We start from the raw sequence: 72,089 nt of genomic DNA, 5'->3' as shown, positions 1-72,089 counted from the left end.
CCTAAACTTTACAGCTAAAGTCTAATCAACCTAACCTTACCTAAAGTAACGTTAACTTAAGTTAGTTAACGTTAGCCTAAAAGTTGAGATGCTAACTGACTTTTCCCGAAGACGCACTATACCATTTCTATAAAGTAAATATTCAACGGAAGCGTGTCATTTACATGAAAGAATGTGTCAGAAACATTTGTATGTACTATTTGTGTAATTTTGGTGACTAAACTTACCTGAAATTAGCGAAGACAACAGTGAGAGACGGAGCTGCTGCTTGTCGTCACTTGAGCTTCTCGTCAGTTGAGCTTCCCGCCCGTTTCTATAGCAACTCCAGTTCAAATCTGGTTCAAATGCAACTCGAGTGCGCGCGTCAATTAAAAGACGTAGAAGTCTCGCGTCATTTACATAAAAGAAGAATTGATGGAGGGAATTATTTGATTATCAGATAAAATATCCTGAAATGTGAGGTTAACATTTAAGTGTATAGGCTAGTGGCCATCACCAAACTGTAAACGGAATGAGTATATGAAGCATGAGTGTAAAACAATGTACAATTTATATAATAGGTTATAATAGGCTATAATATAATGTAATATATAATAGCCTATTATATTACATAGCTTTATAAATGGTAAACGTGGTGTTGAAATAAAATTGCAAAAACATTTATTGAAAACTAAACATGATATAAGGCATGAATATATTTTGTGAAATACCGGTATACACAATATGTAGGCTACACATTTACAGATGTAACATGAGGAACAATTTAAAAGATTTATGTTCAATGTATTTTGAAATAATATATTTTCAAAATGTATTTCAATATATTTAACAGTGCTTCACATATGTGAATAGCATATCTATCTATACATCTATAAATTATGGGAAGGTCTGTCTGTCTGTCTGTCTGTTAACAACATTTTCAAACTTGACAGGTTTTTTGCTACGGGCACAAGTAAGTGCAGTGTAAAGTTTGACATAGTTTGGATTAGAAATGTAAAAGATATTGTTAAATATATGGGTAAAAGAAGGTAATTGTTTAAAAATAAACATTCTGGCATAAACACTCTGTCAGCTACACTGTTTACTTCTGAATATTGTTTTTTATTCACAGCTTTTCTCAGAGTTCACTGTGTAGCCTGCCTGAATCGTGTAGTTAAATTTTCCTTGGTGCTTTCTTCCATGCATAAATAAAAATGTCACTGAACCTTTGCTGTGTAATTGTAACAATGAGCACTCAAACACACCTAAACAACAATTATTAAAAACACACACAAAAACTGATTTTGCACGGGCACTTTGCCATCATTTGTAGTAGCTATTCACACACTGTTTGCTCAAGCGTAGCGTTTTCTCTGAGTTCACTGTGTAGCCTGCTCCCTGAATCATCACGCTTACTCATTAGTGGATGTTCTGAATCTGTAAGTCAGCTATGCTGTTTACTTATGAATATTATATTTCATTCTGGTGTGCTTAACGTTATCACTACTGTGTAATAGTAGCTTATGCTATTCACCAACTAAACATATCCTATTCAATGCGTTCACAATTCTCTTTCACGGGCATCATTTGTAGTAGCCTTTTCACAAACTGTTTTTACTCAAGCGTAGCGCACAGAGTTCACTGTGTAGTCTGCTCCCTGCATCGTGTAGTTCAATTTTCCACATGTTTTATGTCATTATTTCAGGATCAGTATTTGCTTTCTACCATACACAAATAAAAATGTCACTGAACTTTTGCTGTGTAATTGTAACAAGGAGCACTCAAACACACCAAAACAACAATTACTAAAAACACTAAAAAAAAACTGATTTTGCACAGGCATTTTGCACTAGTTAATATTAATTTATTAATAGGCTATATAGTGCTGGTTTATTGGGGTGATGTTATAAACTACTGTGATGTTTAAAATGATTATATGGATATAGTCATTATACAAATCTAGTGATTGTAAACTAATGTTAAGAAGCGCACATTTGTTAACGAGTGTACTTAACATTGAGAATGTTCAGCAAACAACATGTTCCCAGAACGTTTTATGATAGCCTAAATATAACATTCAGAAAATCAACGTTATGAGAACTTTCATCCATCACAACATAACGTCATAAAGACGTTCCAAGAACCTTGTTCTAAGAACATTTTCTATCAACGTTATGAGAACGTTCATCCATCACAACATAACGTCATAAAGACGTTCCAAGAACCTTGTTCTAAGAACGTTTTCTATCAACGTTATGACAACGTTCATCCATCACAACATAACGTCATAAAGACGTTCCAAGAACCTTGTTCTAAGAACGTTTTCTATCAACTTTATGAGAACGTTCATCAATCACAACATAACATCATAAAGACGTTCCAAGAACCTTGTTCTAAGAACATTTTCTATCAACGTTATGAGAACTTTCATTAATCACAACATAATGTCATAAAGACGTTCCAAGAACCTTGTTCTAAGAACGTTTTCTATCAACGTTATGAGAACTTTCATCAATCACAAATAATATCATAAAGACGTTCCAAGAACCTTGTTCTAAGAACGTTTTCTATCAACGTTATGAGAACTTTCATCAATCACAAATAATATCATAAAGACGTTCCAAGAACCTTGTTCTAAGAACGTTTTCTATCAATGTTATGAGAACGTTCATCCATCACAACATAACATCATAAAGACGTTCCAAGAATGTTTTCAATCAACGTTATGAGAACTTTCATCAATCACAAATAACGTCATAAAGACGTTCCAAGAACCTTGTTCTAAGAACGTTTTCTATCAACGTTATGAGAACTTTCATCAATCACAAATAATATCATAAAGACGTTCCAAGAACCTTGTTCTAAGAACGTTTTCTATCAATGTTATGAGAACGTTCATCCATCACAACATAACGTCATAAAGACGTTCCAAGAACCTTGTTCTAAGAATGTTTTCTATCAACGTTATGAGAACTTTCATCAATCACAAATAACGTCATAAAGACGTTCCAAGAACATTGTTCTAAGAACGTTTTCTATCAACGTTATGAGAACGTTCATCAATCACAAATAATATCATAAAGACGTTCCAAGAACCTTGTTCTAAGAACGTTTTCTATCAATGTTATGAGAACGTTCATCCATCACAACATAACGTCATAAAGACGTTCCAAGAACCTTGTTCTAAGAACGTTTTCTATCAACGTTATGAGAACTTTCATCAATCACAAATAACGTCATAAAGACGTTCCAAGAACCTTGTTCTAAGAATGTTTTCTATCAACGTTATGAGAACTTTCATCAATCACAAATAACGTCATAAAGACGTTCCAAGAACATTGTTCTAAGAACGTTTTCTATCAACGTTATGAGAACGTTCATCCATCACAACATAACATCATAAAGACGTTCCAAGAACCTTGTTCTAAGAACATTTTCTATCAACGTTATGAGAACTTTCATTAATCACAACATAATGTCATAAAGACGTTCCAAGAACCTTGTTCTAAGAACGTTTTCTATCAACGTTATGAGAACTTTCATCAATCACAAATAATATCATAAAGACGTTCCAAGAACCTTGTTCTAAGAACGTTTTCTATCAACGTTATGAGAACTTTCATCAATCACAAATAATATCATAAAGACGTTCCAAGAACCTTGTTCTAAGAACGTTTTCTATCAATGTTATGAGAACGTTCATCCATCACAACATAACGTCATAAAGACGTTCCAAGAACCTTGTTCTAAGAATGTTTTCTATCAACGTTATGAGAACTTTCATCAATCACAAATAACGTCATAAAGACGTTCCAAGAACATTGTTCTAAGAACGTTTTCTATCAACGTTATGAGAACGTTCATCAATCACAAATAATATCATAAAGACGTTCCAAGAACCTTGTTCTAAGAACGTTTTCTATCAATGTTATGAGAACGTTCATCCATCACAACATAACGTCATAAAGACGTTCCAAGAACCTTGTTCTAAGAACGTTTTCTATCAACGTTATGAGAACTTTCATCAATCACAAATAACGTCATAAAGACGTTCCAAGAACCTTGTTCTAAGAATGTTTTCTATCAACGTTATGAGAACTTTCATCAATCACAAATAACGTCATAAAGTCGTTCCAAGAACATTGTTCTAAGAACGTTTTCTATCAACGTTATGAGAACGTTCATCAATCACAAATAACGTCATAAAGACGTTCCAAGAACCTTGTTCTAAGAACGTTTTCTATCAACGTTATGAGAACTTTCATCCATCACAACATAACGTCATAAAGACATTCCAAGAACCTTGTTCTAAGAACATTTTCTATCAACGTTATGAGAACGTTCATCCATCACAACATAACGTCATAAAGACGTTCCAAGAACCTTGTTCTAAGAACATTTTCTATCAACGTTATGAGAACGTTCATCCATCACAACATAACGTCATAAAGACGTTCCAAGAACCTTGTTCTAAGAACGTTTTCTATCAACGTTATGAGAACTTTCATCCAGCACAAATAACGTCATAAAGACGTTCCAAGAACCTTGTTCTAAGAACGTTTTCTATCAAATTTATGAGAACGTTCATCAATCACAACATAACATCATAAAGACGTTCCAAGAACCTTGTTCTAAGAACGTTTTCTATCAACGTTATGAGAACTTTCATCAATCACAAATAATATCATAAAGACGTTCCAAGAACCTTGTTCTAAGAACGTTTTCTATCAATGTTATGAGAACGTTCATCCATCACAACATAACATCATAAAGACGTTCCAAGAACCTTGTTCTAAGAACGTTTTCTATCAACGTTATGAGAACCTTCATCCATCACAACGTAACGTCATAAATACGTTCCAAGAAACTTGTTCTAAGAACGTTTTCAATCAACGTTATGAGAACTTTCATCAATCACAAATAACGTCATAAAGACGTTCCAAGAACCTTGTTCTAAGAACGTTTTCTATCAACGTTATGAGAACTTTCATCAATCACAAATAATATCATAAAGACGTTCCAAGAACCTTGTTCTAAGAACGTTTTCTATCAATGTTATGAGAACGTTCATCCATCACAACATAACGTCATAAAGACGTTCCAAGAACCTTGTTCTAAGAACGTTTTCTATCAACGTTATGAGAACTTTCATCAATCACAAATAACGTCATAAAGACGTTCCAAGAACCTTGTTCTAAGAACGTTTTCTATCAACGTTATGAGAACGTTCATCCATCACAACATAACATCATAAAGACATTTTAAGAACCTTGTTCTAAGAATATTTTCTATCAACGTTATGAGAACATTCATCAATCACAACATAACATCATAAAGACGTTCCAAGAACCTTGTTCTAAGAACGTTTTCTATCAGTGTTATGAGAACGTTCATCCATCACAACATAACATCATAAAGACGTTCCAAGAACCTTGTTCTAAGAACATTTTTTATTAACGTTATGAGAACGTTCATCCATCACAACATAACGTCATAAAGACGTTCCAAGAACCTTGTTCTAAGAACGTTTTCTATCAACGTTATGAGAACTTTCATCAATCACAAATAACATCATAAAGACGTTCCAAGAACCTTGTTCCAAGAACGTTTTCTATCAACGTTATGATAACGTTCATCAATCACAACATAACATAATAAAAACGTTCCAAGAACCTTGTTCCAAGAACGTTTTCTATCAACGTTATGAGAACTTTCATCAATCACAAATATTGTCATAAAGACTTTCCAAGAACCTTGTTCTAACAACGTTTTCTATCAACGTTATGAGAACGTTCATCAATCACAAATAACATCATAAAGACGTTCCAAGAACCTTGTTCTAAGAACGTTTTCTATCAACGTTATGAGAATGTTCATCAATCACAAATAACGTCATAAAGACGTTCCAAGAACCTTGTTCTAAGAACGTTTTCTATCAACGTTATGAGAACGTTCATCAATCACAAATAACGTCATGAAGACGTTCCAAGAACCTTGTTCTAAGAACGTTTTCCATCAACGTTATGAGAACCGTTCATCAATCACAAATAACGTCAAAAAAACGTTCCAAGAACCTTGGTCTAAGAACGTTTTCTATCAACATTATGAGAACCGTTCATCAATCACAAATAACGTCAAAAAAACGTTCCAAGAACCTTGGTCTAAGAACGTTTTCTATCAACGTTATGAGAACGTTCATCCATCACAACATAACGTCATAAAGACGTTCCAAGAACCTTGTTCTAAGAACGTTTTATATCAACGTTATGAGAACGTTCATCAATCACAAATAACGTCATAAAGACGTTCCAAGAACCTTGTTCTAAGAACGTTTTCTATCAACGTTATGAGAATGTTCATCAATCACAAATAACGTCATAAAGACGTTCCAAGAACCTTGTTCTAAGAACGTTTTCTATCAACGTTATGAGAACGTTCATCAATCAAAAATAACGTCATAAAGACGTTCCAAGAACCTTGTTCTAAGAACGTTTTTTTCTCAACGTTACAAGAACGTTAATAACGTTGTATGAACGTTCCGAAAACATTATTTTAATCACGTTTTGTACTAACATTTACACAACTTTTAAAGAACGTTAGTGAAAGTTCTGGGAACGTTCCCTGTTAGCTGGGTACCCCCACCACAACTGAGGCTGATAGAATGGTTACATCCTGATGTTAGAGGCATATGTTGAGCACTATAGATCCAATCTAATGGGGGGAAGCATCACACCAAGCTGGAGCAAGCAAGGACACATGGCAACAAGCGTGTTGCTGTATCCAATTTATCAATTGTATGGGATCTATTGGGGGAAGCTTACACCCCTAGCGGCAGCAAAATCTAATACAAGCATGTCGTATAATCGCGGAAATATTGCTAAAACTAGTGTAGTTTGCCAGAGGGAGCATACACCCCAAGCAATAGCTCCGACTAGCAGCAACAAACTAATACAACAAGCATGTTGTATAAATCACAGAACTATTGCTAAACTAGTGTAGTTTGGCAGGGGAAGCCTACACCCAACAGCAATAGCTCCGACTAGCGGCAAGAAAATTGATACAACTAGCATAATACTAGGACTAGTATTAAAACTAGTGTAATCCGGTCAGAGAAGCATACACCCTGTAGCTCTGAGTCAGATGAAATGCGCAGCTAAGCTATGAATACAGTGTGCTTCCTCATTAATGAACATGATTACTGCTCCCGTCCTATGGATTCCTTCGGCTGTGGAGGTGAAGATGACGACTCCCATGATTCCACACTCCCTTCACAGGACCATCAAGCTACAATGTTGTTAGTGTTGAATACCAGACCTCTGTGGTGAATGTACTGTGTATTAAGTAGTGCTGGGCGGTATGACCAAAAATCCACATCACAGTATTTTTCTAAATTACACCGGTTTCACGGTTTAAGACGTTTTTTTCCTCCAAGCATGACTGGGTGTAAGAGCCGCTTTAGGAGCGGCAGAAATAGCGGTTTCCCCGGTAACGGCTGTACACAACGCAGCAACGCTCATAAACGCTGCTTTATCAGGAAAGATAAAGAAAGATTCAATCGTAATAACAAAGAAGCTTTTCTAAAGACCGTCAGTTCACTTCACATACATTCATATAAAAACACCTGCGCCGCCTTTTGATTTTGAAACGTGCAGTGCTCATGTTTATTCAACGATGTCAATGCCAGCCACAAACAGATTTTCCAAAAGGCTGTGTTGATATTGTGAACCAATGTATGGGAAACACTGTAATATAATTTGACAGCTATCAATTATAGTTTAACCTAGCCCTCTTCAAAGTCACGCTTAGGGGCTGTTTACACCTGGCCACTTCATGAGTTTTCTGTGACCGGATAGCTATCCGATCGTGAAAAGACTGTGTAAATGCCCTCCGAAACGCATTCGAGACGGATTTGAATCCGATCGCTCAAACCACTCTAGGAGGAGGTCTGGGCCGCATTCCAGACGAAACAAGTGTAAATGCATCTGGTTGTTGAAACCACATATGTAAATTGTACTCCTCCCAAAAATGCTAAAAAATAAACGTGTGAGAGCGTGTTATAAGCTATATGTAATGTTATAGCCAGTTATGACGACGGTACTGGAACACGCATCACCGCAGATGAGCAGCCAAAGCCAAAGTGCAAACTAAAATCAAAAGTGAAAGTGAGACGCTTAACACACAATCATCATCATTAAAAGTAGAGAAACGAAATGATCTTACCAGGGCTGTTACTGCTCTCTCTTATTGCGGTCTTTGATTTTGAAATTTTAGCTGATGATCAATAAAATGCAGCTCATATCTGTTGCTTTCGGTGACGTGCACTCCGTTAAATCTGCATATAGCGTGGGAATTGAAGATCGGATTTAAATCCCTTTCGCAAAAACACATTTATGTTACCAGGTGTAAATAGAATTGTTTTGATAAATCAGATAGCTATCCGATCTGAGAAAACGCATGAAGTGGCCAGGTGTAAACAGCCCCTTAGTAACACGTGCATCACCACAGTGCAACAGTGAAAGGACCCTCTCAAACAGTGTCGCGCCGCGTTCCGATCGTTATTAAAGCGACATACACCGGTATTGCGGTATTTTAAAACTTCATATCATAACAAAAATAAACACCGGTATTCGGTATGAACCGGTACACCGCCCAGCACTAGTATTAAGCACAAGTATGTTACTGATATCTAGATAGCTTTAGCCACAAGCATGTGGTAACTTTAACACAGCATGTTGCGATAATCAATCAGATAGAATAAAGAACAGGCTTTTTTTTTTTTTTTTTTTTAATGCAACCAGATAGTATAAACACTTGATTACTACAGCATGTTGCTGAGGACAGCATGCGCAAAATACTAGAAGCCGAAGTAACAAGCATATATATTCGATAACATTGCACTAGCAACCACCATATAGTACTGATAGCAATATTGCTGAAATGACAGCATATTACTGATGCCTGATAGCTTAGCACAGCATATGACACTGACACCAGGTATAAGCCTAAAACAAAGCCAAGTTCCAAATAACGACTGGGCTAAATAACCTTGAAAGTAAAACAACCATGTTACCAATAGCAACTAACAGCTTAAAGCAAGCAGTTTTTATTTTATTTTTATAAATAGCCACTAGATAGCCTTAGAACAAGCAGTGTTTAAATTATTATTATTTTTTTTAAATATACACAGCTTAAAATATACCACCATGTTGAATTTCAGCCTATAATGATGCAAGCCCTTAAAAAAAAAAAAAAGCATTAAAATGAAAGCACGGTATACAATACACTGTATCTTTAAGAACGCTGTGTTTCCAAGAACTAACGTTAGATAGACCAAGCGTGTCCGATAAAGCTGAAGTGACTCAACTGAATTGTGACTGTTTACCTTTTTAAAAAAAAAAAAAAAAAAAAAGCTGTGCCACAGCAGAATTATTCCGTTTGCAACATGAATTTTTATTGGAAGATGAAGATGGCGCCACTGTGTTTGGCTGGCCGTCTTCCTTTGCTCTGTGTGTTATTGTGTTTGGTAATTTTGTCACATTTTGCACAGAATGTGTCACCACTGTTAGTATATGATCGCCAGACTCTTCTGAATATAAGGAATTATGTGGTTAAACCTACAACTCGTGGCTCTAGTGGACAATCTAAGATGCCGCCACCATTACTGTCATCCGTACCTTCGCACCTGTGGCATGTGCCCTGCTTGTTACCTGTCATCAAGCGTTACAGAAAGCGCAGCAGACGGCGTGGGCGGAGAGGCGGTAGACTTGCCAGATTAAGAAGAGCCTACCTGACTCTGACTTCGGCATCTGATCCTCGCAGTCTCACGGAGCTCTGAGAGTCGGAGAGAGTACGACAGTTACGCTGTGAAGTGTTCCTCAGAATACTGCTACCGGTGGCTTCAACCCATTGTTCCTGATGCCGAGTATACACATGCTTGCCGACGGCCCGTAAGGATCTGCAAACGGCATTCCGTAAAGGAGAATCTTCGCCCGCTTGCACGTAACGTTATCTCCCAACAGTCTGGCCTCAACACATTACGTGTTGCTTTGATCAACACTAGATCGATAACTAACAAAACTTTCATTTTGAAAGATTTTTTTATTTCTCACTCTTTGGATTTTCTTTTGTTGACGGAAACCTGGGTTAAAACAGGTGACAACAGTGCCTTTACAGAGCTCCTCCCACCTCGGTGCTGTTTTTTCAGCTCCCCGCGAGTGTCGGGGCGCGGAGGAAGCGTGGCTACTGTTTTTAAAGACAATTTTAAATGTCGACTTTTATCTATAAATGATTATTCTTGTTTTGAGCTACAGCTATTTTTAATTGAGTTTTCACGCCCTGTGTTGTGTGCTGTTGTTTATCGTCCACCTAAATACAATAAGAATTTTATTCAAGAGCTTTCGGAATTTTTAGCTGATGTTATCCCAAAGTATGACCAACTTTTTATTTGTGGTGATTTTAACATCCATGTTTGTTGTCCGTCTGATCAGTTGGCCAATGATTTTAAACAACTTTTGTCATCTTTCCATTTACATCAATTGGTGGATCGACCCACACATCTTATTGGACACACTTTGGACCTTATTATTTCTCATGGGCTCTCTATCTCCCTTACTGAAATATCTGAGACTGCTATCTCAGATCATTTCCCCATTATTGTTGAATTTCCAGTCCCGTCTTCAGTAGCCAGCAGGTCTATTGCTTCGCCATGTTATCGTCGTATTCTCACTTCCTCAACAGCTGAAGAATTTTCTGCTGATTTTATGGACTCTGAACTTTATGCCCTTAGTGAATCTGTCTCTTCTATATGCCCTGATGGCCTGCTTTCATCTTTTAATTCCACCTGTTCTGAAATTTTAGACGTTATTGCTCCTTACAAACACAGATCTCCTAAGTTAAGAGCAGATCCCTGGATAAATGATGCCACCCGCACCCTTCGGCAGCGCTGTAGACAGGCAGAGCAGAGATGGAAGAAGGACAAATTACATGTGTCTTTGGAAATATTAAGGGGCTGTCTTTTTGATTATCAAAGGGCTGTAAAGGAGGCAAAATCTAAATATTTGTCAAATATCATCACTAATAGTAGGAATTGTCCAAGGGTGATGTTTAATACAATTAATTCTGTCATAAACCCACATACTTGTTCTCTGACAGATGCCTCAGTCTCCACTTGTGAGAATTTTCTTCACTTTTTTATTAATAAAGTGGAGTCTGTCAGACAACTCACCATGAAACACATGACTCTGCCTTAGCCAATCATAATCGCTTAACTCGTTATTAACCCACCTCCTCACTAGCTGTGCGAGCCAGGGGTGCGTTCGGATTACACAGTTTATTCAATCAATGCATAGTAACGCAACGACTTTAAAGTCCAGTAATGTTAACGGCGTTGTAATGACGGGAAAAATAATTAGTTAGATTACCCCGTTACTGAAAAAATAACGACGTTACCTAACGCCGTTCTTTTAAACGGCGTTATTCCAAACACTGGTCCAGGGTGCATTTTACTGCTTTATTGCAGAGTGCGTTTTGTTTTAACAGGAAAATCAGTTCTTACATCACATTTAGCCGACCTGACATGTCAACGTCCTGGGCAACTTTCCTCCACGCAGCAGCCTGTCTCTAACCCCCTCAACAGAGAGATCATACAGAATTGTACATTCTGATACTGACAAAATCAACCGTTAATCTCTCCGCCATTTTTGTTCTACTCGCTTCCGGAGCTTTTCAACGGTGTAGTACGACGTCCGCTGGGGGCGTATTGCGTATTACGGAGCTGATTTCAACTGCCAGTGTGAAGGCGGCGTAATGCAGCGATGCGAGCAGCAATGCAGACTGAGGTAACTTATGATCAATGCGGCAAATCTCGTTTTCAAGTCTAAGATGAATCAGAGGTGAAATCCTTATGGGGAACGAATTCCTCTTGCTAAATTCCCGATTGCACGATTCCTTGTGAGATGATGTTGTGTGCCTGCCGAATTCCGCCATTTAATTAGCTCCTGGGAAACGCGATAGTCAGAAGCACATGCAAAGAGCTAGCATCAGCAGTTAGGAGCAAACTGAATCTGTTTAAAGAGGGCGCCCTGTTTATATCGTAGCCATTAGCAGGGGAGTTGAACAGCTGATGCAAAACAGCTGATGCATCTCAGCTGAGGCAGAACAGCTGATGAGACTGTGTTGTAGGCTTATGTAAGTTTTCTTTTCTTTTCATATATCACTATATTATTTACGTAAGTTAACAGCCAATACTTGAACAGTTTAAAGTGTAATTCGCCAGGACGCAGCAAACCAGCTTAATTTAGCTGGCCATGGTCTTGGCTAAGCCGAAAATACATGATCCGGGAGCGCCAGTGCTGAAACATCCACACCATGTCGTCCAGTAAAATATTAAACTGAAAAATGACAATTGCCAATTCTGGCTCCATAGGTGTTTACTCAATTATATCAAACAAATTATCAGGATGGCAGCTGTCCTCTCGCACCGTTGCTTGGTGCCAGGAGCGGTAATCGGGAACACCGGCTTTCGTTATTCATTTTTTTAACACTATTTAAAAATAGATGATGGCTACATGATGCGTCCTTCGAAAGACGCATAGGCTGCGGCCTTTGAAGGATGCAGCCTTCACATTGGGACACAGCTAAAGAGACTCCTGTTTTGAAGTGGGGATCTCTGGTGCCAGCATGTCTGCTGTTCACTACACCAATATTCCTGCTGCCGTCTGTTTCAATAATATTAAATCAAACAAAAAAAGACAAAGAGAAAATCACTCATTGCTCTTTAGTAGATTTGAGGGTTTTTTTTTCACACTTAAAATACATTGTTGTTAAGAATAGTATTATTTCGGTATCATTGATCGTAATGGCCAAAACTGCTTCCAGTGATCGGTAATTGGTTATTGGCCTCAAAAATCCTGATCAGAGCACCCTTAAATTAGAAAAGATTAGCCAGCAGCCTGACTGCTCAAATAGGAAAACATCAATTCTTCCTAGATACAGAGATGTCACTGTGTAGGTCAAACTCTGAGTGGATGATGCAAAAGCCATGAGAGGGCGTAATTCTTGCTTTGTTCACCTCAGGTAACATTTCTCTGATGTTTGTTTGACTCTCATATATCAAGATGGAGCTGTATATAATCACTCTCACCCTTACCATTGTTCTCTCAACTGATCCTGAAAGTAAGTAAAGTTTTTAATTGCTTAGATACTGTTTTCGTAAATAGTAAAATGGCAAACCTCGTAACTGATCACCACCATTAGTCATTTGTTTAAAAACTAGTGTACTTTCATTGGGGTTTTAAATGTTTACTTTACACAACCATTGTTTAAAAACATATGATTTCTGTGTAATATAATCAAAAGATTTGTTTTATATTTGTATTTGTTATTTTATTTATATTTTTAATCATTTTGGTATTATCCACAAACAAGTGGTAATTTTAAAGCAAGTGGTAACTTAGTAAAAACTTCAAAACAATTTTAAAGCAAGTTGAAAGGGAAGTTTAAAGCAAGTTCAACCGGACTTCCGGTTGAAAGGGAACGCTGGCGCGTGTGGCTGCCGCTCCTTTCTCCCGTCAAACTTTTGGTTTTAATGTTTTACATACCACTCATGTTTTCCATCGTGATGTGGAATCGTGTAGCAGTCATTGGATTACTGCTGCTATTTTTGGATGTTTGCAACAGCGGTGTGACCCAGGACTTTCACAAAATTGTGATGCTGTTATTCGCGTGGACTCCTCTACAATGGCCATAAGGTACACTTTTCGTCAGTTGCTGAACCTTAATGGGAAACACGCTTTGGGGGCTGAACCTCGCGCACTTTGCAATACCTATGGAATTTCTCGCCCAAAACGTTACCTACATCGATCATCACGTTGTGGGTACCTGGGTTCATCTCAAGCAAATGTATTTTATCCGATAGCCTTACGTATATCACTGAAGTTGTCATGGAGACCAACGAGGGCTGATTTAAATAATTTGACAGTTCTACGTGAGGAGGCTACACCTGGCTCGGCCGTTCCGGTGCGATTGCTGAAATGTGCACTGATAAATGTGACGATCAATAACAAAGCCCTGACTGTATGTGACCTAATTATAGATCAAAACTGGGATCTCATTTGCCTAACAGAAACCTGGCATAAAGTGTCTGATGGAATACTTTTTAATGAACTGACTCCTGAGGGATATGGATTATGTGATCTCCCACGTTCAACGGGTAGAGGAGGTGGTATCATTGTGCTGTACAAACAGCCACTTGGACTATCTTCTGTGAATATTCCTTCCTTTACCTCATTTGAATGCCTTGCCTTGAGTGTCTCTGCTTCATCATCTACAGTCATTGTGGCTGTGTATAGACCTCCCAAGTGTAACAAAGAATTTACATCTGACTTTGCTGAATTAATATCTGTGTTGGTTTTAAAATATCAGAAAATTCTAATTTTTGGTGATTTTAATATTCACATGGACAAAAAAGACATTTCATCAACAAAAGACATTACATCTTTATTAGAGTGCTTTGAGCTATATCAAGTTGTGGATTTTCCTACGCACAACAAAGGCCATATGTTAGATCTTGTGATTCAAAATGATACACTTGTGTCTAGGTTGTCTGTATCTGACTTTGGGCTATCTGATCACTTAGCTATACTATTCAATTTAGAGCTACCTGTTATACTTGCTGCCACTTCCCGTATTATTCATTACCGTAAGTGGAGATCTATCATGCCCACTGACTTCTCTGACTTTATTGACTCTGCTACTAGCTGTATCTTACTATCTGATGCATTGGAAGACAAAGTAAATATGCTGCAGACAATTCTTTCATCCGGCCTGGACACTTTTGCTCCGCTGAAGTCACGTGCTGTATCTTTTAAACGATCTGCTCTGTGGTATAATGACGATCTGCGCGCAATGAAAACTCAATGTCGCAAAATGGAGCGCAGATGGCGCTCTACTGGTTTAACTGTGTATCATCAGGCTTGGAAAGAAAGCTTGGGTGAATATAGGACTGAAATGGTATCAATAAGGTCTGCTCACTTTTGTCAGATTATTGCAAGTAATCAAGATAACCCTAAAAGGTTGTTTAATTCAATCAACAATCTTTTAAACAGAAATAATAATTCCAATGTCTCTTCTTCTGTTCAATTGTGCAACAAGTTTCTTGTGTTTTTTCGTAATAAGATCGAGGGAATAAGAGATCAGATTACTACTACAAAAACAACTGTTACCCCAAAATTAAATAGCATAGAATTTTCTGGTGTTTATCTCTCAGAATTCCTGCTGTTAGATTCTCAATCCTTGTGTAATGTGGTTTTAAAGATGAAAGCTACCACCTCACATGTTGACCCCATTCCAGAGAGGTTGTTTCAGTCATGTTTTTCCTCGTTGTGCCTGCCCCTTCTGAGTATTATAAATGACTCTCTGTCTTCTGGTGTTGTGCCATCTGCACTTAAAATTGCCGCTGTAACCCCGGTTCCAAAAACAAATAGCTGTGATTTTGAGAATCTAGGAAATTTTCGTCCCATCTCTAATCTCCCTTTTATTGCTAAAATCTTAGAACGTATTGTTGCAACACAATTGCTATCTCATCTATCTGTTAATGAACTCTTTGAGCCTCTTCAATCTGGCTTCCGTAAAATGCATAGCACTGAGACAGCATTAGTTAAAGTCACGAATGATTTACTGATGGCTTCTGATTCTGGATGTTTATCAATACTGATCCTGCTTGATCTCAGCTCCGCTTTCGACACTATTGATCACTGTATTTTACTTTCCCGCCTGGAGTCTGTCTTTGGTGTATCTGACTCTGCTCTGAGATGGTTTAAGTCTTATCTCTCAGATCGCAAACAATTTGTTGTGCTGGGTGGCTGTAGATCGGAGGTTGGTATGGTAAAATATGGTGTACCTCAGGGTTCAATTTTAGGTCCTTTACTTTTTAGTTTATATATTTTTCCACTTGGCCAACTTTTGAGGTCTCTTGATCTCGATTTTCATTTATATGCTGATGACACCCAGATATACATTCACTCAAAGCCTGATGTAAATGTGGCTGTTACTCACCTTTCTAACTGTATTGCAGAAATCAAAAATTGGATGTCTGTTAATTATTTATGTCTAAATAGCGATAAAACTGAAGTGATGCTTATTGGTTCGTCTTACCAGTTACGTAGTGTGAAATCTGTAGCTATAAATGTGGACGGCTCTGATATACAGTTCCAATCTAAATAAAAAACTTGGGAGCAATTTTTGATTCTAATTTAACATTTGACCTGCATGTACGTAATACTGTTAAAGTTTCATTTTTTCATCTTAGAAATATATCCAAATTACGGTCAATGTTGCCTTTTTCTGTGGCAGAAAAATTAATTAATACTCAGATTTTTTCTAGAATTGACTATTGTAATGCCTTGTTGGCGGGAGCATCGAAATCTGTTCTGCACAGACTTCAGTGGGTACAAAATTCTGCTGCACGTATTCTGACCAGGACCAGACAAAGAGATCACATAAAACCTGTTTTAGAGACATTGCACTGGCTGCCTGTTAAATTTCGTGTTGATTTTAAAATTCTTATGTTGACTTACAAGGCGTTAAATGGACTTGCTCCGCAATATCTTTCTGATCTATTAGTACCCTACATTCCGACACGTAATCTCCGCTCAGCTGATGCCGGTCTCTTAGTTATTCCGGTAACGCGCCTAAAAACAATGGGCGATAGGGCATTTTCTTCGGTTGCCCCAAAGGTATGGAATTCACTGCCCTCACAAATTAGAAGTGCTCCATCTTTGAAATTGTTTAAGTCATCCCTTAAAACTTATTATTTTAAAGAAGCTTTTGGGTGAAACGTGATTGCTGTGGTTCTCCATGTGAAATATTTTATGGTTTTGTTATGTTTTGTTTATTGATTTTAAATTGTTTTTTAGGTTTATATTATTGTTTGTATGCATGCTCTGTAATAGGCCTAGTTTGTATTTCATGCTTATTTTATCTATTTTAATATTTACTATGTAAAGCGCTCTGAGAATTGACTTTTAAAAGCGCTATACAAAATAAAGTTATTATTATTAATTTGTGCGTCGTCAGTAGATCACGCGCAGAACTTTCCACTCCCATCGCTGCTGTTTTGGAATTGCGCTCTGACGCTAATTTGCCCTTTTTAGTAAATCTGCCCTGTATTGTCCAATTTACTAAATCATAAGAAGCAGAGTGGGAAATGAAGGCACAGACAAGAGGGATGCAGTGCTTAACAATTACCCCGGAGGGCCTTTTATTTAAACAATACTCAGATGTGATGTGTTTAGCTGTGTGTTTTCCTCTTCTGTGCTTCGTTAACTGAAATAAAAATAACGACGTATTACAAAAAACGACAACTAACTAAAACTGTAATGTGCGTTTGGCAAAACTAACTAAAATAAAATAATATTATAGAGTAAATGCTCTTAATTTTCTTATTTGTTAATGTCTAAAGCAATTGAGCATAGAGCAAATAACGTTATATCTTTCAGAGTTGACATTTCCGACCATAAACATACAGTTTCCGACTGGCAGTGTTTCCCACACATAGACTAATTCGTGGCGGTGCGCCACAGAATCATCACCGGCCGCCACATATTGCGTTTCGTTATTCATTTTTTTAACGCTATTTAAAACACGCAGCGTATTCATTCAGCTGCATTTCCTTTCCCTGCTCTCCCTCCTTCTCTCCGTCACTCACGTGTCTCTCACACACACACACCCCTCCCCTCCGTGCACACCACGTCTCCATGAAAACGAGTGTTCACTGAAAGCAAGTTTGTGAAAGGTTGGTATCTCATGAACACCTTTACACAATCACACATTAAAAAGTGGTATAAAAAATATTTTAAATTCTGAATACAATTTTGTATTCAGACTCCCGCATATCAGCCAGGTTGAGCCATAGGTGCCTTCATCTGACCCAGGGAGCGTGCGATCACCTTCGTCGCCTGTAGAGAGAGGGCGGTGGCGGTGGCGGTGGCTTCCATGAGCCCTGGATCATCCCTACCCTCGTGCATGTCTCTGACGGGGGGTGTGGTCCGAGGAAGAATCGTTGGGACTTTATTCCACACCGTGACCCTCAGATCACCCTTGCCACCAGCCAAAGTATCCCCTCTCATGGAGAGAACAGATCGGGGTGTGGCAGAGGGGACTCTATTTCTAAGGAGGTCATTGAGTCTCAATCGCAACATTGCGATGGTCATGTTCCCGCAATGAGAACATGATTCATCCACGAACGCTGCCTTAGCGTGATTAATGCCCAAACACACCAGGCAGCAATCATGCCCATCAGAAGGCAAAACCTGTCTACCGCACCCAGAAATACACGGGTGAGACGTGTATCTTTAAAAAGACGTGACACGTGCAGCTCTTTTAGGAGAGGAGAGAAAAAGCTTGACAGTGTGTTGAAGCGCCCAGGGAGAAACACACACACTGTTGGCAGATCACTGCACAGACCAGCAGCAGGTAATGTGATCTCGCTGGAACACGCTGTAACACCAACAGCACTGAAGAGTTGCTCATCTCGTTGCAGAGGAGTGAAGAAAACTCTTGGCTCCGATGCAAAAACATGATATGAGACTGCCGCGCTGCTCCTTTTATATCCTGCAATGATAAAAACAATCCAAAAATCAAATAGTTTAATTTGTCATAAACAAAAGACTCCCAGATCCTTTAGGGATAAACTACACTGTAAAATGAAGCTTCAGACCCTCACAGAGACGGGAGTTACAGACCAGATGAGCCTCTGTGCACAATGTCACAGCATATGTAAAGTTAGTCTGCTTTCCAAAGCTTTCCAACTTCCAGAGTTTTATTCTTACTAAATTCATTTAAAAGCATAATCTTTAAAGTTTAAATTAGATCTTTTAAAATTAAAATGTTGTTTAAATAAAATCTTTAATGGCCTACTAAGATGGATGTACAATATGTGACCCCGGACCACAAAACCAGTCATAAGTCGCACGGGTATATTTGTGGCAATAGCCAACAAAACATTGTATGGGTCAAAATGAGCGATTTTTCTTTTATGCCAAAAATCATTTGGATATTAAGTAAAGATCATGATCCATGAAGATATTTTGTAAATTTCCTACCTTAGATATATCAAAAAATATATTTTAGTGAGTGGATGCAGCAAAATCGGCAACAGAAATTGACAACTTTAACCCTCTGAGGTCGGCAAACGCGCAGGCGCGTTTTGATGGATTTTCTCCACATTGTAGCACTATAAACTTAAATTTCTTCGTCATTTATGGTCATACAGAAAAAAGAAATATAAAAAAAGAATCTGTGATATTTCTACTTTTGTATGTGTCCACTTACAATCAAATCAAAACATTGTGCTTTTGTAAAATAAAGAAAATAAACAGGGTGTGCGTTCTGCCTCTCCGTCGCGGTGAACTTTTTTTTCTTGAGCACGTCTATAAACTGAAACAAAACTCAGCGAATACTTGTCACACATTTATGAGCCATATACCTTTATAAACATTTAAGTGTGTACTTTTAAATGATCGGATTCAAAACGAAAACAAATATTCTCTGTTTAAGTAATTTGTATAAAACCAACAAGATGTCCAGCTTCTCAAACGCTTGCTCATTACAGTTAATTTGGCCACGCCCACTCGCGCAAAAGAGATTCACATGCTAATCTCCACATGGAACGCGAACTCGCTCATTACCTCAACAACAAAACACCAAAACACTTCACTTCACTTTTCGTCGAGTTTGAAAGATGCGCCTGAGCTTACATTGGATTTACGTCAGAAGAAGAAGAACGCGATTTGAAGACAAGAAAGATGTAAGGTAAGAAATTCTTACATATTAGTTTGCTATTGTTGCATAAATTTCACATTGCAGTTGAACTGTTGCTAGATATATGGTGAATACTATAATATTTAGACCCGTGTTTACTGTTACTGTGTTTGTGGATATCTGCTCAAACGTAGATATGTATATGGTAACCATAATATTTAATATTTGAGCGCGATCGCTTTTGAATGTATCATATTTTGGATCGCGATCGCGTTTGAATGTATCATATTTTGCAGTGCGATCGCGTTTGAATGTATCATATTTTGCAGTGCGATCGCGTTTGAATGTATCATATTTTGGATCGCGATCGCATTTGAAAAGCAAAACGCACCAAACGGCTTCATGTTTTTACTATTATCTCATTTCATATCATCATAACGAATGGAAACATTTGAAGTAACATGATAATCAATATATTTTTCTCTAGCTTAGTTGTTACTGAAATCTTTTGGAAGATTTATAGGCTGCTATAGGTTATTGTTATTATTATTTTATCCAGCACTGCGCATAGCTTATGCCTACAAGGCACAACAAACCTGGTGTTCATTATATTATATATTGTTGGAAACATTTGTGTGTGTGTGTGTGTGTGTGTGTGTGTGTATTCTGTGAATTTTAAAAAGCAATTTTAACCAGAAAAATCTAATATTTATTTCCAAAATCATGCAGGCCTTTCTCTTGATATCAGTATGTTCACTTTTTTTTTCAGGGCCCAGATGCCACTGAGGACTTCAACATTCACATGAGTCTCAGTACGTGAACATGGTAAAGTGAAAATCAAACTCCTTGGAAATGAAAGGTATGTACAATGTTTTTAGGAATGGCACAAATGTCTCTGTCTTTGGATCATTGTTTTCAATAAGTGCTTTTTTGGCATTTGTTGTGTGTATCTTTGGACTATGTTGTGTTGTAAATAAATCCAAACAATTTAAGCCATTTTAGCCATTCTTTTTTAAATCTCCTCATTTACAGTATTGTGCAAGGTTGCTCAGAATGACAGGGCCTGATAGCTCCTAATAGGGCCGTTAGGGGAGGGTCTTTGTCTTTCTCAGGTGTGAAAAGCTTACATATTAATGACCTCCGCATAGAGCTTTCTCACACAAAACCCGTCGTAAAAATTTTAAATCAATATATTGTCTTATATGAATGAGCAGTCAGGGTGATTTTCACATAGTTTTAGAGCAAATATTCTAGGCTACGTCATACAATTTTCAAAAGTCTTGTGAAGAAATAATCAGTATGGGTTTAATGGCCTTATTTCAGTGAGAATTTTTTTGTATTTTCACAAACCACGCATAAATGTCATTATCTCAAAACTACAAACTTTTACATACATGCTGATATATTATTGTAGCAGAGTTTGTGCTGAATACAGTGTAATTAGACTTTAGCCATGAAAATGTCACAAGTAACAGAAATAACCAGAAATGTCAGAGCATGTCAGAACACCTCCAGGGCCCAGAAAACAGCTCAGACCTCAGAGGGTTAAAGTCGATTTTCTCAATATTTAGATTTTTTTGCACCCTCAGATTCCAGGGTAACACTTTATAATAACTTTCAGTTGTAAGTCATTAATAAGTGTTTAGTTAATGATGAACTAATCATTTACAAAACATTCATAAATGATTAGTAAGTGATATACTACCATTTTATGTATGTTTTGTAAATTTCGTTACAAGTCATTTACAAGTGATTAGTAAATGATTAACTAATCATTTATGAAACATGACTATGCATTCATAAATGATTAATAAGTGATATGTTAATTATTTTATGTATGTTTTGTAGATTCAGTTATAAGTCATTTACAATTGATTAGTTAATGATTAACTAATCATTTACAAAACATGAATATGTGTTTCATAAATGTTTAATAAATGATGTTACATTTTTTTGTATGTTTTGCTCACATCAGGTGCACAGTGGTTAAAGACTCCATGTGTTTCAGAGAAGCTGTCTATACCCTCACCAGTCAGCACTTACACTGCAGTACACACTACAGTGTTCAACACCTGTTATAGATGTGTAAACGCATGAATAAATCATTTACAACACTTTCTGCATCCCCTAATCTAAAGTGCAAACTATTCATCACTTGTAAATGTCTTACACGTCATTCGTAGATTACTACTTCAAGAATCAAAAAGGCATAAGATCAACGAATGTTATCTACGAATGTATATGTAACACATTTACAAGTGATGAATAGTTTACACTTTAGATTAGGGGATGCAGAAAGTGTTGTAAATGATTTATAACACTTTCTGCATCCCCTAATCTAAAGTGTAAACTATTCATCACTTGTAAATGTGTGAGACTTACCTGTTATAAATTATCTATTCAAGGCATTTACAACACTTTCAGCACACTCTAAATGCTATATACATACAAAAAAAATAACATTATTTATGAAACGCATATTCATGTTTTGTAAATGATTAGTTAATCATTTACTAATCAATTGTAAATTACTTATAACTGAATCTACAAAACATACATACAATCATTAACATATCACTTATTAATCATTTATGAACGCATAGTCATGTTTTGTAAATAATTAGTTAATCATTTACTAATCACTTGTAAATGACTTGTAACAGAATTTACAAAACATACATAAAATAATAGTATATAACTTGCTAATCATTTATGAATGTTATGTAAATGATTAACTCATCATTAACTAACCACTTATAGATGACTTACAACTGAACGTTATTATAAAGTGTTATCGATTCCAGATTTTCAAATAGTTGTATCTTGGCCAAATATTGTCCTGTCCTAACAAACCATACTTTGATGGAAAGCTTATTTATTCAGCTTTCAGATGATGAATAAATCTCAATCAACTTAAAAATTGACCCATAAGACTGGTTTTGTGGTTCAGGGTCACATATACTCCATCATTTATGGTCATATGAAAAAAGAATCTGTGAGATGTCTTACAAAACATTGTGCTTTTGTAAAATAAAGAAAATAAACAGGGTGTTGCTTTCTGCCTCTCTGCCTTGAGTGTGGACGGTGTTTGACCAGCCGAGAAGCGATCCTGGAGGAACCCCAGAACTGAAGCCACCGGGCAGTTAACTGGGTCCACCTCACGCTCTCTACACTAAATAGTGTAAACATTTCATTTTAGGCAGTACAATTTCCTTTTGGAGGGAGCTCTAGAGCTGAGTATGGTCTCGACTACTCCTGCTGACAGGCCGTCCTGTAAGTCCCCAAGCTCTGGATGTGGGCAAACGACATCTTGATGCCGAACTGCCAGCTCTTGAGACTGGGCCATAATAAGCCAGTTGTCCATATAGTTTAGCACCCTGATACCCTGGAGCCTCATTGGCAATAGAGCTGCATCCATGCATTTGGTAAATGTGTGAGGGGAGAGAGCTAGGCCAAACGAAAAACCCAATATTGGAACGCTTCGCCCCCAAAAGCAAACCTCAGGAACCTCCTGTGAGACGGAAGGATGGATATGTGGAATTATGATCTTCAGATCTATCTTGCCAAACCAATCCTCAGATCTGATCTGACTCACAATGGTGTGGAATAGTGAGCATCTTGAACCTGAACCTAAAATTCCCATCCTTCTTGGGAACTATGAAGTAGCGGCTGAAAACCCAGACTCCCTGTCTGGTGGAGGAACACGTTCTATTTACTTCTTGTTCCAATACCCGACCCTGCAATGGGTCGACAGTCTGTTAACCTTCTGTATCACAGGACCCAAGGAGAAATATTCTGTAGATTTTTCCATGCCTAGAAATATTCTACTACAGGGACCAGCCTCTTGGGGCTGATTTCAGGTACGTTCGAGATTTGGGTTAGGCTGACCCCCTGAAGCGGCTTTCCAGCAGGGTTTGGCTGAAAACGATTCTCAGTGTGCGGATGCGAGCGCTGCCTGGCTGCAAGCCTGTGGCAGGATACAGACATCGATTTCCTAAGGGCTCCCCAAAGTGGGGGCTCTTTCGGTTTTGTTCTCGACACCCTGAAGCAGAGGACCAGCAGGGAATAATTGAAAACGATTTCCGATGTGCGAACACTGCCTGGCCGCAAGCCTTTGGGGCAGACACTTCAGCGTGCGTCCACTGGAAACTGATGTGTCCTGAAGTGCACTTTACGGCGGGATACAAACATTGATTTCCTGAGGGCTCCATGGAGGAGTGAAAACTTAAGAGGTCTGCGCATAGCGACAGGACCTTACCTGAAGCATTCTTCGAGAAAATTACAGTCCTCAGATCTGTTTTCTCTTCGGAAAGCGTTAGGCAAGAGTGTTGCTTCGACCCCCAGGCTTTTTCAGGGGGGGGGCTCGAGGGACAACCACTCATTCGCTGCTGCTGAAACTAGGAGCTCGGTTCATAATGTGCACAGGCAGCCCCCTCGAGAACTGCCCATGCATGCTCTGCTCCCATCTTAATCAGGGGCCGTATTCACAAAGCATTTTATCTTACCACTAGGAGTACTCCTAAATCGCACTAAAATATTTTAGCTAGGAGTTTTCTCTTAAAAGTTATTCACAACGCCTTTCAGACATACTCTTAGTAAAGAAAAATGACAACTCCTAAACTAAGAGTGAGTCTTCGTTGCTATGGATGACGTCATTACTCATGGACGAGCTTGACTGGAGTGTCCACCTTGATTGGCTGATGATTGTAACGCGGGAATGATTCCAAACACCTCCCCTACGATGATGAGTGACAGGTGACAGGTCTGAGAATGCGTGCGCTACACAAGTAGTGTGAAGGACGGAAGATGATGAATAACTGAATAAATAGCCTAAATGAATAAAGAGTAAGGCAAAACAAATAGCCTAGTAGCCTAATGAAACATATGGATTGATGCAATATCTTTGCAACATTATTGAATTAATCTGTCACTATATGCCTCTGCCTACGTTTGCAAAGAGAAGAACATTTTAATTTGATTCACAATGAAACGTTACAATTAGTTTACATGCAATGAGTAGCCTAGTTTTGGTTGTTGTTGGTGGCGTTATTGCACCCCTAGTTATGCCTACAATGCAAAATTGTTCCCTCGCGATTGGAAGCACCTGTAGCCGCTGCATACGCATTTCAAAACATCGCAACGTGAAATGCCACAAAAAGCGGTTTGTGAATAGGTCTTAATTACAATTAACTACAATTATGAGTGCACAATTTACTACAAAAGTGTGTATGGTGTATAAGAAAAGAGAAGTTTAGCTATAATGGATACATAATACAGAAACCCTCTCTTCTGATCTATTGTAAAAGTTTGTAATCTTGATTGTAAATGATTTTTTCCCCACTAGCAGACGACACCATTTACATCTTGTTTCTTTGTGCAGGCCTGTAACAATAAATTGTTAAAAAGGAACACTTCAGTACACTAAACTACAGAAAAATATATGGATTATCATGTTACTTCAAATGTTTCCATTCGTTATGACGTTATGAAATGAGATTGGAGTAAAAACATGAAGCCTAATATTTGGCACGTTTTGTTCCCTTTCAAGGGAACTTCGAGCTGCATTTGAGACGCTGTGGGAACGCCTTGCGTGATTGCGTCGTGAAGCACATGTATAATCAATCCAATGGAAAGACGAGACGTCATGGGCGGGTGACGTCGACCAGGAAACTATAAAGCACCCTTAAAACCAGACCGCGTTAGCTTCTGTGCCTTCAGCAAGCGCTCTCTGTATACTATCCTTATAAATCTCAAAAATTAAGTTGATTTTATGATTATGTTTTATTGCTCTCCATCTATTTCAGCTGAACATGAGGCTTTCCAGTTTACACTATGCTCTAATACAGAAGGAGGGTTTTACGTTGGATATGATGAAGAGGAGCTGTGGCATGTCGACTTTAATCAGAAGACTGAAGTCCTGACATCACCTGATTTTATAGGACCTTTGACATTTGATGGATTTTATGAACGTGGTTTTGCACGTTTGGAAATATGCCGAAATAACTTACTCAGCTTCATACAAGTTTTCAAGAGCCCACCACCAGAAATGGGTAAGACATTAAGATTTTTTACATTTTTAAATGAACATCAATACTATGATGTGGGCAACACTTTAATGTTTTCTTTGTTAAGGGTTTCCTTAAATGTAGGGTAGGCAGTTTCTGCACTATCAATGTTATCTAGATGAACTACAAAAATAAAGCATGTTCCCTTTCGAATGGGAATTTGCACTGCATCCTCGAGGACACTATGGGGACTGCCTTCGGCATGACCGGTGTCTGAAGCACGAGTCTAAACACGACAATGAACTTGACATTGCCTGGGACAGCATATGACATCACTACAGATGCCACCACAGATATAAAAGGGTACCTGTAGAACACGTCATCCTCTTTCTTGTCTTTAGGATCCGTTTGCTTGAAGTACAAGCAGGGAGCTAAATGCAGGCATTGTGAGGATTTATCAATGAAAAACCTCCATTTGAATCGTCCCTATTTTTGATGCATTTGGGTGGAATGCATGTTACTCTTCGAAAAAGCTGGATGTGCTAGGTATGATGCATCCGCAAAACTGACTAAATGAGACAGTTAAGAAGCAGTTTCTTTCCTTTCTTTCCTGAGGGAAAATAGTTAGTGTTTGCACAAGCGCATTCGGCTCTCGAGGGAGTTGAAGTCACTCATAGTGATGCATTCGTGCTGTTCTCGTATGATTCTTTTCAGAGTTAAAGTAGAATCTGGCATTTGAACTAATGTACATGACTCTCGAAGGGGGTTAAATTGCAGTAATTTGTTCAACCTGGGCTTGACACTCTCTTGAGGGATGAGAGTTGACCTGCCCTCTGTGTTTCAGGTCCAGCGGTAGCCATTATGGTGAGGTGGGATTGAGCGTGGTTGTAGGCAGAGCATGGACGAGTCGAACAGGTTGTTTTCCTTTTTTGGCTCCTCTTATTGCCTCAAAATAATACTAGCAGTGTTGTAGTCGAGACCAGCTCACTCGAGTCTGAGTCGAGACCGAGACCAGAGAGGGTCGAGTCCGAGTCGAGACCGAGACCAAAGAGAGTTGAGTCGAGACCGAGACCAGAGAGAGTCGAGTCCGAGTCGAGTCGAGACCGAGACCAGAGAGGTTGGATAACCTAAGGTTGGGTCTAAAAACCAGACCTAAAGATATCTTCAAGAATATGTAAAATATTTTGGTGGTAACAATAAAATTGGCACCATACTCAAACAGTAAATCAAATATACCATGGAATCATGGACACTGTAATGGTAAAAAAGGCCACATAGTAGGTGGTGTAAAGGTCATTTTATTACAATTATTACTTACAATTATTACAATCAGTAAGTGCTCTTGTCCACATAACATTGTTGTATCACTCTATACAGTAAGACCACATAACATTTTCTAGTACAAATAACATTACTGTACCACTATACCTGTATGTTCAACTGTAACAAAACTTTTAGCCTTTAAGCTTATGTGCTCTTGTCCACAAAACATTGTTGTACCACTCTATACAGTAAGACCACATAACGTTTACCAGTTGAGCTAGAGGCTCCACATCACATCTGACCAGGCTCCTGCTGCATTTGCGTGGCGCGAACGTTAGTCTCAAGTCATGCGCAGTTGCGCACAAGAAAGTCAGCAATCATTGGACGTTTCAATCAAACAACAATTTAAAGAAATATTAACATACAGTAACAATCATGAAATATTTTGAATGGGACTCGAGTGGACTCGGGAATAAGTCCGAGTCCTAATATGTTCGAGTACGAGTCAATTCCGAGTCAAAATGCACACGAGTCCATGACAAGACCGAGACCATTAAAATATGGTCTCGAGACCGAGACCGAGTCCGAGTCTCGAGTACACAACACTGAATACTAGTGTTCTATATGATGGATCTAGCTCTGAGGAAGTGTAGTAGTTATTGTTATACCACTTAAGAGTTGTGGAAAGTTAAGGCCTGTTACATTGACAGATTAGATCTGGTTTGGCAGCATGAGACATATTTTATGGAAAACAATTTCTGTCTAGACACAACTGCCCTACTCCTGTGAGCCTTCTGTTTTTCCTTTGATCTCCACGCTGAGGACTGTGTGATGCAGAGCTCTGCCTGAGTCGTTAGACTTTCTGTAAGCCTCCTTGATTAGCTGTCCTGAGAGTAGGATGCAGTTAGGCCTCCTCTCACTTCAGAGAGTCATCATGCTGAGGCCTCCATCCTCAGAGGTCAGCTAAGCAGTATTCTAGGTTGCTAGGCTCTCTGTGAACCTCCTTGGCTACTGTCTTTACAGTAGTGGAATGTTGTTAGGCCTCCTCTCATTATAGAGAGTCATTCTTCTCAGGCCTCCACTCCCTAGAGCTCAGCCTGAATAGCGGTCCGAGTTATGTTTTGTGAAGCCTCATTGGTAATCTTTTATGAATGTAGGATGCCGATAGGCCTTCTCTCACTTTAGAGAGGTGCCATATTCAGGTCTACGTCCCCAGAGCTTGGCAAGCAGTAATGTTGAGTAGTTGGAATCTTTGTGAGCCTTCTTGGCCCCTGCTTTCAGGAGGAGGGATCAAAAATATACTAGTCTTCAATACAATGTAAATGCATTTGCACCGCACAGTCCAGAGCATTGTGCAGCATGCCAGACAGATTTTGAGAGTTGGCCAGCTAAATAAAACAGGTAGTGTGCCAAATAAGTAGACTAATGGGTAATGTAGGAGCAGATGTGAGGTACATTCATATTTCTGAAATAAACACCTGTAATAGCTTATTTCTATGGCATGCATAGTTAGTGAACCTATACCCACGTTTCCACCGCAGAAACATTCCCTAGGAACTAAGGGTGGTACTCAATGTGTTTCCGACTGCAGGAATCAGGGTCTAAATGAAGTTCCGGGTAAATATTTTTCAAAGTTCAGGAACTCGGGTGGGACTTGGGTGCTGAACATGCTGATTGGTTGAGTTCATGTCGTATTTTCATTGGTTGACTCCATGAAGCATTTTATTTCAACCATAATTTTTTTAAATCTGTTGTGATGCGTGCAGTAACAGTTGCTTGCTATTCGAATCAACAATGGAGTTTAAAAAATATGACAGATGGACCGACGATGAGGTTCAGGCTTTAACCCTCTGGGGTCTAAGGTGTTTTTGGGGTCCTTGAGATGTTTTGACTTGCCTTGACATTTGTGTTTTTTTCAGTTGCTTACAAACATATTAATGGCAAAGGTATAATTACACTCTATTTAGTACAAACATAGCTACCATAATATGTGAGCAACATGCATGTACATGTTTGTATTTTTGAGAGAATAATGTTTATGCATGGTTATTGAAAAAACTAAAAATGAAAGTTTCTGAAATAAGGCCACAAAATACATACTAAATATGTGTCCACAAGACTTCTGAATAATGCATTTTGTCGCCTAGAGTTTTTTCTTCAAAATTATGTGAAAATCATCCTGCCTAATAATTCACATAAAACAATACATTGATTTAAATTTTGTAAGACACTTTTTGTTTGGAAAGGCAATACACCATCATGAATATTGAGTGGTTCACACCTGAGAAGGCAACGACTCGCATAATTAGCCTTTCATTCAGGTCTGTCACATATAACCGTCTCATATTTTTTAATGCAAAACAATGTTATATAACGCAATAATGGGGATTCAGTTTGCCTAATATTTGCTCAAGAAAGAAAGATGCTCCCCGAATGACAAAGCAATATATTCCTTTTTTAAAATCTTTTTTATATCCTTATGCAAATAAAAATAATTGTCAAAAAAATAAATAAAATAAAATAAAATACAAGAAAAAGCAGCTACACAAGAAATGATCAATAGGTTGCACAATTCAATAAAGTGAAAATGTTGCTGTGTAAGCCTTGTATCAGACAAGGTATAGCTCATCAAACAATGTCCAAAGTTGAAGCAGTCCTTTAGTAGATGAATAATCCAACCATCTGCGATAAATTTACTCCAAAAGACAACAGTTCTCATGCATCAGACTCTTCCAAATCAGGAGCAGTTATAAGTAAGCCAAACTCCCAAGCTTACATTCCTCTGGACTTTAAATCCATATTTAAAGTGCATCATGGAGGGTTAAAGTCACTGATAAAGACTCCTTCTAAACTACATAAAAGATAAACTGTATCAAACTTCTTAGCAATAAACATTGGGTCTCATTCATGAAACATTCGTAAATATACGAGTAAATATGTGAGTGATTTGCGCGTAAAGAGACCTTCCCGAAAAGTCTTCTCCTGATTCACAAATACTTCGTAAACGTCAGATGTGATAGTGAAATGTGTGTGTGTTAATGAATTCCAATCAGTCGTAAATGGGACACGCGTGCACGCTTATTCTCAATTACCATAAATCCTGCCCATTAAATCCAACTGACAACTATATATGGGCATCATATTATGACACCAAACGAAGGATTTCAACATGTTTTCTCAAAAGCAAATGAAAAAGAGAAATTTCTCAGATGCAGAAATTGAAGTTTTATTATCAGAAGTTCATTCAAAACGCCACATTTTATTTTCAAGCATACATAGTGGCGTATCAGGTCCTAAAAAAAAGTAAGCTTGGCAGCATATTACAGATGCAGTTAATGGAGTTTCATCTGTTAATCGAACAGTCCCAGAAGTGAAAAGAAAATGGTTCGACATGAAAATTGACTGCAAAAAACGAATTAGTTAACTTCGAAAAAATCGTATTCAAACTGGCTCTCATAATAAAAGTAAAAAAAAAAAAACTGTATGTAATTACTATATATAATATTTTTTCAAAATGTTGTGTAAATATGTACCCGATTAAGGTGAATTAAAATGCAGCCTTATTAATGAGCAAAACGTTCGGATGTTAAACGCACTATTTACGCGTGGCTGGGAGCAGGTGTAGATTTCTTTCGTACCAACTAACATTTGGAAAATACGAACATTTTAAAGGTCCCGTATTATGCCCCTTTTCACAAGATGTAAAATAAGTCTCTGATGTCCCCAGAGTGTGTATGTGAAGTTTCAGCTCAAAATACCCAACAGATAATTTTTTACAGCATGCTCAAGAAAGAAAGATGCTCCCCGAATGACAAAGCAATATATTCCTTTTTTTAAATCTTTTTTATATCCTTATGCAAATAAAAATAATTGTCAAAAAAATTTATAAAATAAAATAAAATACAAGAAAAAGCAGCTACACAAGAAATGATCAATAGGTTGCACAATTCAATAAAGCACAGAAAAACGCGCTGTTTTAGTGTGTGCCCTTTAAATGCAAATGAGCTGCTGCTGGATGACCCAGGGGGCAGAGCTTCACGAGCTTGCGCTCAGTCTGTCAGGACAATTTCATCTCACGGAATGATGATAATATCAGAAACTCTCAGTAACGGTGTTCATTTCGAGTCGGACAATAATGCCTACAGAGTCAGAGTGCTGTATAGAGATGAAACAGGTATAGTTTAGTAGTTTAACTACGGTTATTATAATGTATTTGTCATCTGCTTGTATGTATCCATTATTTATTAATAGCCTACAAGTCTGCTGTTTCGGACCAGGTCCGAATGATGATCAAACATACTGATGAGTTTAATAAAGTTTATTGTACAAGATGAAGCGTCAGTTTTACTTCAGAAAATCACCGTAAGAGCTGAGTAAACAGTAAGTTACTTAAGTAAGTTATAAGAAGTGCGCAAGTACATAAACGAATTTCGGTAGAGTTGAGGGAGCATTCCTGTGGGCGGAGGTTAGTCAAAAAACTGTTCTACTGACGTCATTAAAGAAGGAAGTAGAGGGATGTAGTCCAAACTGGTTGTTCGATGTAGGCGACTTCTGTTAAATAAAATATATTGCTTGGCATTGAACTTTGAGCTTTATAATTTTACAGATATTATTTATGCTCTAACAGCAACATTACACACTAACTAAAGTTTGAAACATGGGATCACGAAGAACGGGACCTTTAATGAATACGAAAATTTACGCCAGAACCACTTTACACACGATTTACACAAAAATTTGTTCTGCTCGTGATTCATGAATGAGACCCAATAACAATATCATCATCATCAAGGCATACTTTTTAAATAACTGGAAAGAAAACAAATCCTTACTTTAAGTTGAGCTTGAAATGTAACATTTCCCAACCAGGACATAACACAAATGCAGTTAAGCCATGCTTTCTACTGCTGCTTTACTACTCTCTTCCTCTACAAACCCCTAAAAGTTCACACAATAGGCTTGTGAGTTGGAACATCAAGGGTTTGGGAAGCCCCATTAAAAGATCTTAGGTATTTACTCACTTGAAAAGGCTTAATGCAGACATAGTGTTTCTACAAGAAACTCACATGCGCATCACAGACCAGGTCAGGCTAAAATGCCCGTGGGTCTCTGAGGTATTTCACTCCAACTTTAACTCTAAAGCCAGAGGAGTTGCTATTTTAATTGGTAAATCAGTTCAATTTTCTACTTCTAAATTGTGGCAGATATTTAATAATTTCAGGCACGTTGTCGCACGTTCCTGTATTACTAGTCAATATCTATGGCCCAAATTTTGATGACCCAGATTTTATGAATAAAGTATTTGAACGACTCTCTTCTCTGCATGATAACCTCCTTATCTTTGGAGGGGAAATGAACTGCGTTATTGATCCTAAGTTAGACCGTTCCTCTCCTAAAAGCTTGACCCCATCATTAATGTCCAGGACACTCTCTGACTTCATGGCTAAAAATGGTTGCATTGATCCCTGGAGATTCCACAACCCTACCATCAAGGAGTATTCTTTTTTTTTTCACATATGCATAAATCCTTCTCTCGGATTGATTGTTTTTTCATTGATGCTAAACTCATCTCCAAGGTGTCAACGATTAAATATCATCCTATAGTTATCTCTGACCACGCCCCACTCTCTTTGGATATTCAGCTCTCCCCGCAATCCCGATACTCCTCACCATGGAGGTTAAACACTCTGCTCTTATCAGATGATAAATTTAACTCTTTTATTGTATCTTCAATTGATGATTTTATCATGATCAATCAAAAAGAGGCTGATCCTATTTCTTGCTCACTGCTATGGGAATCACTCAAAGCATACTTGCGGGGTCAAATAATTGATCTGCCGCTAACAGATGATGAAATCATCACTGCTATAAACAACATGCAAAATTCTAAAGCTCCTGGCCCTGATGGATTCCCAGTGGAATTTTTTAAAGGATTTCAATCTAAATTGGCCCCGATATTGCTTTCTGTATATAAGGAGTCTCTGCAGGTTGGCTCTCTCCCCCTTACTTTAACAGCAGACTTATGGAGGCTTGTCTTAAAGAAAGACAAGGATCCCGATCTCTGCGGTTCTTACAGACCCCTATCTTTACTAAATGTGGATGCTAAAATACTTGCTAAGGCTCTGGCCAGCCGCTTGGAAGGTTTTCTTCTGGCCATGATTTCAGAAGAGCAAACTGGCTTTATAAAGGGCCGTCAGTTATTTTACAACATCCGCACCCTTTTAAATATAATATACTCGAAAAATTCCACTATAACCCCTGAAGTGGTCATCTCAGTTGACGCTGAAAAGGCATTCGACAGGGTCGAATGGAACTTCCTGCTTGCCGTACTAAATAAATTTGGGTTGGGTGATATATTCATTTCATGGATACGCCTTCTCTATACATCCCCACAAGAAGCTAGTATCTCCACCAATGGCGTTCAATCTGCTTACTTTCCTCTATCTCGAGGCACCCGACAAGGTTGTCCTTTATCTCCTTTACTCTTTGTGCTGGCCATAGAGCCTTTGTCTATCCATCTGAGATCCTCCTCCATTTTTTCTGGTATATCACGTTTTGGAATGGAATTTAAACTTTCTCTTTACGTGGACGACTTGTTGTTATATGTCTCCGACCCTGGCCGCTCTATACCAGTAATTTTGTCCTTTATTCAGAAATTTGGCTCATTTTCAGGTTACAAAGTTAATATCTCTAAAAGCGAATACTATCCTGTCAGTCTGACATCCCCTTCAAATTGAGCCCCTTAGGTTTTAAGTATTTAGGAGTTAATGTAACCAGAAAGCTAACCTCCCTTTTTTCTGCCAATTTCTCCCCTTTCATTTCTAAAATTAAGTCTGACCTTCAAAGATGGAGGAGCTTGCCATTATCGCTTATAGGTAGGATCAACACAGTTAAAATGAACATTTTACCCAGGTTCTTGTTTCTCTTCCAATGTCTCCCTCTATTCCTATCTAAGCACTTTTTTTAAAACTATTGATAAGGATATATCTAGCTTTTTATGGTGTGGAAAGGCATCCAGAATTAGTAAATCAATTCTTCAGAGATGTAAACTTAATGCTAAACTTAATGACTCTCTCTCTCAAATATCCAATTATACTACTGGGCAACACATATTCATAAAATCTCATTTTGGTCCAAATCTACGCATCCCCCATGGTGCAAGTTAGAGATACATTCATGCGGCTCATCCTCTCTGCCAGCTTTGCTCACCTCCTCTATACCTACTAACTTCTCTGGCTTTACAGATAACCCACTGGTAATTTCCACTCTAAAAATCTGGTACCAACTTAGAAGGTATCTTAAATGTACTTCTCCATCTATTTCAGCTCCTTTACTAAAAGAACATTTGTTTCAACCTGCACTATCTGATCCCACGTTTTCTATATGGTATGACAAAGGCCTGAAAACTTTTAAAGATTTCTATAGAGACGGTGCTTTCTGTAGCTTTGCAGATTTGTCTAGTGAATTTCAACTCCCGCCATCTCACCTCTTCCGCTATTTCCAAATCAGACACTGCGCCAAATCCTTGTTCCCAGCCTTTCCCTCATTTCCCCCACTCCAATTGTGGGAAGAATTTCTCTCTCCGGTCCCCCCTCAGAAGTCTTTCATTTCAGAAATCTATAACAAACTTCTGAATCATGATACCTCATCCATCACTAAAGTTAAGGCTGCCTGGGAGGGAGAACGTCTCGGTTACGTATGTAACCCTCGTTCCCTGAGTAGGGAACGGAGACGTTACGTCGGATGACGACGAATGGGGTTTCGCTTAGAAAGCCTGTCATCTTCGAGTATATAAAACGAGCCAATGGCAATGAAATGCCATGGGTCTGCGGAATTTGCATAGCGTAAGTCCGCCCCACCCTGGGGGTATATAAGGAAGTACGCTGGCAACATGCAGATATGTCTTCGCTGAGGAGCCGAGACTGAACTCAGGCGTTCCAGCGTTCAAGCGGAAGTGGCAGGGAGACGTAACGTCTCCGTTCCCTACTCAGGGAACGAGGGTTACATACGTAACCGAGACGTTCCCTTTCGTTGTCAAGTCAAGTCAAGTCAAGTATATTTGTACAGCGCTTTTCACAATACAGATTGTATCAAAGCAGCTTCACAGTATTAATTAAAATAATACAACAAGGTTTGTTTCTAGTGGAATTTATTGATTGATAAAATAAAATTAAATATCCCCAAAATATCCCCAACTGAGCAAGCCAAAGGCAACAGTGGCAAGGAACTGAAAAACTCCATCAAGTGACCTAATGGTGTCCTAAAACTCCATCAGGTGACCTAATGAAAAAAAAAAAAAGAGAAAAAAAAAGAGGAGAGAACCCAGGCTCAGTCGGGGGCCAGTTCTCCTCTGGCATTTATGAACTAGAGGCCGGATTGTAGTTTGAACTTTAAGATTAAAAATATTATATGAATGCCTGGCCGAAAAGATGCGTCTTTAATCTAACTGGGAGAGCGAGTCTGAGCAACGGACAGTATCAGGAAGGCTATTCCAGAGTTTTGGAGCTAAATGTAAAAATGCTCTCCCTCCTTTGGTTGATCTGGATATCCTAGGTATGACCAAAAGCCTCAAATTTATTGATCTTAAAGAGCGCGATGGATTATAGGGTGATAGAAGATCCGTTAAATAGACTGGAGCTAAGCCGTTTAGGGCTTTATAAGTCAGTAGCAATACCTTGTAAATAATACGGAACTTTATAGGTAACCAATGCAGTGATGATAAAATCGGTGTTATATGATCATATTTTCTTGATCTAGTAAGAACTCTAGCGGCTGCATTTTGGACTAACTGTAGTTTGTTTATTGAGGACGCAGGACAACCAGCTAATAAAGCATTACAGTAATCTAGTCTCGAGGTCATGAATGCATGAACTAGCTTTTCTGCATCAGAAACTGATAGCATGTTACGTAACTTAGCAATGTTTCTAAGGTCGAAAAAGGCTGTTTTTGTAACATATGAAATATGATTTTCAAAAGACAGGTTACAATCGAGTATAACACCCAGGTCTTTTACTGTAGAGGATAAAGTAACAGGACATCCTACGATGTTAAAGTTGTATTGTAAGAGGTTCTGTGGGCGTTTTTTTGAACCGATAAGTATTACCTCTGTCTTGTCTGGATTTAATGAAAGAAAATTACGCGTCATCCAATCTTTTATATCTTTAACACATTCTGTCAATTTGGATAATTTAGCGTTTTCATCCGGCCGTGATGAAATATAGATTTGAGTGTCATCAGCATAACAATGGAAACTAATTCCATGTTTCCTTATAATATTTCCAAGTGGCATCATATATATTGAGAATAATAGAGGGCCCAACACAGATCCCTGCGGCACTCCATAGTTTACTGGAGTTATGATCGATTTTTCTCCATTCAAATAGACAAAATGGTTGTTCCGAGTTACGTCGGATGACGACGAATGGGTTTCCCAGTGTAATCACGCCACCTCTCAACTGTCTTCCAGTGCCCTGCGTAAGTCTGAGCTCCCTGTCGTGAGACTGGCACGGACGAAGGACTCACTGGAGTGTCCAGCCGCAGGTGGAATATTTCAACCCCAGGGGTGGCAAGGTGGCTTGCCAAGGGAAAGACACATGCTCAGAGAGGCTTACAGTGGAAATACACATGTGGGGGTCGCCCAGAGGGGGAACCATGCACATGGAGGCACCTAGCCAAGCGCGAAAGCTGCCAGCGGCATAACTCTGGCATTGACGTCGTCAGTGCTGGAGGAGACTCAGGGCTTATTAGGCTCACCTGAGGAGAATATCGCACGTATCCCGTCCGTGGAGAGGAATGGCGAGCAAGCGAAGACACCTGAGCAGAATCTAGTACCGGCTAGTTCAAGTGAGTACATGAGAAGAAACTGGCTCTACTCGGAGATTGTAGAATCTCGCGAATGTGTTAGGTGTCGCCCAGCCTGCAGCTCTGCAGATGTCTGTTAGCGAGGCGCCATGCGCTAGAACCCAAGAGGATGCCACACTCCGAGTGGAGTGGGCCGTCACACCAAGGGGGCATGGCTGACCCTGCTGCTGGTAAGCCAAAGCAATGGCGTCCACTATCCAGTGGGACAACCTTTGCTTGGAGAGAGCCTTTCCCTTCAGCTTCCCACCATGACAGACAAAGAGCTGGTCTAAGGTCCTGAAACACTGCGTTCTGTCTACGTAAGCACGGAGGGCGCGTACTAGACAGAGCAGTGGCAAGGCTGGGTCTGCCTCCTCCAAAGGCAGCGCTTGCAGGTTCACCGCCTGGTCCCAGGCCGGGGTCTCAGGATCACGTGAGAGTTAGCCGGCCCGAATTCCAGGCACGCTTCATCAACCGAGAATGCCTGCAGGTCCCCTACCCTCTTGATGGAGGCCAATGCAACCAGGAGCGCTGTCTTCATTGACAGGAACTTAAGCTCCACTGATTGCAGAGGCTCAGGTCCTTCAGGTCGATCACTGCCTTCGGTACAATGAAGTAGGGGCTGTAGAAGCCGGACTTCATTTCGGCTGGAGGGACAATCTCGATCGCACCCTTCGCCAGTAGGGTGGCGACCTCCACTCTCATGACAGGGGCATTGCCACTGACCATAGTGAAGTGGACTCCCCTGAAGCGGGGAGGAGACCGCGCAAACTGAATCACGTAGCCGAGCCTGATGGTTCTCGCGACCCAATGGGACAGTCTGGGAAAGCTCCAAAAGCTGTACCAGCGGGGTCAAGCGAACCAGACGTACACTGATGGAGCAGTGAAGCGGAATAACCGGCCCGGACGTGGGTGGCATAGCGGCCCGGTGTGGGGGCACGGTCATTAGCCGCACTCTGCCAGAGGAGGCCAGGGGAGGACCAGCGTCCCACGGGGGCGTGCTCTGGCAGGGGTCTGGCGACAGAGGGGGACGAGAGTGGTGAGGCTCGTGAGCGGTGTGCACTGTCATCCACAACCTCTTGGGGCTCGGAGGAAGGGGCATCAGTTCTTGAAACAAGAGATTCTCCCCCAGCCCTCCACCGGGGGACGGAGTGGCCCTGCTACCAACTCCTGAGAAGAACTGAGCCCTAACTCAGCTAAGGGGCGGAAACGGGCAGTGCCGCCCTCCTGCATCCCCCTCCAGCCCGGGGCCGGTGAAGGCTCGAGGGGAGGAGCCGCAGGGAGGCAGCCTCGGCGAGAAGCAGACTAAGGAGACCGCACGGACGGATGACCGTCGGCACAGAAGGCCTCAGTCCACTTCAGGGGAGGGTCGAAGACTGTTGGGCGCAGTCCTCAACCACACCGCCGAGCAAGCCACCCGTCTCGAGAGTGCTGCTTAGCCTGGCGTTTGGCTGGCTAAGGGGCGGAGACGGGTGGTGCCGCCCTCCTGCAACCCTCTCCTACTCGGGGCCAGTGGAGGCTCGAGGGGAGGGGCCGCAGGGAGGCGGCCTCAGCGGGAAGCAGACTAAGGAGACTGCACGGACGGATGACCGTCGGTGCAGAAGGCCTCGGTCTGCTTCTGGGGGGGTCAAAGACTGTAGGGTACAGTCCTCATCCACACCGCCGAGGAGCCCAGCCTGGGACATAGGGGAGCTGAGAAAATGAATTCTCAGACCCCCTCACATCAACCTGGCTGAGCCCATTCCTGGACCACAGCTGTGGACATCACCTGGCCCCGGGATCACGCAGGTACCGATGTCGCCTGTAGAGCGAGGTCAGTAGTGTGCGTGGCGGACCGACCAGCCCAGACATGGGAGGCATAGCGTCCCTGCGTGGGGGCGTGGTCGAATTTCCGCATTCTGTCAGTGTTGGCCAGGGAAGGACCAGCGTTCCACGGCAGCCTGGTCTGACAGAACTCCCGAGTCAGCACTGCCTCGAAGGCGAAGGCGACACACAGCACTGCATGCCTGTGCCACGATAGTGACAGAGAACATACAGGCCATGATCGCCACGCGATCGAGTGCAGCGAAGGCGGAGGACGCCCGCGAAAAGTCACGTGGACTCCCGCGGGCCGGAAGCGTCCCGATGCACATCCGGGAAGCCTACATCGCTCGGGGGGAGGGCGGCGCCACTCCAACCAATGCTTTCAGCTGCCCGGGAAAGCATGGCCATCAGCTCTGGATCTGACTCGACTAACGCTGACACTCCAGAGGGAGGCAACGCAGTCGAATCCTCATTTCCAGAGGAATCAAGCCCGCCTTGTGATGCTGTGAGTGACATGACACCATCTGCTGGAGTCCCGAATGAAAACACTGGGTCCCCGAGAGGAACCAGGCACACACGGAAGCCCCACGGTTTGCGATGTGGAGGGGGGCGTGGCCCGAGGAATGCTCGTCGGTATTATGCCACACTGTAACCCTCAGATCACCCTGGCCACCAGCCAAAGTATCCCCTCTCGAGGAAGAGATAGATTGGGGTGTGGCAGAGGGGACTCTCACACAGAGATCTTTGAGTCTCGATCGATAAACATTGCGATGGTCATGTTCCCGCAATGAAAACATGACTCATCCACGAGCGCTGCCGAGCGTGAATAAGCCCAACACGCGAAACAGCGCTCGTGACCGTTAGGCAGATAAATCACGCGCCCACATCCAGTAATACACGGGCGAGCCGTCTTGAAAAAGACGTGCCGCGTGCAGCTCTTTTAGAGAGAGGAAAAGCTCAGCAGAGTGCTGAAGCGCCCAGGGAGAAACACACACACTGTCGGCAGATCACTGCACAGACCAGCAGCAGGCAATGCTGATGATACAGAATGGCTTGTAGGAGTGAAGAAAACTCTTGGCTCCGAAGCGAAAACATATCTGCATGTTGCCAGCGTACTTCCTTATATACCCCCAGGGTGGGGCGGACTTACGCTATGCAAATTCCGCAGACCCATGGCATTTCATTGCCATTGGCTCGTTTTATATACTCGAAGATGACAGGCTTTCTAAGCGAAACCCCATTCATCGTCATCCGACGTAACTCGGAGTGACAACGAAAGGGAACTTGGGTTGGAGTTGCATGACACTTGGTAGGATGTTGCCCTCAACAAAATCCACTCTAGCTCAACCTGTGCCCGTCTAACTTTGATACAATTCAAAGTATTGTACAGGATCCATTTCTCCAAAGCACGCTTGTCACAAATTTTTCCCACTGTCACCGACAGCTGTGACAAATGCCATACCTCTCCCTGCAATCTAGCTCATATGTTAGTTAGTTTTTTCCTTCTGGCAGAGGTACTTTGACATTATCTCTGAAATACTTGTGACGACTGTAAATATCTCTCCCCATATTGCCATATTCGGATGCCCAGAGGATTACAATAGATTTACATCAAAACAATTAGACATCTTTGCTTTCACATTTTTACTGGCGAGACGACACCTCCTTCTCCACTGGAAATCTACAAAAGCCCCCTCCAGCGCTCAATGGCTAAGGGATGTTATGTTTTTTCTGAAATTAGAAAAGATGAAATATTCTTTGAGAGGTGATTCCAACAAGTTTTACAATAAATGGGAGCCCTTTTTAACTTTCTTTAAATCTCTTCCTTCTTTACCCCCTGATTGATGGAACAGCCATCAAATATTGTTATTTACTATTTATTGGTTTTATTTTATTTATTTTTTGCTTGTGTGAATTTGTGAATGCCTGAATGTTTTGAACTTTGTACTTCGTTTGCTTTGTGTACTCGTTTATTTACATTTTGTACGTTAAAAATAAAGCCATACTTAGCTGTTTTTTTGTTTGTTTCATTTCTACCTCTTTGTTATGTATTTTTCATTGTGCCATATTTTCCAATAAAAAATATCAAACCATAAAAAACATTTGCCAGTATCTTCGAAACTGTTAGTCCGATTGAGACGAAACCACCGTCAGACGTTTGGAAACATAGGTCGTTGGCTGAATGCTAATACCCAAATGCGAAAATATTGATAGTAAGGGGAAGTAAATTCCAATCAAAGTCAGGTGTCAGTAATTTTTACGTGTTCTTTCATATAAATGTCTATAACTCCGAAGCGAATTGAGATATTTTCACCAAAATTGACACACAGATGTATGGACTCACTCTGAGGACACATAAAAAAAATGGTGGGATTGAGCCTCTTGGTGGCGCTATAATAGAACAAAACATGAAATTCCCATTGACTTCAATACAGTACTGTGATATAAAATGCTATACTTTATGAACGCATTAATCATCAGCACCATGCCTCGAAGGTACTCAAAAAGTTTCAGGACAGCGCCACCTTGTGGTAAAGTTATAACAAAATTTCCAAAAATGCTAATAACTTTTGAATAAATCTGTCTATTGTAATGCCACTGGTCTTAATAGATTCCTTGGGTCACGCCGAGAACATAGATACCAAGGGTGCTTCTCAATTCTTATTTGTGCATCCTCGTTTCCTTTCTTCGCGTCTCAGCTCCACCCCCTGTAGGATGTGAGGGAAGGCTGCAAAGAAAGAAAATGAGGACAGAGGAATCGAAAGAAAGCTTTTTTATACACTGGAATACTCGATCACTCGAACGTCACTTCATAGCGTCATCAGCAGCGCTCAAAGGATCTGCCCTTATGTTGTTAAAGTTTGGTTATTTAAGAAATTCACAATAAATAATAATAAAGCAAGATACCCCGTTGAAATAGGTGAGCTGTGTGGTTTATATAAACTGTAAAGGTAAAGTATAAATTAAAATGATTGTGACCGATGTGAAGGGGGAGGAGAATTTATACGTGCATCACGTTTAGTCGATAAAACACTTCCGCATAGGATAGACCCGTGTATCCTCGCTCATGACTCCTCATGAAGCCTCCTCACTCCTCGATCTTTGATTTCGTGTCAATAGACGACACCGTTTTTGTATACCGCAGCAGCAGCAAAGTTGAGGCATGATGCCAAAATGACTATTCCAGCTTTATCTCTGCAATACCTTGACATATTGACACAAAACTTTGTATGTGTCATTGTCACCTTACACTGACCACATCACATCAATTTTGTAATTGCGCCACTTATTAGTCGAAAGTTATAATACATTAAATCATATTTTTACTTACTGTTTATATGATTTTTTTAGCCATTTTGCCTAAAATCCTCTTTAAATGTCTTTAATTGCTCATTGTTGCAGTTGGTCTGACACTTTCAGCCATGTTGGCATGTCTTGTCATCTTCTTCTGCTTGGTCCCGATAATTGCTGCTTGCAGTTATATTTAACTCTATATTTTAAGATCACAATTAGACTTAAAGGTGCCATAGAATGCACTGATACTGTAACGATCACCAGCTGGAGTGCCTCTGAGAGTCACCAGAGGGCACTCCACACCAGAATATTAACCATCACAAACTCAACATCCCATCATGCCACTTACCTGGGACTGATTGCACATACACCTGCAGCTCATCAGCACTCATCTCATACACCTGCAGCTCATTCACATACACCCATATAAACCTCTGTCACTCTTCAGTTCACTGTGAAGTATTGCATTGCCCGGCGTACAATTTCTGAGCGTTTTCCCTGTGTTTGCTGAACTGTTACTGACCTTGGATTGTTTATACCGACTTCTGATTCTTCTTCTGCTGCCTGTCTTGACCCGGATTGTTCATTGGACTGTGATTCCTGCCGCCTGCCTCGACCCTTGCCTGTTATCTGTTTCTGCTCTGAGATTATCTCCGTGTTCTGTCTGCCCCTGATTTACCCTGCCTGTTGATTATTCTAATAAAGCTGCAAATGGATTCTTCTGCGTCCTCCAATTCATAACAGAATACTTCGCCACTTCAGATCCAGCAGCCGAGAAAGAACCGAGACCTACCATGGACCCACTAATCAGTCTCTTCCGCCTCAGCCAAGGTAACCGATCCATAGAGGAATATGTTGACGAATTTTGTGAGCTCTGCCATGGGGTAGACTTGGACGATGCAGTCTTAAAGGATAGTTTCCGATATGGGCTTGAGGACATGTTAAATTATCTCATGCCTGACAACACCCCTCAATAGACTTTATGTCAATATATTGAATTCGCCCTGAGGATAAGCGGCTCATCCTCTTCTGTGGGCCCTGTGGATGAGGGTTCCCATGAACTTATCACACCCGTTGAACCAGAGTTCTGCTACACCTCAACTGATTCCCCAGACTCTCGTTACGTCTTAGCAGAATTCCCCGAGCCCTCTACTGCTGAGGGGGCGTTTCCAGAGACCGTGCCTGTCACGTCTGCCGATCCAGAGACGCTTCACATCACTTCTGCCGATCCAGAGACTGTTCACGTCACTTCTGCCGATCCAGAGACTGTTCACGTCACGCCAACCATCAAGCTAGTCACCGGATTGGTCTATTATCATCCAGGACTGCTATCCAGTGTGGCCGATTCCCCGGTGAGGTCAGTACGTGTTGCCATAAGGGCCATCGTGCATGAGTCTCGTCCCGCTGAGACTATCCTGCATAAATCATGTTTCGCCGAGACCTTCCTGCCTGAGTATCTTCCTGCCGAGCCTGCACTTCTCGCCAGTCCAGCCGAGACTGAGAGCGTCATGCCCGCCAAGCCTGAGACTGAGAGCGTCATACCCCCTGAGCCAGAGCCAAAGCTCTCTTCGCTGCTGGTTCCGGGCAGCTCAAAGCCCTCTTCGCCGCTGGTCCTGCCCAGTCCAAAGCCCTCTTCACAGCTGGTCCTGCCCAGCCCAAAGCTTCCGTCTCCGCTGGTCTCATCCAGCCCAAGGCCTCTTTCGCCGCTGGTTCCGTCCAGTCCAGAGCTGTCTTCGCCGCTGGTCCCATCCAGCCCAGAGCTTCTCGTCAGTCCTGTCGAGCCAGTGTCTCCAGACAAGATGGCCGCTGCCGAGCCAGTGTCTCCGGACAAGATGGCCGCCGCCGCCGCCGAACCAGTGTCTCAGGACAAGATGGTCTCCGCCGAGCCAGTGTCTTCGGATGAGATGGCCACTGCCATGTCGCCTGAGCCCTCAGCAGAGATGGCCGCCGACACACCTGAACCTGAGCCCTCAGCAGAGATGGCCGCCGACACGCCTGAACCTGAGGCCTCAGCAGAGATAGCCGCTGCCACTGTGTCTGTCCCTGTCCCTGAGCCGGTGTCTGTCCCTGTTCCTGAGCCGGTGTCTGTTCCTGTGCCATGGCCGCCTGAAGGGTCGTCTCTGCCTTGGCCGCCTGAAGGGTCGTCTCCTCCCTGGCCTCCTGAACCGTCTGCTCCACCCTGGCCTCCTGAAGGGTCGTCTCCTCCCTGGCCGCCTGAAGGGTCGTTTCCTTCCTGGTCGCCTGCACTGCCTGCTCCTCTCTGGTCGCCTGCACAGCCTGATCTGCCCTGGTCGCCTGCACAGCCTGATCTGCCCTGGTCGCCTGCTCAGCCTGATCTGCCCTGGTCGCCTGCATAGCCTGATCCGCCCTGGTCGCCTGCACAGCCGCTCCACCCTGGCCATCCGTTCTGCCGCAGTCTGCAGGTCCTTTTCTGCTCCACGGACCTGGCCCTCCATCCCGCCCCCGGATCCGCCTCCGCTCCACCTCCCTCCTGGACTGTTTTTGGAGCGTATGGAAGCCGCTCTTTGGGGGGGGGTTATGTAACGATCACCAGCTGGAGTGCCTCTGAGAGTCACCAGAGGGCACTCCAAACCAGAATATTAACCATCACAAACTCAACATCCCATCATGCCGCTTACCTGGGACTGATTGCACATACACCTGCAGCTCCTCAGCACTCATCTTATACACCTGCAGCTCATTCACATACACCCATATAAACCTCTGTCACTCTTCAGTTCACTGCGAAGTATTGCATTGCCCCGGCGTACAATTTCTGAGCGTTTTCCCTGTGTTTGCTGAACTGTTACTGACCTTGGATTGTTTATACCGACTTCTGATTCTTCTTCTGCTGCCTGTCTTGACCCGGATTGTTCATTGGACTGTGATTCCTGCCGCCTGCCTCGACCCTTGCCTGTTATCTGTTTCTGCTCTGAGATTATCTCCGTTGTTCTGTCTGCCCCTGATTTACCCTGCCTGTTGATTATTCTAATAAAGCTGCAAATGGATTCTTCTGCGTCCTCCAATTCATAACAGATACAATATTTTTTACTTGTTCTCTGATATCTACATAGAAGATACTATGGCTTAGGTAAGGGCAAAAATTCTCCAGATATGGTTTTACATGTCCATTTACAACCCTAGGATATGCCCCTAGAATGAAATGGGCTGTTATTACCTTATTTGGAAGGGTCATGAATAAAAATGTTGAGCTCTGCTCTGAATGGCTGTTTCACAGATTTGTACGCAGGAGCTGTTATGTACTCTGAAATACAAACATACTTCATTTCTCAAAAAAAAAATATATATTTGAACAAATTGACTAGATTTGTCAAATGACAATCGTTTAAACTGAAGTGGTGGAGAAGATCACGATAGCTAGAAGGAGCTCCTGAGCTATCTGTAGTTATGTAGCTCCTGAGTTATGTGTTGATGAAATATATGCTAAATGATAATACTACCCGACGAAAGGGATTGACATAGATGTATCTACAGTTGTATTTTGTAGATTTATATGACAACACAGGCCAGAAATCATATTAACCTATTAACCTACAGTGGTTGTAATGGAAATATAACATTAGTTGGAATTGCCCCCTTCTTCAGTATCAAACGCTGAGCAAAGCCTGCTAGATATTGTCCCAGGCTAGAAAAACTGTCAGTGGTTAAATGGGCAGAGCAAACTAACAACTTTGAATTAAAATGTTCTTTTGCAAACACAAGATTTACATATGAAGGAGGAAACAATGGGGTTTGAGGCTCACAGTATGTCAGTTCCATGTACAGAACTCTTATTATTCAACTACTGTATGCCAAGGTAAATAAAGTTTCCCATTCTATGACACTTTTAATGTGAAGGGCTTGTTCTCCTGGAGGGTAAATGTCCTGCAAAGTTGAGTTCCAACCCTATAAACACACCTGAATCAGCTGAGCAAGGTCTTCAGGATTACTAGAAATATCCAGACTACACTCTCCGAAAAATGTTATAAAAGCTGTCACTGGATATAAGGGTGTCCCTGTCGCCCCTGTCTCTTCACAAAAGTCGCGGAGGCGGCCATTGCTCCTATGAGAGAGCGTGGTGTTTGCATCCTCAACTATCTCGATGACTGGCTCATCCTGGCCCAGTCGATGGAGCAGTTGTGCGAACACAGGGACATGGTACTCAATCACCTCAGCCAGCTGGGACTTCGGGTCAACTGGGAAAAGAGCAAACTCACCCCCATGCAGAGGATCTCTTTTCTCGGTATGGAGCTAGACTTGGTCCACCTAACAGCACAGCAGTGTTGAACTGCTTGGATTCGTTCAAACGCAGAACAGTGGCCCCACTAGAACTTTTAGAAGGCTCCTGGGACATATGGCAGCCGCTGTGATGCTGCTCTGATTGCTTCATATGAGGCCGCTCCAGCACTGGCTTCACGACTGAGTCCTGAGATGGGGCGTGACAACGTGGCTAGTACCGGGTTTCTATTACCCTGCACTGTCGCCTAACCTTCAGCCTGTGGGTCCAGGCACGTCTTCAGAGATGCCTCTGCCACTGGCTGTACAACGGGCATGCAGCTTCAGGTCTGTGGTAGGGGCCTCAACTGCATTGGCACATCAACTGCTTAAATGCTTTTGTTCTGTTTTTTTGTTTGTTTTGTTTACACACCGTTTAATGTTTCCAACTAAAAGAGGAGATGGAGATTCCTTTTTTATGAGCCCAAATATTTGAATACAATATTTTTGACAAACGCCCATCCCTAATTTGGATGTTAAGTTTGGGCTTTCAGGGAGGAAAGAAAGTGCACCAGTGTGAAGGACAGAAATGCACTAGCCTGAGTTTCTTGATATCATTGCTGTGGGGTTAATGTCATTGCTATGTCTCCACTCTAAGCAAAGACGTTGCAAATTTATTGTCCTTTTCAAACACCTGGTAGAACTGCCAGACCGGAGAATGTAGTAATGCAATTTTAACTGAGCATAAAAAAATTGTCTCGCAAGTTTTGAGTCAAGTCAAGCCACCTTCATTTATATAGCGCTTTTAACAGTATGGATTGTTTCAAAGCAGCTTTATAGTGATAATAGGAACTTACCGTAACAGATTGTTTAGGCTTTACATCAGTTCTAGGATAAAGTTATTGTCCAGCTAAAGTTAGTTTACAGCAATACCACTTTGAGAACGCCCGATCTTGTCTGATCTCGGAAGCTAAGCAGGGTCGGGCCTGGTTAGTACTTGGATGGGAGGCCGCTAACACAACACCGTTCTAACAGGACAAAAGAGTCTCTATGTGATGGGATTTATCTGACCTCAGTTATCTGACCTCAGTGTCAGTGACAGGCCTGTCTTCAAACATGTGATAGGTCTCCTCTCTTTGTGAGTCATCCTACTGAGCCTACTAACCCTAACATCCTACTAATCCTTTGCATGAACATTTCTAAGCTTAACTGCTTTTCCACATGGTGAGAGGAAAGACAATAGAAATTTCTAGTGTGAGAATGGCAGGCCTCCTCTTCCTTAAAAGAGTCATCCTATGAGGCCTCCATGCAAACAGCCTTTGCAGGTAGAGTTAGAAAAGAGGTCTCTTCTCATATTAGGGAGCTGTTCTTAGACCCTTCACTCTTCACTGTGCATATCTGAGCTGAGCCGTTTTTCCACATTGTGAGAAAGCGGTAGAGACCACTGTGGTGTGAGTGTGGCAGGGCTCCTCTTCTAGAGTCATCCTGCTGAGGCCTCCACTTCCCATAGCCCTGTGAAGGAGCTATTTGTCTCTGGTAAAAACAAAACAAAAAAACACTGGTTTTTGGCTTCAGCTGACAAAGTATGTCGGCCTCCCTGGTACATGTGTTGACACTGGTCCCCCTGAAAGTAGCAGGCTAGGGCCCAATGGGTATGGGCCGTACTCCCTTAAAGGAACCCCCCTCTAAGTTGGGTTGTGGTGTCTAGGCCTTGAGCTGGCTTTGGGTCAAGCCCTTCATGTTAGCGTTTCAGAGCGTCCCCGAGGATGCGGGTTTCTTGACATCATCGCGTACAATAGAAGTCCCATTTCATTGGCTAGGTGCCAACCAATAAAACGGCTCTGTTGAACACCAATCCGCTCCCGCCCCCCTTTCTCTCTCGCCGCCACTGAGTTTCAAGTGCACAAGTTTTGCACCCAATATATATCACGAAAAGAGTATCAAAAGTCAAGGCACGAAATTTGAAATTGCAGTGACAGATTTGAGAAGTTGCAAGTGCCTAATTGAGGTTGTACTGCGAATGTGAATGTAAGATTAAATGCAAATATATATTACAAGTTTGTGTCTGTCATTGTATTTCTGTGAATGGCATTTTATACATATGTGACCCTGCCTGTGAAAACCCAGCTAAAGTTATTTTTTTGTGATTCAGTGTTTTCTACAAAAAATCATCCTACACAATGTAAAGAACATTCTGTGAAAATATAACCTTGATATCTTTAATATTGACTGAGTAAGGCCATGTCAAAGATTTTCATATCATATTTTTGAGTTATTTGTTAAAACTGCAACACATTTGATCCATAGTTATCCTGCATATGTGCCTTATAACATATTAAAGCTGAGATTCTCCCCTTTTTAGTGATATATGACACATCAGTGGAAAAATTCTTAAAGTTTTGTAAAACAGGTATATTTATTATGATGTGCATGTCCAAAAAGCTAAAAGCATAAACACATTGAAACGAATGGGGGTACCACAAGAGCTTGATCATAGCAACAATTACCATGTCAATTCAGTGGAATGATTTGTATAACTTTATTAGTAAAATGTAATATCAGTGAAATGTCAATAATATATCAATTAAATAACATAACATTTCTCATTCTCTGAAATTATCATTCTCTTACTGGCCCACGGTGTAACATTGAGTAAATCTGGAGTAAAAAATAAATAAATAAATAAAATTTCAAGGGATATTTTACCCAAAAACTACAATTCTGTCATCATTTACTCACCCTGATGTTGTTCCAAACCTGTATGAGTTTCTTTCTTCTGCTGAACACAAAATAAGATATTTTAAAGAATGTTTGTAACCAGACAGTTGACAGCACCCATTGACTTCCATAGGTGCCGCCAACTGTCTGGTTACCAACATTCTTTAAAATATCTTATATTTTGTTAAACAGAAGCAAGAAACTTATACAGGATTGGAATAACATGAGGGTGAGTATGAGTATGAGTAAATCATTTTTGGGTGAACTATCCCTTTAACAGGTCAGTCTCAAACTTTGTACACATTCTAAAATTGTCTAGATGCAAAATAAAATCCTGAGTGACAGCAACTCTCCCTCCTTGAAAAATAAAGAACACTTTTCCCCACTGAAATACTTGCAGTTGCAAGAGAAACTGATTTTCAGTTTCACATCTGGACTTCCAGCATTCAAAGCAAATTCTTCTTGCTGGTGTTCCCTCTTCATGTTCGCCAGACAAATAGCTTGGGGTTCAATCACCAAAACTGGCTTGTCCTCCTCATCATGTTGGTCACTGCCTGAAAAAGCAAAGATCTTTTTTTTTTTTCAATTCAAAGCAAGATACCTAAAAACATGATTGCGTAACATGCACGAATGGGAAGTGGGTTTAATTCCACATTTAAAATGGATAATGAAGCATTTTATATGAAAATATCAGAAAATAGTTTTTCAGTTTAGTCAGACTGGATCTGATTAATTGAGGGGAGGGCATATAGGAATAAGAAACAGCCTATAGGTGGTAAGCAGACTTCAATTCAGAGTGTAATGAAACAAATAAACATCATGCCATAAACGTAATTAATTTAAACTGACTCAATCCCAATCAACAAATGTAATAAACATTAAAATCCACTATTTTTGCATCACATATATGTATTAGCATTGCATTGGCTGGACACTGACAGTATACATTTACATATTTAGCATTAAAAAAATAATAACAAAAACTTAACATCAAATTCCTCATCAGTTTTGTCAAAGAATGTGTCCTGTTCATCATCACAATCATCCTCCAGAAAATAATCTGCAATAAAACCAGTTAAATCATAATTTGGGGCAATTCCACCGAGATTAATATCAAGCAAGCTGTTTAAGCAAGCAGCTATTTTCCGTTCCTGCTCATACTTCGGTGTCGCCGGCGAAGCCATGGCCATGTCAGATGTCAAAACAATGCATTAACGTTATCCATCCAGCAAATAACACGTAGCAGGCCAAAAATGTCCTTAAAATAAGTTTAATATTATTGGCAGAATACTAAGCTACAAAACAAATAAGCAGTTCTTAAAAGATTGGCTATGACAAGAAAAAATCACCACAGACATCTAAACCCGGCTTAAATCTCTCTCTTTTTTTTTTCATTGTGTTGACCTGATTACCGGCGCTCGCGGATTGATATTAAAGTCTGGTTTTACTCTTTCTAATAGAAAAGACACAGAAAAGAAGTTCCTGAACCGAATGATATACAAATCAGCAGTGTTGTTGCGCGAAATAAACCCAGAGACGACTGAAATCAATGTTTAGGAAGCCCACGTCCGGTTTTTTTTTTTTGCCCAAAAGTATAACGTAGTGTCAATAAAATCATTAATTTCAGTATTTATCATGTTATAAATGAAAATGCAAGTATTGCATCTCAAAACCATTGGTATAATCTATCATTTACAGCAATAAACACACATGGACTATTTTTGTCATTTTTATGGCTACACGACTTTGACGCTCGTTAACTCATAATTCGATTCTGCGACTTTAGCCGGGGTTTCACAGGCGGGGTCACATATGTGACTACTTGTCTGCAGCTTCAAATTCAGAAGACAGGTTTGTGACTATTGTCTGCGAGTGCAAATTTCAACATTCACCTTCAGATTTTTATTTTACAGGTTTTCACATTGAAGCTGTGAGTGTAAATGTTCATGTACAAGTACGAATATTTATTGTACAAGTTCTCAAATTCACATCTACGTGCTCTCGAGTATTGCTACACTTTTACCTTCATAGTCGCCAGCCAATACGATTGCTGTGATTATACAGTACTTCAGTCAGTCACGCTGAGGCTTTCCCCAAACATGTCTCTGGACACAGTGTCTCGTTCCCTGTTCTCAGGGAACAAGGATTAACTTGAGACGTTTTATGTTCATTATTTTGACCCATGTCATCTTTCTTATTATTAATCATTACTTAATCTCTTTATAAACCTTTGACACATGGAAAAATAATCTAAAATTTCACCACATTGTTTATTTTTAATCTGTGTGGAAACAAATGAAATGAACTACAGTCCAATAACATGTATTGTATTCAATGTCATCACGTTTAGCCTAAACTGTTTATATAGATTAAAGATCCCATTGCATGAAAACTTTTTAACCTTAATATGAGTTCCCCTAGCCTGCCTATGGTCCCCCAGTGGCTAGACGTTTTGATGGGTGTAAACCAAGCCCTGGGTATTTTTGAGAAAATGAAAGCTCAGACGGGCGAATCTAGAATCTTCTCTTCATGTCATCATAAGGTGAAAAGGTCACCTCCCCTTTCTCTGCTTTGCCCGCAAAAAGAATTTGGCCCGCCCATGAGAAAATGAGCTGCGCGAGCGCGATATTGGTTTTTCCTCGAGAGACATCATGGCTTGCACACGAGCGAAGCATGGCAGTTGCTCAGTGTTTGGATGTACAAATGAACACAAAAGTATTTTTTTTAGTTCCTTCATCCGAGCCTCTGAAGAACCAGTGGGTTATGTGAATTTTTGATGTGTAATTGTTCAAGTTCAGACAGATCATCTTTCTCTCAAAGTCGTTCAACTTAACGATCAACTTCATGTCGTTTCTCTTAGTAGGATGAAAATAATCTTACTTAAACTGTGATTAAAATATATACAGAAAGCGATCAAAGAACAATCCATTTCCAATTGCCCAAGCTGTCAATCACACAGCGCGAGTTTATCTGGACACTTGCCAAAACTCGTTATGAAATCAATGACGCTGTTTCACTGCACAACGAAGCTCTTACTGTACGTACCTCATGTTTGCATTGGTGAAATCATTAGTGAGAGTGCAGAAACTGCGTTGCAATGATAAGATCTTCATTCACACGATCAACAGGCTGTCATCTGCGCAATGCTCATCACTGCAACCTTTGTGAAGGGAATAGATCTAAATACTTAAAAACCTTTTTCGATTCGTTAATCTCGATAGCTGTAATAGTAAAAACGTATAATAGCTGTAATAGTAAAAGTATTCGAGAGAGTTCCACATGTAATGCTAGCTATTCCATATGCAAGCATGTCAGCCAATCACAGCAGTGGGCGTTTAAACTGAAGTCTCACAGCCAATCACAGCAGTGGGCGTTTACACTTAAGTCTCACACAGACACGCCCCTTCTAACAGAGCGTTCAAATCAGAGGCTAAAATCAGGCTAGGAAATATGCCTTTTATTTCTAAATTATAACAACTTTTGATCTAAAACTTACTAACATTATAAGGGCACCCCAGGAAACATTCTAAAATAATAAAATAATCCATGCAATGGCACCTTTAATGATTACTAATATATATATATATATATATATATATATTTTTAAACAGCAACTAAAGAATACATTAATAAAGATATCTGTTTCTAGATGCACCCCATACATCCATATATCCAAAGGATGATGTACAACTGGGTGTTCAGAACACCCTCATCTGTCATGTGACTGACTTCTATCCTCCATCTGTCAGCATCTCATGGACTAAGAATAATGTTAATGTGACAGAGGACACGAGTTTAAGCCAGTACCATCCAAAGACAGATGGCACCTTCAACATGTTCTCCACTTTTAAGTTTACACCTGTTGAAGGAGACATTTACAGCTGCACGGTAAACCACAGAGCCCTCCAGGGTAAACCTCAGACCAAAATATGGGGTGAGTTTGATTTTCAAATAGAATCAATCGACAAGTACAGTTTAGTACAGTTTATATATATATTGTGTGTGTGTGTGTGTGTATGCGTGTTCAGCTTTTATCATATTCATTCATTCACCTATGCATGTATTTTCCAGATGTTGAAGTTGCCCTCCCAAGTGTTGGTCCAGCCGTGTTGTGTGGAGTGGGTCTGACTCTGGGGATGCTGGGAATCGCTGCTGGAACATTCTTCTTCATTAAAGGAAACAACTTAAAAAATGCGTAATCAAAATGCTCTAGACATCATAAAACCTTCCCCCTCTCCCCTTTTTTTTCAAACTAAGTCATCGGTCCCAAACCAGTTCTCTTCAAAGACTGTTATCACCTCTGCTACCCTGAACGATCTTAGCAGAGACTGTGTCTGCAACCCTCAAAGACAGTACGAGAGTCCAGACGGCACAAGCCATTTGGTCAAAGACTATAGAGATAAACTTCCAATACACAAGGACATTGACTCCATTCTTAACCACAAACTCCCAAATGTTTATAGTATTTCTCCTGTGTTTTATGCATGTCATTCTTTAGTTATGTTAGGGTACAAATATTTACCATACCTTTGTGTAAAAACTACAAATGCACAGTGCACAAATTCTCCATGCCACCATAAACATGCAAATAGGGATAAGATGGAACAAAGACTTTCTCCCGGTCATCTTTGATTGGTCACCTCACCAAATGGGTGTGAACTGATAGGAACTTTAAGAGTGTCTGATTAGTTCAGATCTTTGCTCAATCTCTTGAGACGTCTCCTGTCTCCTTCCGGCAACTTCATCTTCAAGTTAACTTCTTTGGATTCAACATGGACTACCCCGAAGAATCCAAACAAATACTTCAGCGCACTCTTGGCAAAATCATCAAGAATCTCCAGAACATACCACATCTGGACTTGTTCAGCAACCGTTCACAGCCTTTAGATGCATTTCAAAGTTATTGTGCTCCTATTTAAGCCTGGAACACACCAAGTCAACGCCGATGAACTAGCGCTGATGAATGTTTTGTCGCCTTGCGTCGCCTGCATCGGGGGGAAAAGCTGCACTTGAACACGTGAGAGAACTCTAATTCAGTGCACGAGAATAATAGCAAAACACAGAGCAAAGAAGTCAGAACGGCACAGATAGAAGGCTGTTCTAATGTTATGTCATTTTACCTGAGTGTTCCTTGGCGAATATTTCAATATTAACATGAGCGGAGTGGAATAAAGAAAGTGTTTAGAAGGATTGATATTCAAAACGGTAAGCACGCACTGCTTTGTTTATGGTTTGTGTATCTGCAGCCTGCAGCGTCGGTTTCCCTTTTTGAATGACGAATATAGATGAAAATATCTGCAGAAATAGACAGTTGTCTCATTAACATGCAGGTGCAGAACACAGATTCTAGCTGACAGTCGACTGTAGTTCTCTCTCTCACCGACGGCCCAATGCTGATTTCAAATTGGCCAAAAAAAAAAGCAGATGAGGACCAATTTCAGCCGATGATGCAGAACACACTGAGAAAACTTAGTCGGCCGATGCTCAAAAACTGCCCGACGGCCGACCATGAGCTTGGTGTGTTCCAGGCTTTAAGGTGACCCTGATTCTTTGATGTTCCTCGTAGGTTGTGGTTGACTGATTGTAATCTTGCCATTCTCTTCTCTCTCTCTTTCTTAACTTTTCTTTACTTTCTTGATTCTGTATACAATTTTTGCTTAGTTTAGTTGTGTGTGTAGCCTACCTGTAGTTTCGTTTATTAAACCATTATATCCACGCGTTATTGTCTCTGTGTGTGGCGCTCACAAAATCAAAGTCACTTAAACATCTTGATCTAGTTATATCTATATGCTATTACCCTGTTTGTACTTTATTTAATTTAGAAATTGAGTTGGAAAAGGTTATTCTCTCTTGGCCAGGAAGAAAATTATTTAGAAAATTATGCTAAATTATGCTTTCTATTCATTGGGTAAACTGATTAATTAATTGTAGTATTATTTCTGCTACAGTCAATTCTAAAACTAATCCAAATATATATAATGAATTGTATTTTATAATTATATTTTATAAAAAAAATTTTTTATAAATTATTATTATTTTTTTAAATATATTTCCATTTTGCCATTTGCTACAAACGGCAACTGACTGTTGAGTTATGTAAACAAACTTTGAAAATATATTTTAATTGTATTTTAACTGAGTTTTGAAAACAATGCTATAGTTCACTTGTGTCATTGCTGATGCATAAATACATACATGCATAAACCTGGATAATTTTTTTGACCCATTATACTTCAAAAACATGATGAGGTGTACTTTCTTTCAGGGTGTAGTTTCTTTCTGGATTTAAATCTTTCATGCAAAATAATTAATATATACAAATTAAACGTTAATTTAATGAGGTAATACTAACACTTTATGATGTTTTATTAACAAAGTTCGGGAGGAGCACGTTCAAATAATTGATCCAATTATCACATCATTCCAACCAGCTGTCAACAATCAGTAATCAACATGTCTATCCAATCAGCATGACTAGAGACCTAAATACAGTATACTCATTTGACTCACCAATGTTCCTCGACAGTTTTTCAGCATTTGGTCCTACGAAATTGCCATAATGTCAGAGATTCAGCTCTTCCCGTCTGATGACGAGTCTCTTCTCTCCCAGGATTCTACACCTCAGTCCACCGATGTCAGGAGCACCCGCGCTCGGCCTATTCGGGCCACTTCCCGTACTCCACGACGCCGAGGCTTACCCTCGCCTCCTCCAGCAAGACACCCACCAGCATCTCAAGCGTCCTCTTATGCCTCAGCCCACCCAACGATTCCTGCAATAGAGAAATGGAGAGTAGTAAGTCTAAGACAGATGTCCATTTTTCTAGGAGATTAACAAAAGCCCAACTGTACGACTTGTATGTCTCCCTTCAACCAACATTTTCATCTCCAAAATCAACTTCTCCATCCAAGATCGCCAACAAAGCGAGCACGAGTCTCCCCACCTCGCTAGACCGAGCCTCCCTCGAGTGCCAGGCCGCCGTCGCAGGCCTTCAGCAAGCTTGAGCTGCGCCCCAGATTCTCCGGCTGCTAGGCCTCTCTCTCCTCTTCCTTCCACCCAGCTACAAACCGCAGCTTTCCCCAGCACAGCGCATCCATCGACTATTTCAGCCCCCCTCGATACAATCCTAGCATGAGGATGCCTCCACTATCGGTGCAGGCCCAGACGTCCTATTTCCACCAATTTCCCTCTTTCTCTAACTACCCTGTTCCTCCCCAGGCTCCAGGGGCCAATCCGAGCGAGAGGCCCAGGAGCATCTTTTCCCTCCGCAATTTCCATCTTTTCCAAACTTCTCCATTCCTCCTCCGGCCCCAGGGGCCGAGCCGAGCATGAGGCTGCCTCCGCTAATGGCTTCGTTGCTGGCCCAGCTTCCTCTTAACACTGCCTCTTCCTCCGCAACACCGATGCCCATCCCACCAAACACTACAGCCTTAGAACCAACCCCAATAGCCAACAACATCAGAACACAGATCCTCTCAGTTATTGATTTATCTTCCCTGCTATCTTTACTTCCTCAATCCGCTTCAGATCATCAAATAGAAGTAGGCGATTTTTCAGTTACTTTAAAAAATTCCGCCAACAATACATCCCACCTCCTTTCTTTCACTGAATTTTCAATCGCATTCAACCGTTACAGTGAAATAATTGTGGCCGTTTTTCCCCATTGGAGACGTGAGCTAAGCGATTGTCTCGTGATAATTGCTGAGCTTGCATTATCTTACGGAGGGTCTCATTCCTATATGTACCATAAACTGTTCTCAGCTAAATGCGCCGTCTGCGTTGCTCAATGGAACCAGTGTCCTTACTGGGGTGCACTGGACACAGACCTCCACAACAGAGTGTTCCTGGGCTGCCGCAACATCTCTTGTGCAGTATGCAGATCACTCGCTCACTCCACCACAAGCTGTCCTCTGGTTAACCCTTTAATTCCCCCTTGCTAAATCTACCAGTTACGTCCCACGACAGTATATTTCGACTCTTCATCCAAAGATTTTAAGTCCACCTCCAAATCTTGCGACCAAGTCTGCCATAATTTCAACCCCTGGGGATGCTCAAGACAACGTTGCCGTTTCCTGCACCTTTGCAACTACTGCGGCGGTGCTCACTCCCGCACTATATGCCCTGTGAAAAGATCACAAAATAAAGATTAAAAAAATTACCTGTTGACTCCTGTGAATATTTCTCATCTGTCTGCCAAATTGTTTAACCACCCTGATGCTAACTTTACTAATTATTTGCTGACTGGTCTCAAGCACGGTTTCAAACCCGGAGTGGAAAGCCTCCCCACTCGCCGTTCCCGCGGCGATAAATTGCGGGTGTGTATTTGCAGCCTCTTAACGCTAAGAGGCGCTACAATCACAGACTTTGCAAAGTGTCAGTTTATTCTCTCTATTGCGTAATCTGCCGCCGCGCCGCGGCTCATTGAGAGTGATTGAAAACTGGTAACAGATCAATTCAAATGAAACATTGAACGAATTCATAATCACAATACTGAAACTAGAAAAAACTAGAAAACTAGAACTAGAAAAAAAAGTTTGTTGAGACAAACTTTAAGTTGGCTTGAGAAAGCCAGACCAGAGAGTTTGAAGAAGTTTAAAGTAGTTAGAAGTTTAGTTTAAATTTTGATCGATAGATTAGTTAGAAAGAAAGAAAGAAAGAAAGAAAGATTAGTTAGAAAGAAAGATTAGTTAGAAAGAAAGAAAAATAGATTAGTTAGAAAGAAAGAAAGAAAGAAAGAAAGAGAGAAAGAAAGAAAAAGAAAGATAGGTTAGAAAGAGAGAGAGAGAGAAGAGAGAAAGAAAAAAGAGAGAAAGAAAAAAGAAAAGAGTAGTTAGAAAGAAAGAAAGAGTAGTTAGAAAGAAAAAGAGATTATTTAAAAAGATAGATGGATTAGTTAGAAAGAAAGAAAGATAGATTAGTTAGAAAGAATGATAGATAGATTAGTTAGAAAGAATGATAGATTAGTTAGAAAGAAAAAAGATTACACTGCAAAAACTGAAATCTAAGAAAAAAAAAAAACTTATTTCTGAAAATACATCTTGTTTTTTGCCATGAAAGATAAAAAGTCTTAGAAAATGCATTGCACACTAGACTTTAAATCTTAATATAATAAAATTGGTCTTCTTTGGTCTTGACAAGTACATTTTAACTAATTTTGAGGTAAATTTTACAAGAAACAAGTGGCAGTTATAAAGTGCAAGTTTTTGTGCATGTTCAATTAGATATTTGTACTAATTTTAAGAATAATACTACCCCTACAAATTCTAATTTCAAGAATCTTAATTAAGAAAGGTCAAAATTTTGTATGATTTTGTTTTGTTAGTCATCTTCTGTTCATAGGTTTGTGTCTGTTCAGGTATTTAAAAATTCAATTAAGACAAACTGCTTGTGTGAACATAAACACATGGTCAAAAAGTGGTTTGATTCTGATTTACTAAATTTCATATCAACAAATACATACAACAATTAATTTAATGTAAATTAATAAATTAATACACAAATAGTTTAATGTAGAATAATAATTTACAAACAGATTTTTGTATCCCTGTGGCTGTCAAAACAGACAGCACTTTACATGAGCATATTTACACAATCTCTTTATACAAGGAATATTCTGGGTTCAATGCAGGTTAAGATTATCGGCAGCATTTGTTGTGTAATGTTGATGAGCACAAAAATAACAGATTTAACATTTTCTTCTTAAAAAAGATTTAAACAACATTCTACTGTTGATTGAGCTTAGCTTGTATTGAACCAAGAATATTTCAAAACATCACAATGATAAATGAAAGACAAAAAAAAAGTATACAGCCAAAAGTATACAGTATGCAATTTATAGAACACACCCATAATCTCACACATTTGAGGCTTTATGTTATTCAATCACATCTCCAAGGTAATATTTCATAGGGACATATGTGACTGATCACGGAAAGTAGGGACACAAGTCGGTTCTGGGGCATTTTGAGTTAGTCACGTATTCTGAAAGTGTAGTCTCCAACAGGGCCGTGCACAGACATTTTAAGGGGCAGTGGCCTAAACCAAAAAAGGGGCACTATTTTGTTTTTTTGGGGGGGGGGGGGGGGGGGGGGGGGGTGGCACACTAGTGTGCCAAAATTTAGTTACTTTTATTAGATCTGATCAAGAGTACAATAATTTGATTAGACAAGCAGCTAATTCTAAGAACGTGGATATGTTGTACACAGGGCTGGACTGGGGCAAAAAAATAAAATAAATCGGCCCTGGCATTTTGGCCCAGACTGGCCCACTATATGATCATAAACAGCACCCATCTTTGCACGCCCTTAAATATATGCATACCAACTCCAATTCCTTAAAACCACTAATGCCATGTAATGAGTGAGTATATGAACAAGTGAGAGTTAACAGATGAAATAAGTAAAAATTTGACATTTATTAATACTAGTGATGAATCCTAAAACAAGCTATAAGCTGCACTGGCATAGCAATACCAGTGTTTCTCACAGGATTTTTGGTAAAACTGTGGTGGGACCTCTGTCCTTCTAGGGGGGGTTGGGGGCATGCCCCCCCTGTAAGAAAATTTTGTGCATTTTAATGTTAAATTCATCAATCTGGTGCACTTTGAGAGTTCAAAATTAAAAGCTCCAACCCATATTCAGTGTGCAAATTAAACAAAGAAAAATTCAAACCTATTTTAGTGGTAAAACATAATAATAGTTATAATATTAATCCAATGACAGTAATAGCCATATTTTGTAAAACAATAAAGGAAACTTTCATAATTAGTTTTGTACCAATTTCTATACTTGAAAGAGATAAGCACATGATATTTTATTTTGACGCAAACTGCTTCAAGCTTTTATTTTGGCGGAAAACATGGTTTACAAACGCCTCTCATTAGATTTCTAGTGAATTGCGGTAATCGTCAACTATGCAGATGTGCTAAATAATCTGTAACTGGGTTATGGGTTCCTACACTCATGACATAGCCAAAGTGTTTTGAAAGTAGTTCTGCTTTAATACCGCAGGCTCTACACTCTCTCGTCTCTCTCCTGATCCTCCTCACTATCATCATCTGCCACTGGAGCTGTGAAGGTCAGAAAATATACACTACCATTCAAAAGTTTGGGGTCAGTAAGATTTTTAATGTTTTTAAAAGAAGTATCTTCTGCTCACCAAGGCTGCATTTATTTGATTAAAAATGCAAACAAAAACAGTAATATTCTGAAATATTATTCCAATTTAAAACAGCTGTTTTCTATGTGAATATACAGTAATGCTGTTCTTTTGAACTTTCTATTTATCAAAGAATTTTGAAAAAAAAAATGTACACAACTGTTTTCAACATTGATAATAATAATGATTTTTTCTTGAGCATCAAATCATCATATTAGAGTGATTTCTGAAGGATCATGTGACACTGAAGACTGGAGTAATGATGCTGAACATTCAGCTTTGATCACAGGAATAAATTACAATTTAAAATATATTAAAATAGAAAACAGTCATTTTAAATTGTCATAATATTTCACAATATTACTGTTTGTTTTTTATCAAATAATGCAGCCTTGGTGAGCAGAAGATAGGCTACTTCTTTTAAAAACATTAAAAAATCTTACTGACCCCAAACTTTTGAACGGTAGTGTCTATTTTGACACATTTTACAGTGTCTGCTTCAAGGGCCTGTTTCCATTTTTTCAAGCTGTTTTTCTGCACATTCCTTCCGTTTCTTCTCCATCTCGCTGACTATTTTGACAGATACACACTGACACTGCTGCACTCTCGCTCACTCGTTTAAAGATGTGATTGGCCCAGCCCAGTGTCAATCAAGAAAATAACCAATGGGCCGCTGATCTACGTGTTTCATGGGCTGGTCTGTCAGAAAAAAAAAAAAAAAAAACCTAACGCTGACTTTTTCTGACCAATGCATTACACTGGCACAAACCCGGCACCGCCAATTAAGCAAAACAAAACAAAACAAAATGAATGGGCCGCCGATGTACAAATTTTATAGGCCGTTAAAAAGAAAAAGAAAAAATAATAAGCCTAATAATTTTTATGAGTATGAGATGTATCGGCCCATGAGTATGAGATGTGTTGGCCCAAAAAGCACGTCGGCCCACCGGGAAAGTGCGCGGTATGCCCGATGGCCAGTCCAGCCCTGGTTGATATAAATCAAAGAAAGAGCCAGAAGCCAGAAGACCAAGAGCAAAACATTACCGACATAAATACAACAAAAACAAATGACTAATTTCGCAGATTCAACCACTGTCTTGCATAGCCTACCTGTTAATGCGACAGCTTTCGTGAACTGTCGTATACTGTGAGTGATGCTGCGGAGCGAGCGGGAAAACCTGGAGCGGATTAGCGGAATCAGCGGAATGCTTTGAGCGGAGCGGTGGGGATGGGGAAGAGGGGCACCTCAGTCGATGAGGGCATAGGGGCAGTGGCTCTAGCCACCGGGCCACCCCCCTGTGCACGGCCCTGGTCTCCAAGCTTTCCAACGATCTGTAACACATGGAAATCTGATAATATTTGGAGAAGTTGTAGCAAATTTAAAGGTAGGCACTCAAAAAAGCTCAAAGGGGAGAAAACGGCCTCTAAAGATTGTGCCGTTTTCACCTCTCTCTCCTGCTGGGAGTGACAATAGGGCGCATTTACATCTCATTTAGATAAGCCATAGCCCCTGTAAAGCTGTAAAGCACGGGGGGAGCAAAAAGGTAAATGTGCCATCAAAGATTGCAAACAGGTAATATATAAATAAATGTCTCTTAGCATCTACCGATAAAACTGTATAGGCAACTCTTATGTACACTGAATAAAAAAATAAGATAAACTCTAGAGAATGTTCAAATCAAAAACAGGATGTGCTATGTGATATAGATTTTATTGCCATTGTCAATGAAAGGTTTCACAGACTAGGAATTTTCTTCGGTGTACTCGTGCAATGATGGCATTTTCTTCTGCATAGTTTTTATGAAGTCCACAACTCTGTTGATATCCTCAGGGCTGATGAACCTGGCTGGTGGACATAATGCTTGGCCATCTAAACCTCTCTCATCCAACTAAACAAGAATAATCCTCCTATTATCTTAAGTCTTGTTAGAAAACAAACAATAAAAAACTATTCTTGGAACTTTAAATGCAAATTACTTTTTAAAAAAATGATTGTATGGAATAGAAAGCTGCTGCAGCAGGTGCATTAGCACAACAGGTAGCCTCAAGCTACATGACACAATTTAATTTATTAATATTAAACTTTTATTTAAAGCTCACTTTAAAACACCATTGAGTATTTGTATCATATTCCGGTCGCGGTTCAAAATGGTTTTAAGTCATAAAAAGATTTTGAAATATGTTATATTTAGCAATTTAGATGAAGCTATGGGCTATGCTTACCTAGCATATGCATGATTCTGTAAACATTCTTTATTTATATGGAAACCCCAAATCGCACGAAATTCACACACAAAACACAAATACTTCAATCGTGCATTTATTAGCTTCTTGTTTCAGGTGAAGAGATGTCACTTTCGCTTTGTTATCACGGATGTCCAGAATGAGGAAGTGTAGACAGGACGCGTCATGCAGAAGAGGTCACGTTGAGATGATTGACAGCTGTACAGAAAAATGATCAAGCTTCGAGGTCAAATCTGACACAAATCAGGAAGAGGAGAAACACATATAGCTCCGTTCGCTGTTTGAGCTCTTCAGATCGCATAATTCAGTGGAAAATGAATAGGAATGTTATTCTGTATGACGAAATAGTTTACTAGCATGTGATAATTAATAATTATTTCTCCAAATATGCGCACCATTGGACACCATTGTATTTGACCACAAATAAACCAGAGAATACGAGAATGAATGTTGTGTGAGTGATGATTTCTATTCAAAATAACGAACGTTACAGATTAATTATTTTGCACTCCTGGCATAAATTAAGAAATGAATGTCACTGCAAACCAGTTTAATCATAAACAGTGGTCAAATATCGAAGCTGGAGTCTTAAACTTTTCTTATAATGCTGAGTTTGTCCAGATCAAGTAAGAGTGTGATGTTTTGACGAGTAATGAATTTTGAACAACAATAATCCGGGATCACCAGTGATCCCTGACGGGCAAGGGGATAAGCATATCCGATCAAGTCCAAAGTAGTCCCTTACTTTTCCTGTTAAATATGGCATGTTTTTTATTTCTGATACTGGTCCCAATACACATTCGCTGGTAAAAATAGGGTGGTTGGAGCTGTTTACATTCTGACAGCATTCAAACATTTGGTTATGCTTAATCAAGGACTTACAGACATTTTTTAAATTTACTTTTGAAACCCATTTTTTTTTTTTTTTTAAACAATGTTTGGATTCGAATCTCATGCACATGTGACGTAGCATTGGTCCCAACAGTTTAATCTGGGATGGAATATGAATCAAGTAATGTTATTTAGGTGTAATGTTGTTCTCTGAGAAAAGTTCCTTAAAATGTTTAAGATGCTGTTCAATAAGTACTTTCAACTTGTCAATAGTCTCAAGGCAAATAACAGGTGAAAACAAAATTTGAATAATCTCCCGAAGCTCAAGAATGAATGAAAAATAAGCAGTTCCTCTAATCACATCCAACAGAAATGGCAATATTTTGAGTAAAACAAGCATTTGCCCTGATGACTGTTTCAGTTTGTTTCACTTTGTATCGTGTTGGATAAAAGCGTCTACTAAATGAATACATTTTTATGTAAATGTTAATATAAATGTAGACTACAGAAAATGACAGCATCAAACGATCACACATGAACATACTCTCAAAATCAGTCAGTTCAGTGAGAGTAGCAGTAGAGTAGCCTGACATAACGCTAGCAGCCTACAGTGGTACCATGTCAGTGATGTCATCGAACACGGCTGTGATCTGATAACAACAAATGTAAATTTCAGTATTGGGTAAAACTTCATGTTTTGTTTTTAATATTATTTTTGAATTAATTTGTTTATATCTTTTAAATTCTTAAACTTGTCTTCCGGAAGTAATGGGATACTATGACCCGTTTTTGAGAAAGACTCATTCAGATTTTTAATACTGGTTGCCACATGCTCCGGCCACCTCTTATCCAGATTGATAAGAGGAAAATGCAAGACTGCGTTGGGGAATGCTTGAGCTGCTGCTTCCTGTAGTCGTTCCAAAATTTTTTTGAGCTTAAACGAGTCCCTCTGGCCCTTATCGTTTAGCCCAAACGCCAGAACCACATGCTGTGCTCCTTTGAATATTGGCGTCTTATGTTTCAGAACATGGTAAGCCTGGGCCAGATCAGCCCCGGGATAACAGTCCACCTTGACGTTACCTTTCTCTAATGGGGGCATTCTGCCAGGTTGGAGTCCCCCAGGAACAATATTGGCCTTTCTGGAACAAGAGCCCAATCCCGGTACTTGTCCCCGGAGGAACTGTGTCTAATGTGGAGACTCCAACTTTTCTCCCCGGCCCCTTTCCCTTCTCGGGGGTCCGCCTTTCCTCCTTTGCTTGTCCCTGCCTGAGGGACTTCCGGGCTCGCCTGTTAAACCCTGTCCTCTTCCAGAAGCCACCCCCCGACTCCTGCACCTCCATGGGCTCTGGAGCTTCCTGTCTTGCTTCTGGGGCCTTCCGACACCATACTGGAGTCATGGAGGGCATCAATCCCACTGCCCTGTCCTTCTTTGTGCCCAACCCCTTCTTTGGGCTTGTTTTTTTGGATACCTGCTCCTCGTTCCCCTTCTCTACATTCCCCACCTCAACCAGGGACCACTCTGGACTGTCCCCCAACTTCAAAACCTCCTGGGAGGCATGTTCCTCGGGTCCTACTTCTGGAGCCTGGGCCTGGGCGGCTAGGCTTGACTGGGTCTGCTGGCTTGCCACTTTCCGGCGCCCTTCTAGAACCGATGATGTCTCTTCCACCTTTCACACACCTGCTTGTGCGCCCTGCCCTTGGATTCGAATTTTTGAGGAAGGAGGTCCGGCACTCCCCTCCTGTAGTGCCCTGACCTCTGGCGCTTGACTCGTTCCTGCTCCCTCCACCTGCCGGGCATGTGTCATCAAGCGGGTAATAGCCTCTGTGTCCTCCCTGAGACGTCTTACATTTCGGTGGGCCCACTTTATGGCTATTTCCAGTGCCTCCCTCTAGCGTGCCTTGGAGGCATGTGCAACCGCCACTCTGGCCGTCTCTAGGGCCTGATGATAATGATCCCCTAAGATGTCAATGCCCGTATTCAACCAATTCTTGCCATTCCCAAAGATCAGCCATTCTGTGGCGACCTTTGGGAAAGTAGGCTGGATTCCCGAAGAAATATGATGGGCCATTCTCTCCAGCCTGGCCGGTGGGCTGTCCCTATCTGGAGCTGCCTGCATCTCCGTCATATGGTGATAAGCCCTAACAAACTTATACAATACCCTGAACACCTCCGAACACCTCCCTTATAGCCTGTCTGGGCTCGTATTCGCACTCCCATCCCGTACCCCCCCCCCCCCCCCCAACTCTCTGAGTCGAGGAAGGCGCCGGAGGGAGCCTCTGTGATCCCACCCCACCTGAATGCATCAACTAAATCAGAAAGTGAAAGAAAGCCCAGCAAAACCATTCCAGTCAACATGTCACATACTGACCAATCGTCCTCATAAACTCCCCTCCTATGTAAACTGAACTCTAAGGCCCAATCCCAATTCTATTTTATACCCCTTCGCCTACCCCTAACCCTTACCCCTTGCCCCTTGAAACAGAGTGGCAAGGCGTAGGGGTGAAAATATTCCCCTAAGAAATGGGACACCACTACTACACCGTTACATGTCATTATACATCGTCGCTAGCGCCTACGTCACAGGAGATGCGCCAATGTTTATCACAAACTTCCAAGATGCCGTCGTCAGCTGTAGTCTTGCGTGAGTTACAGCTATTTTTTGTATTTTTCTTCTGAAGTTTGCAGAAAAAAAACGGAGATTCAACGCCTAATGTTGCGTTCACACCGGACGCGAATAGCGCGTCAGGCGCGAGTGATTTCAATGCGTCTGGAGGTCTTGCGGCACGAATGAGGCGTTTAGTGCGGCGCGGTGGACGCGAATTCGCCTCATTCGCGCGTCCACTTCGCTTCAAACTTTTGCTTTTTACACGCGCCATATTGTTAACGAACTTTAACGATTTTTTTGCAACCGTTTCTTTGAAGAACATGACCGTAAATATGAACACAAGATTTAATGTGACAAAGAAAATGATTATTGGCAGTCATGTTGCCTCTGTAGCCGGTGTATGCAGGTACATTTCTCATACCCCTTCGTTTGAAGTGTGGTCCCGAAAAATCTTCGTTTCAAGGGCTATCTGGCCCTTCCCCTTACCCCTACCCCTCCAACCAAAAGAGAATTGAGACAGCCCTACCCCTTCACGTGCACACGCAAAACGGAGGAGTAGGGCCAAGGGGTAGGGCCAAGGGGTGAATTGGGATTGGCCCTAAGTGGACCTTTAACTCAGAATGTGAGGTTTTTGATAACCTAGTCCAGACCGGTGAACCCTCCAGCAACCCGAAAGCTGCTGTCAGATAATCCCGGCCCAGCATCGCATCCCCACACCATATTTTGTGTGGCCAGAGTGGATCTAATTTGATCAAAAGTAGTCCTTTTGCAAAAAGGTTAGCCCCAAACATCCGACTTATCCGGATTATCCCTGGTATGTCAAGTCCGATGGCTTTGGCGGGGTTAGGTTTTTGAAAAATTACAACAGCTCCCTCCCTCCTGGCACTAGTCCAGGAAAGTAGGGAGTCTGAGGAAAGCACGGGGCGACGCATGTTAGACTATACCATTGCTCCCAGCTTGGAGTCTGTTCTTATTAGAACTTTGGGGCTAAGATTTAAAGGAGACTGGGTATCTCCAAAACTAGGTGTATAACCCACAGGGCTACTGTGGTTAGATTTAGAGCAGGAGTTGGTACAGGCTTAGATCTAGATTGATAAAGCGATGCCAAATCCTATTGAGACGACTCAGTTTATAAACCACAGGGTTATAATGGGTAGGTTTAGAGCAGGAGTTTGTACAGGCTTAGATCTAGATTGATAAAGCGATGCCCAATCCAAACATTAATGCGACCAGGTCTATTATCCACAGGGTTACTACGGGTAGGTTTAGAGCAAGAATTGGTGCAGACGTAGATCTATATTGATGAAGCGATGGGTTAGGGAAATGAAATATCCAAGGTTCAAACCTGAGGTCTGAACCTGGTTGTGCACTGTCTATCGTCCAACTGGCTGCTTCGAACACAAACACAAGAATGGACCAAAATAATGTCCAGAGAGATGTATAAAAATATAAAAGAGGGCTAAATCGCCATGGGGTACGCCAATGAGGGCTTTATGCCAGAAAACGAAAGGGAAGGTTTTAGTGAAGAAGGGCATAAGGGGTCTAAGGGGTTTTGGGGGTCCTTGAGATGTTCTGACATGCCCTGACATTTGTGCTTTTTTCAGTTGCTTATAAACATATTAATGGCAAAGGTGTAATTACACTATATTTAGCACAAACAGGGCTACCATAATATGTGAGCAACGTGCATGTACATGTTTGTATTTTTGAGAGAATAATGTTTATGCATGGTTATTGAAAAAACTAAAAACTAAAGTTTCTGAAATAAGGCCACAAAACACATACTAAATATGTGTCAATAAGATTTTTGGATGTCGTTGCCTAGAGTTTTTTCTTCAAAATGATGTGAAAATCATCCTGCCTAATCATTCACATAACACAATACATTGATTTAAATCTTGTAAAACACTTTTTGTTTGGAAAGGCAATATGCACAAAGGGCGTCAACGTTTCAACACCATCATGAATATTTAGTGATTCACACCTCAGGAGACAATGGGGCCCGCATACTTAATGAGCCATTCATTCAGGTGTGTCACCTATAGCCACAAGAAAGAATGCAAGAGCATTGGTTCACAGTTGGAAGCATCTCAATTTTATTTTATTTTTCCACAAATTGTGCTTGCAAATTGTATAACATCCAAGGAAAACATGTCTAGTAATTGTGCAGTTAATTCTCATACTGTATTTTCAGTTTTGGAATATGTATCCTCTCCCCAAATTTGTCAATAATAAAACACAATAAAAATTATTTAAAGAAAAGGCTTATATTTACCTTTTAACATTTGTTTACATCTACCTTGTAAATATATTTTTATTTATTAAAAAGGTTACAATTACAACAACAATTCAAGTGTAATCTTTCTTTGTAAAAACTAAAGTATACATTTTATCATACATATTTAAAAGTTAATGATTCATTACTTTGAATATAGCCTACATTGACAAAACATACTATATTTAACATATTAGCAAAAATTGGCAAACAAAAGCTTATTTGAGGTGGCAGATATTTTACAGTAAAAATATATAATCTATCCAAAACTAGTCAATGAAATGTTGTCTTTCATATGTCTGTAACATAGGTCTTTCGTTTTTATTATAAGGAATATAAATGTTAATTTGCAGTTTAATACGTTGCTTATACAAAAACATTTTATTTCAACATATTTCAGTCGATTTTTACTCATCTCAGTATAGCAATACAGTTTGCTAAAAGCAGATCATTCATTCACACACAGAAACGCGAGTGTGTGAGCTGTGGTAAACAGCGCATCTCTGCCGTTCATTCATTCACACAGAAACGCGATTCACTTGAGAATGAAAAAAACTTACTACAGTATTCCTCAGCTCAGCTGCATCTGCTCCTCGAAATACCAGCACTTCTGAGGTACATTTTCCATTATTATTATTATTCTCACAGCGCTGCGAGACGGTGTAAACAAGTACAATGATCTGTATAAGCTTGATGTGTTTTCTCGAGCTGATATGGGGGCGTTCACAGATCGCCTCAGTCATTTGCGTTTGAATAGCGATTATAGAGTCACATTAAAAATAATTAGCTGAGATGAGAACGACTGACATCTCTCTCTTTTCATAAAGATTACATAAACAGAGAATATTTGTTTTTTATAAAAATTACTTCATTTAAAAGAAGAGAATTCAAGCTTCATGCCTGTGTGTCTGTATGTCTGTTTGACTGAGTATTCGCTGAGTTATGGTTTATTTTCGGACGCGTTTCAGAATGGACTTCACTGACAGAGAGGAGGCAGAACTCGCATCATGTTTATTTTTCTTTATTTGGCGAAAAGCACAACACTTTGTTTTTATTGTGAGTATACACAAAAATAATACACACTTAACAGGATCAATTGATGTATAACACAAGCATATAAGATAAAAATTAATATTTTTTATTTATTTATTTTTTGCACTGATAAGGAAAAAAACGAGCCTATCGCGCCGGCGCGATAGCCGACCTCAGGGGGTTAAATATTTTTCAGACTAACTCAGTGCCTGTTTGGGCGAAGAGAAAAAATTATTTGGCTCTGCTACATCACCCACACACCAAATGATGGAGGCCATTTTAGTTTTTACAGTCTGCGTCATTCAGGGACCATCTCGCGACGCGTTTCGAACTTCCCTACGGTTATCATCAGGCGAATTCGAATGACTACTGTCTCTTTTCCCTCTCAACTTTATAGCTTTCAGAGGGCGTGGCCCCTCCCACTGTCACCAAGCACCTTCAGCATAATATAATTTCTGGCTTGATGCCAGAAAACGAAAGGGTTAGGTTTTGGGGAAGTTACAACGGCACCCTTACTCAAACATTTGTTTAAGAAGGCTTGGAATAGGGAGACCGAGAAAATGCACGGGCCTACGCCTGTTTGATCTTACCTGAACCTGTGATTGACTCCTGCCTGGTAGTCCAAGAACTTATCTTAGTCTTTGGCCTTAATGTTTATATGTCTATACGGGTTTTAACCCTTTAAAACCGGATGTGTCGTCGACGACACAGCCAACCAAGCTGTATTCATGTCACTGTAACTCTTCAACCGTTTGCACTATCAAAATAATTTAAATAGTTCCTGAAAGTAGACATCATGCGCTTTTTGCCAATATATGGCTTATTACGATAATGTCATGCTTTCTGTCTGCAAATGACAGCAGCGCGGGATGGAAGGATTTTAACTGAGAGATTCGACGCGCGGCAGGTTAGAGTGTTTTGGATTGCATAAAATAATAAAAGAAATGAACAAATACATGGCGAAAGAAGTGTTAGACAGCAGAAGAGGGGATTGGGATGATTTTTAATGAAATTTGGGAGGCGGATGGCCGTTACTCTTTCACGTATGTAAGCATGTAGTGCGTGCGTGTGCATGCCTGAATGGGTGCATTTGTATGTGTGTGTGTATGAAAAAAAGTATCCTAAATGAAAACTGTGCAATTCAATGTCACAAAAAACACTTGTATATATGTATTATAGTTAATTTTTCAACTTTAAAGTGTTAGTTTCTTTCGTAAGAAAGTACATGTAAGCATGTAGTGCGTGCGTGTGCATGCCTATGAATGCGTGCATTTGTATGTGTGCGTGTATGAAAAAAAAGTGTCCTACATGAAAACTGTGCAACCCAATGTCACAAAAAAGACTTGTATATATGTATTATAGTTCATTTTTCAACTTTAAAGTGTTAGTTTCTTTCGTTCATGATTTTTTCTGCTTTTTTTCTAAATAAAAATCAGTAAATTTATTCTCGTTTTTTTTTTTTTTGTCTATTTAAATTCTATTTACAAACTCACCACACACAATAATGGTCAATAACTGTAATTTGTTGAAAGCTTATCTTTTTCTGAAAAAGATGACACCTTGCACATGAAGATAGCACATTGTTTTAGAATTTTACAGTCCAAAAATCAAATTATGTGAAAAACACCTATTTTAGCTTCAGGTTCTAAAGGGTTAAGACCTCCGCCTTGTAGTTTTGTCATTAGGTTTATGTTCCCTAGGGTCATTCTAATTTCTGTAATTATTTTGTTCGTTGTTTTTCTTAAGTTTAAGGAGGGTTCCTCCCGGGTTGTACCATTTGTATTTCCTCTGGTTCGTGGATTTGAATTTTTTTGGGTGGGTTGTTTTGACTGTGTCGTTTTTAAGTCTGAGATGGGTAGGTTTAGAGTAGATGTGTGTTGACCGTAGTTCTTTAATTAGACTTTAATCAAACTATTTAGATTAGGTTTGGAGCCATTAGGTCTGTTGCCATTAGGTTTAAGATGGTTAGGTTTGGGTTGGGTGTGGGTCTACCTAAGTTGATTAGACTGGGCTTCATACAGACCATTCAAATAAGGTTTGGAGCCATTAGGTCTGTTGCCATTCGGTTTAACCCTCTGGGGTCTAAGGTGTTTTTGGGGTCCTTGAGATGTTTTGACATGCCCTGACATTTGTGCTTTTTTCAGTTGCTTATAAACTATCTCAAAGGTATAATTTCACTCTATATAGCACAAACAGGGCTACCATAATATGTGAGCAACATGTATGTACATGTTTGTATTTTTGAAAGAATAATGTTTATGCATGGTTATTGAAAAAACTAAAAATTAAAGTTTCTGAAATAAGGCCACAAAACACATACTAAGTATGTGTCCATAAGACTTCTGAATAATGCATTTTGTCGCCTAGAGTTTTTTCTTCAAAATGATGTGAAAATCATCCTGCCTAATCATTCACATAAAACAATACATTGATTTAAATTTTGTAAGACAATTTTTGTTTGGAAAGGCAATATGCGGGTGGGCGTAAACGATCCAAAACCATCATGAATAATTAGTAGTTCACACATATATATAATTGTGCTTGCAAATTGTATAATATCCAAGGTAAACATTTCTAGTAATTGTGCAGTTAATTGTTCTCATACTGTATTTTCAGATTTGGAATATATTCTCTACCCAAATGTGTCACTAATAAAACACAATCAAAATTATTTAATGAGAAGGCTTATATTGACCTTTTAAAGTCCCCGTGAACCGGAAGTTGCAAACGACTTTTCTCCAGTGTTATGACGTATTTCCAAGTAAAACAGAATATTGAACAGAGGGCAGGGTTTTACTCTAGCGCTCCTCCTCTCCATCTCTGCTCATAGCAGACTAACGGTTTGAGGGGAGTGGTTAAGCATTTTCAAACCAAGCCGTCAAACCCACGTCATCAGAAAAAGACGCCATTCCAGACCCGGAAGTAACTTTTCAGATTTTGATTAAAGATTACCATGGTAATTTTTTTAATATTTTTTATATTTACTTGCACGGATTAATTGTTCACCACAACACTAGTAATATGCGCTAACAAAGTAAATGGGGTCAATTTTGATTTCATGGGGACTTTAA

At 40.2% G+C, this 72,089-nt stretch overlaps 1 protein-coding gene across 1 annotated transcript; it reads left to right on the top strand.

Moving 5' to 3' along the window:
- Positions 1–13,069: 13,069 nt before the first annotated feature.
- Positions 13,070–54,627, top strand: LOC311095073 (HLA class II histocompatibility antigen, DP alpha 1 chain-like). The gene is made up of 4 exons (XM_084133409.1): positions 13,070–13,152; positions 25,542–25,787; positions 52,525–52,809; positions 52,947–54,627. The coding sequence occupies exons 1-4, from the start codon at positions 13,095–13,097 to the stop codon at positions 53,072–53,074; spliced, it is 717 nt and encodes a 238-aa protein (XP_083989535.1). The 5' UTR covers positions 13,070–13,094; the 3' UTR covers positions 53,075–54,627.
- The last annotated feature ends 17,462 nt before the right edge of the window (positions 54,628–72,089 follow it).

The sequence above is a fragment of the Abramis brama genome, assembly GCF_963993115.1.
Source record: "Abramis brama genome assembly, chromosome: 13".
Lineage (NCBI taxonomy): Eukaryota > Metazoa > Chordata > Actinopteri > Cypriniformes > Leuciscidae > Abramis > Abramis brama.
This window is presented reverse-complemented; position numbering and strand designations above follow the sequence as displayed.

What these genes read in the sequence shown, in the direction of transcription:
- LOC311095073 (XM_084133409.1), top strand. Translation starts at nt 13,095, where the DNA reads ATGGAGCTGTATATAATCACTCTCACCCTTACCATTGTTCTCTCAACT. An exon ending in GAGCCCACCACCAGAAATGG is followed by an intron (nt 25,788 to 52,524) that starts GTAAGACATTAA and finishes ATCTGTTTCTAG; the next exon opens with ATGCACCCCATACATCCATA. An exon ending in ACCTCAGACCAAAATATGGG is followed by an intron (nt 52,810 to 52,946) that starts GTGAGTTTGATT and finishes TGTATTTTCCAG; the next exon opens with ATGTTGAAGTTGCCCTCCCA.